Source organism: Salmo salar, chromosome ssa10 (assembly GCF_905237065.1).
Source record: "Salmo salar chromosome ssa10, Ssal_v3.1, whole genome shotgun sequence".
NCBI lineage: Eukaryota > Metazoa > Chordata > Actinopteri > Salmoniformes > Salmonidae > Salmo > Salmo salar.
The window spans coordinates 57924272-57996360 of record NC_059451.1 but is presented as its reverse complement, the minus strand read 5'-3'; the positions used below and the strand labels follow the sequence as shown (position 1 = coordinate 57996360).

Genomic DNA, 72089 nt, shown 5'->3' with positions numbered 1-72089 from the left:
TCTATCGAGAACCTGGAAATTAGGGCCTGGTCTTGAGTAAGCAGCTTTAGATGTTCTGCTTAGTCCGGGGGTGGCAGATAGCCTAGCGGTTAAGAGGTTAAGATCGTTGGGTGGTTAATAGGTAGGGTCAGTAACTGGGTGGTAACCTAGAGGTTAAGAGGTAGGGTCAGTAACTGGGTAGTAGCCTAGACGTTAAGGGGTAGGGTCAGTAACTGGGTGGTAACCTAGAGGTTAAGAGGTAGGGTCAGTAACTGGGTGGTAACCTAGAGGTTAAGAGGTAGGGTCAGTAACTGGGTGGTAACCTAGAGGTTAAGAGGTAGGGTCAGTAACTGGGTAGTAGCCTAGAGGTTAAGAGGTAGGGTCAGTAACTGGGTGGTAACCTAGAGGTTAAGAGGTAGGGTCAGTAACTGGGTAGTAGCCTAGAGGTTAAGAGGATAGGTCAGTAACTGGGTGGTAGCCTAGAGGTTAAGAGGTTAAGAGGTAGGGTCAGGAACTGGGTAGTAACCTAGAGGTTAAGAGGTAGGTTACTGACCCTACCTCTTAACCTCTTAACCTCTAGGTTACTACCCAGTTACTGACCCTACCTCTTAAGAGCGTTGGGTGGTTAAGATGTTGGGCCAGTAACTGAAAAAGCGCTGGTTCTAATCCCCGATCTGGCAAGGTGATAAACAAATCTGCCGTTCTGCCCGACAACAACTGGCTGCTGTGGATGCTGATTCAGAGGGGTTGGGTTGAATGCAGAAAACATATTTCAGTTGAACTCATTCAGATGTGAAACTGACTAGGCATCCCTTCCCCAAGGAAAGAAAGTCATGTCGGACTAAATACTTGCATATTTGTCTCCTTTTCAGGACAAATTAGTTGATTAAAAAAAAGACCACACAAACATTTCTATTTGATTTGATTTGATTTCACCTTTATTTAACCAGGTAGGCCAGTTGAGAACAAGTTCTCATTTACAACTGCGACCTGGCCAAGATAAAGCATAGCAGTGCGACAAAAAACAACAACACAGAGTTACACATAAACAAACGTACATTCAATAACATGAGCAGTGCAAGTTGAGGGAAACTTATGATGTTATTGAATGATGCAACATGTAAGGAAACTAACACTAAAGTCAGAGACCGTTATAAATGTATGTGAGGATAACTGACCGTACAAATTACAGTGAAAAGTCTGGGCATATAATTTAAACATTCTAGAAATCATATAATCACCTCGGTAGGTTTGGTACTATACTGTCATTTGTACATGGCTACAGAAGTCTATAGCTTGGCTCTCCTAATTTCATCCCAAGTTATAAGGCCAGCGTTTCATGAACTTCACTGTGGAAGAGGTGATATGTTGATGCTTCAGTTTGCTGCCGTGTGACTGGTTTCACATTTGTCTCCAGTGATCAGAAGGTACAATAGATCTAAAACAAATGTCATTTATATTTACAATCCCCAACACAAACAGTTCACTCATTTACCTAGCTCTAATCAATATCTCTAATCAATAGCTCTTATCAATAGCTCTAATCAATATATATTTTCAATAGCTCTTATCAATAGCTCTAATCAATAGCTGTTATCAATAGCTCTAATCAATAGCTCTTATAAATAGCTCTAATCAATAGTTCTAATCAATAGCTCTAATCAATATATCTTATTAATATCCGTTATCAATATATCTTATTAATCTCCGTTATCAATAGCTCTAATCAATATCTTTTATCAATAGCTCTAATCAATAGCTCTTATCAATAGCTGTTATCAATAGCTGTTATCAATAGCTCTAATCAATAGCTCTAATCAATAGCTCTAATCAATAGCTCTAATCAATAGCTCTTATAAACGACTGTGCATGGAGAACGGCGTTACGTCTATCGGAAAAAAGAAAGTAGACGTCCCACTTGGAACTGACCTGTTGCTCGACAGTATTCATCATTTCATCGCGCAATTTTGACCAAAAGTAGGACACTATATACAGTACAGTCTATCGGGATTAGGGTGCTAACTGAGATGCAGACCAGTGTTTCCCTCAGAGTTCAGATCTGTGTGCTGCTTCAGACGCAACAGTGACAGCTGCCTGGAGAGGAAAAACCTCTATCACCCTGGCCTGAGAGCAAGCTAGACAGATATCTGTCTGTCTTCTGGCCCAAACACATCCTTACGTACACGTTGTTATGAATGTATACACACACACACACACACACACACACTCAAACGAACTTGCACTCACAAACACACATGCGCATGGAAAGGGTCATAGCATATAGTCTGGTTGGTTAGCAACCAGCATTCCATTGTTGGTTGGCAACCAGCATTCTATGGACAGGTGCAGCATGTTTACGGAACAAACAGGCCAGACATGGAGATGGAGGCTGGAGATTCCATGACCTGTGACAATGGGGCGTAGAGCAAATGTTGCAATTTTATTAAAACATTTTTTTAATGCAATTCTACCCATTTTGCCATGTGGTGGAGAGGAAAATGTAGTTTTACAGCTCATATCCTGCAATTCCACTCATTTTGCCATGGGGTGGAGAGGAAAATGTGCAGTTTTACAGCTAATTTCCTATAATTCCACTCATTTTGCCATGGGGTGGAGAATACTGTTTTCAGTTGTTTATATGATGTTTGAGTGCGAGTGACTAACAAAATCAATGGACGACCCCCGGTCAGTAATTCAATCATGATTACTACAAGTTTAAATAGCTGATGGCTAAACTAACTTAACAATTGTCACGACTTCCGGCGAAGTTGGTGCCTCTTCTTGTTCGGGCGGCGTTCGGTGGTCGACGTCACTGGTTTTCTAGCCTCCACCGATCTACATTTCTTTTTCCATTTGTTTTGTCTGTATTGTACACACCTGGTTCCCATTTCGTTTGAATTATTTCCCTATTTAACCCTCTGGAGCCATCACGGTTTTGTGCGTGTTTATTGTTGTCAGTTGTCTCGTTTATGTGATTCTGGATTTTTCGTTCTCCTTGTTGGAGGATTATTTTTTGAGTAAAGTCACTATTATTACTCATCTCTGTGTCCTGCGCCTGACTCCGCCTTTACCCACATCACCTAGACTCTGACAACAACCTATAAAATGTTAGCTGACATGGGACATTGAGTGACTGTCAGTGACTGACATAACAAGAGAGAAACTGCTGATGCAACAACAACATTTCAAAATGTCACCTTGTGTATTCTACCATTCTAATCTCAACAGTAAATTGAGACCCCGACTGAATTCCCCCCCCCCCACCACCAAATGTTTGTTTTGTTTTTTGTTTTGTGGAAATTGATGCGGCCCCTCCCTGATCTAGAAGCTAGGAACTCTGACTAAGTGTTCCTGGGAAGAAGGTCAGAGCAGGCTGCATGCCACATCAGGATCTAGTGTCCCCTAGAATGTGTCTAAAGTTACTCTTGACGGCCCAAGCATCCCACTGATCCCAGGCAGCCCAGCTCATTGTGGGGTAGAGTCCCAAATGGTATCCTAGTCCGTAATATAGTGTACTACTTTTGACCAGGGCCCATAGGGTGAGTAAGCATTTATTTGTTAGTAAGTAAGCCCGTATGTACTCATTTCACTGTTAGTCTAAACCTGTTGTTTACAAAGCATGTGACAAATAACATTGTATTTGGGACGCAGACCGGGGGTCAGTCGGGGTCACGGGCATTCTGGAGAGCTTCTTTAAGCCCCATCACTTACACAGCCAATCGCATTCCATTTCAAGGCAATAAGGAATGTCGTTTCAGATCAGTCCAACCATCCAACTACTTGGGACTGACATGGAGTACGTCTCAAATGGCATCCTATTCCCTATTGGACCTGACCGTCCAACAACAAGGAAAGTCGTTGGGGCTGACTAGGGACAATGACAGCAGAGGACTAACAGCCAGCCGATATGATGACGCTGGCCTCTACGTAGGGAGAAGGATCCTTCACACTTCGCTGTTCCTCTTCTCAGATATGTGGTTTCTCATTTACAGAACAGAAAATGTAGACAGTACTTGGGATCTTACCCACAACATGTACCGTACTGAATGGGTGTTTCAGATGAATTCACAACGAGCTCTACAACGGAGAAAGGTCATTTGACAACGGGGTCACTAATACTCAGTAAAATCAGATTCACAGATGCACTACATTGAACAACACTTTGTACAGTTAGGCCAGGATTCAATCCGGTTGGCCTCTGTCGGCTATGCACCATTTAAAGGTAATTTCCCATTGAGCCGAAAACACGGGAACATTGCCTATAAAAGGTGCATAGCTGATTTAGCGCGATCTGATTGGATATACCGGCCTTAATCTCCATTACTTTATCCACACTGCAAAGATATAGTTTTCAGTCTGCTGTGTGCCGGGCAGAAAGCCTAAGGTTAATCTCTGCCTATTGTCATGAATAGGAGAGACAAGCTGCCAGTTGATCAGTTACGATGTTATTTTAGTCAATATAACTGGAGTTCAGCCCATATTCTACACCCCCCCGGGCGTTGGCTTACCTTCCCAGAATGGAACGCTGATTAGAACGCCTCTCAGGTCATTAATCTTGCTGCTCTGCACCTCGCCCATGCAGACATTCTAGAACACCTGAATGCAGACATTCTAGAACACCTGAATGACACACACCTGAATGCAGACATTCTAGAACACCTGAATGCAGACATTCTACAACACCTGAATGACACACACCTGAATGCAGACATTCTAGAACACCTGAATGACACACACATGAATGCAGACATTCTAGAACACCTGAATGACACACACCAGAACACCTGAATGACACACACCTGAATGCAGACATTCTAGAACACCTGAATGAAGACATTCTAGAACACCTGAATGCACAGGTAAGCATCACTGGCACTTTTTAAAACGGCAGTTTCTAAATCAAGCACATCTTTCTACCTTTCTAAACCCAGACGGCTACAAAGCCTCCTTCAGCCCATGCTAAATCACTTGCCTTTAGTATTTTCAAGATTCTTTGTAAAATCTTTTGTTTGACATATGTATAAATCTTGTACGACGAGGAGATACAATGGAATTACTGTTTAATTACACATAAAACCTGATGGGATTACTGTTTAATTAAACATACAACTTGATGAGATTACTGTTTAATTACACATAAAACCTGATGAGATTACTGTTACATTACACAAAACCTGATGAGATTACTATTTAATTACACATAAAACCTGATGGGATTACTATTTAATTACACATGAAACCTGATGGGATTACTGTTTAATTACACATGAAACCTGATGGGATTACTGTTTAATTACACATAAAACCTGATGGGATTACTGTTTAGTTACACATACAACCTGATGAGATTACTGTTTAATTACACATACAACCTGATGGGATTACTGTTACATTACACAAAACCTGATGAGATTACTATTTAATTACACATAGAACCTGATGAGATTACTATTTAATTACACATAAAACCTGATGGGATTACTGTTTAATTACACATAAAACCTGATGAGATTACTGTTACATTACACATAAAACCTGATGGGATTACTGTTTAATTACACATAAAACTTGATATCCTGGTTCCATGACGATATGCTGTAATCAATTAATATACTGGTAGTATCGAAAAGATCCAACATGAATAGGTCTAATGCAATGAGATGAACGTCTAAGGACGCTCCCATTAATTTTGTTTCAAAGTTTTTTTTTTATGTTGCCAAAATAGTTAATATCTTAGCTTGGAGCGAATCACATACCGTCAAGAAGACTCAAAGACGGCTTAAAAAAAACACTTGGTTGTTTATTATGAAAACAGCAGAGAGAGCGAGAGACAGAGAGAGGGGGAGGGGGAGAGAGGGAGAGAGGGGGGAGGGGGGAGAGAGAGAGAGAGAGAGCGAGAGAGAGAGAGCGAGAGAGAGAGAGAGAGAGAGAGAGAGTGGGGGGAGAGAGAGAGGGGAGAGAGAGAGAGAGAGAGAGGGGAGAGAGAGAGAGAGAGAGACAGAGAGAGAGGGGAGAGAGAGAGAGAGAGACTGAAATGGAGAAAAACGTCATTGTAGTCACTTACGAATAAATAGTGACCTAATGTACCATCATCTACACTGTAAATGCAGCTTAGATTGAGAAATGGAAGTTTACACCTCTAACTCGCGAGTGGCACAGAGGGCTCAGGCACTGCATCTCAGTGCTAGAGGTGTCACTACAGACCCTGGTTCGATCCCGGGCTGTATCACAACCGGCCGTAATCGGGAGTCCCATAGGGTTGCGCACAATTGGCCCAGCGTCGTCCGGGTTAGGGTAGGGTTCGGCCGGGGTAGGCTGTCATCGTAAAATAAGTTTTTTCTTTTCTCAACTGATTTGCCTAGTTAAATAAAGGTTAAATAAAATTAAAAAATGATTGAGAACTACTCCTTTGTTCATGATTTGAAATGAACAACAGAGCTCTACACCACAGTGCTAGAAATATTCTGAGTATTCTGCACTTTCTATGCCAAAGATCCATGAAATCATATTTGTTTTCCCCCACGGCGCCTCCCTGTGGTGTGGGGGTAATTTCAGGGCCATAAAAACACACCTTCACAACATGATGAATAAAACAGGCAATTATGGTCTCCCAGGGAAACCAACACAGAAAAACACATCAGCGATACTTCGACCTTTACTATAGCTAAAGATGATGACAGAGTCATTACAATAACCCATCACCGAACAGTCATTCAGGGATGTAAACAGTCATTCAGGTATGTAAACAGTCATTCGGGTACCTCAACAGTCATTCGGGTACGTCAACAGTCATTCGGGTACGTCAACAGTCATTCGGGTACGTCAACAGTCATTCGGGTACGTCAACAGTCATTCGGGTACGTCAACAGTCATTCGGGTACGTCAACAGTCATTCGGGTACGTAAACAGTCATTCAGGTACGTAAACAGTCATTCAGGTACGTAAACAGTCAATTCAGGTACGTAAACAGATTAAATGGATGGACATCTCAAGCCATTATCAAAATACAGTTCAATTGCAGTCCAGAAATCTGCTTGACATCTTACTTTAATGTTCCTCTTGCGAAACAACAATATAAAAGCGCTAAGTCAGCTATAATGTAGTTGTGAAACCCTGCCCGCTGAAATACATCTGGAGGGCTCTAACTAACGGTACTTCATGTGCTCGGGCTCCCATTTATTTAGTAGCTGTATCCAAGTTATTTAATAACTTTTTTTTTGTCTTGTGGAGACCGGCGATATGTCCCCACTTGTCCAAATGTTGCTGGTTTTACTACCCTTGTGAAGACTTCTGGATCAACTGATAGGCCTAGCGGTTAAGGTTAGGGTTAGGGATTAAGGTTAGGATTAGGGGTTAGGGGTTAGGGGTTAGGGATAGGGGTTAGGTTAAGGGTTAGGTTAAGGGTTAGGTTTAGGGGTTAAGGTTAGGGTTAGGGGTTAAGGTTAAGGTTAGGGTTAGGTTAGGATTAGGGGTTAAGGTTAGGGTTAGGTGTTAAGGTTAGGATTAAGGGTTAAGGTTAGGGTTAGGGTTTAAGGTTAGGGATTAAGGTTAGGGTTAGGTTCAGGGGTTAAGGTTAGTGGTTAAGAGTTAGGTTAAGGGTTAGGTTTAGGGTTAGGGGTTAAGGTTAGGGTTAGGTTAAGGGTTAGGGGTTAAGGTTAAGGATTAGGTTTAGGGTTAGGTGTTAAGGTTAGCGTTAGGGGTTAGGGTTAGGTTAGGGGTTAAGGTTAGGTTAAGGATTAGTAGTTAAGGTTAGTGTTCGGTTAAGGGTTAGGGGTTAAGGTTAGGGTTAGGGTTAGGTTAAGGGTTAGGTTTAGGGGGTAGGGGTTAGGTTAAGGGTTAGGGGTTAAGGTTAGGGGTTAAGGTTAGGGTTAGGTTAAGGGTTAAGGGTTAGGTTAAGGGTTAGGTTAAGGGTTAGGGGTTTAGGTTAGGGTTAGGGTTAAGGGTTAGGTTAAGGGTTAGGGGTTTAGGTTAGGGTTTGGTTAAGGGTTAGGTTAAGGGTTAGGGGTTTAGGTTAGGGTTAGGTTAAGGGTTAGGTTAAGGGTTAGGGGTTAAGGTTAGGGTTAGGTTAAGGGTTAGGGGTTTAGGTTAGGGTTAGGTTAAGGGTTAGGGGTTTAGGTTAGGGTTAGGTTAAGGGTTAGGTTAAGGGTTAGGTTAAGGGTTAGGGGTTTAGGTTAAGGGTTAGGTTAAGGGTTAGGGGTTTAGGTTAGGGGTTTAGGTTAGGGTTAGGGGTTTAGGTTAGGTTAAGGGTTAGGTTTAGGAGTTATGGAAAATAGGATTTTGAACGGTAATTGTTGGTTAGGACACACATTATCCTTGTGGGTATCAAAAAAATATTCAGACCACTTGACTTCTTCCACACTTTGTTACGTTACAGCCTTATTCTAAAATGGATTACATTGTTTGTTTTTCCCTCACCAAATACATACAATACCCCATTACGACAGAGCAAAAACAGATTTTCAGAAATGTTAGCAAGCATAATGTTGTGGGGATGTTTTTCAGCAGCATGGACTGGGAGACTAGTCAGGATCGAGCCTAAGATGAATGGAGTAAAGTACAGAGAGATCCTTAATGAAAACCTGCTCCAGAGGGCTCAGGACCTCAGACTGAGCGAAGGTTCACCTTCCAACAGGACAATGACCCTAAAGACACAGCCATGACAACTCAGCATTGTCTTCGGGACAAGTCTCTGAATGTCCTTGAGTGGCCTAGCCAGAGCCCGGACTTGAACCCGATCTAATATCTCTGGAGAGACCTGAAAATAGCTGTGCAGCAACTCTCCCCATCCAACCTGACAAAGCTTGACAGCATCTGCAGAGAAGAATGGGAGAAACTCTTCAAATATAGGTGTGCCAAGCTTGTAGCGTCATACCCAAGAAGACTCGAGGCTGTAATCGCTGCCAAAGGTGCTTCAACAAAGTACTGAGTAAAGGGTCTGAATACTTATGTAAACGTGATGTAATTTTTAAAAATATTTTATAAATTAGCAAACATATCTAAAAAACCTGTTTTTACTTTGTCTTGATGGGGTATTGTGTGTAGATTGATGAGGAAAAAAATCTATTTCATCCATTTTAAAATAAAGCTGTCACCTAACAAAATGTTGAAACAAGTGGTCCGAATACTTTCCGAAGGCACTGTATAGAGCCATTATTGCATGGAACTTCCTTCCATCTCATATTGCTCAAATAAACAGCAAACATGGTTTAAAAAAAACAGATAAAGCAACACCTCACGGCACAACAATTCTCCCCTATTTGACTTAGATAGTTTGTGTGTATAGTTTTGTGGTGATTGTTTGGGCCCAGTGCTATAGATACAAGCATGACAGCAGGTTACATGGTACACATACAAATCAGTGGAAATTCCCCTGCTTTGCTCACTGTAATAATACACTATAAACCTAGCTGAGAGCTGCTAAACACAGTGAGTATGTAAGACACAGAATGAGGCAAGGATCATTTCTGAGCAGAAAGAAGTTTGCATCCCAAATGGTACCCTATACTCTATGTGTCCAAGTTTTAATTAGACGTTTTTATTGTTTATGTGTAAAATCACCAGGATTTTTATTTAGGAAATCTGTTCCCAAGAATTGCACTCTTAAATAGAGAGACATGTGATGGACCGCCTTGATTCTGTCTTATGACGCAACATTTTATTATTATTATTTTTTTTTTACATACGATAAAAGCAGAGACACAGAGCTACAAAATAGTATATCATACACTGCATTTGAGGAAACAATGGGAAAGTAATTCTGCTTTGAAAGTAGATAAACTTGTAAACTTACTTTTGAGAAAATGGTCTTTAAATGTTTTGGTACCTACTGGAGAACTCTTCTTTCTTTATACTCATTCAGCATCATTCACACCCTCCAAACCTTTAGCCCCCATCCAAACTCTGACCATTTTACTCACACTAGCAGAGCTGGTTAGGCTGTTTTCATGTTATCCAGAGCGTTGGTGACTGTAACTGTGCTGCTGGCAACAATTGAATTACTCTTTTTTGACAACTTTTATTGACACCGGCCATATTCAATGGGTGTTGAGCGTTTGTAAATTCATCAGTTATTCTGCGCTCTGGCACACTCAGATGAGAGTGCTCTGAAATCGGACTAGATGGCCAGACTGAATTTACGAACACACCCGAAATGGTTACTTGCATAGTGGAGTGTTTTGTTAAGACATGTAGCTAGCTAGCTAAACAATGAACCATAATCACCATTCATGACATTACAATGACGGCCTACTCCGGCCAAACAAGGGCCAGTTGTGCACCGGCCTATGGGACTCCCAATCACGGCAGGTTGTGATACAGCCTGGATTTGAACCAGGGTGTCTGTAGTGACCCGTCTAGCACTGAGATGCAGTGCCTTAGACCGCTGCACCACTCGGGAGCCCTTGCATAATGGAATCTTTTGTTAAAACATGTAGCTAGCCAGCTAGCTAGCTAAACAATGAACCATAATCCCAACTCATGACTTTACTACCCTGCTCGAATCTGCATGTAGCTAACCAACCAGGTTCAATGTTAGCTAGCTAACATTAGGCTAGAACTAGCAGAGCAAATGGCTCTGAGATACAAATAATACGATCATACACGTAATGTTAGCTAGTGAGCCAGCTAACGTTAGCTAGCTAACAGTACACTTTAACTTGCGAAAGCACACCATGCGATTATCTGAGGACAGCGCCCCGCATACAAAAACATGAGACATTTTTTTTCTACCAGGCAGGTGCGACACGAAAGTCAGAAATAGCGATATAATAAATGCCTTACCTTTGAAGATCTTCTTCTGTTGGCACTCCAAAAGGTCCCAGTTACATCACAAATGGTCCTTTTGTTCGATACAGTCCTTCTTTATATCCATAAAAACTCAGTTTAGCTGGCACGCTTCATTCAATAATCCATTGGTTTCCCTCCTTCAAAATGCATACAAAATGAATCCCAAACGTTACCAATAAACTCATCCAAACAAGTCAAACAACGTTTATAATCAAACCTCACGTACCCTATTATGCAAATAAATGATACAATTTAAGACGGAGAATAGTATGTTCATTACCGGAGATAAATAACAAAGAACGCGCTTTCACCCACGCGAATGGAACACTACAGCCAAAATGGGAGCCACTTAGAAAAACTACAACTTCTAGCAAATTTTTCCCAAAACCAGCCTGAAACTCTTTCTAAAGACTGTTGACATCTAGTGGAAGCCCTAGGAACTGCAATCTGGGAGGACTTCGCCTCATAATAAACATGAAAGCCATTGGAAACAGTGGTATGAGGAAATTATAATTTTTTTGGATGGTTTGTCCTCGGGTTTCGCCTGCCATATCAGTTCTGTTATACTCACAGACATCATTTTAACAGTGTTAGAAACTTTAGAGTGTTTTCTATCCAAATCGACCAATTATATGCATATCCTAGCTTCTGGGCTTGAGTAACAGGCAGTTTACTTTGGGCACGCTTTTCATCCGGACGTAAAAATACTGCCCCTTACCCAAGAGAGCTTAACCTTTATTTAACTGGAGAACAAATTCAGTCTATGACGGCCTACCTAGGCCAAACCCAAACCCGGTCGATGCTGGGCCAATTGTGCGCCGCCCTATGGGACTCCCAATCACGGCCGGTTGTGATACAGCCTGGAATTGAACCAGGGTCTGTAGTTATGCCTCTAGCACTGAGATGCAGTGCCTTAGACCGCTGCGCCACTCAGGAGCCTGGTAAAATGTCTGTTTGTACATTAAGTGATTCAGTTAGAGGATGGTAAATCAGAGCTGTACAGTCACGGATGGTAATGCGAAAACTTTATTGACTGTGATGGCAGGAACAATTTGGCATGGTAATTTGTGTATGAAATTACAGTAGACTATCCCTTAGCCTTTAGGTAATGCAAATGATAGAGAACTACATACATTTCAATTTCAGACTGACTGTAGTTGAACAAGCCAAGAAAACCAACCAACAAATAACCTCTAAAGCACATTTGAAATGAGGGTAAAAACATTTCCTTCCATGTTGTGAACTATTAAATACAAATAGACAATACTATTTAAAATCTGTAAATCGGACAAAATAAATGTAAACAAAGTATTCAGAAGCAAATCAAGTACAAATATACATTTAAAAATGTCTCACTAGAGCTTTTAAAACACGATGTATACAAAAAATATACAATATTACTTCAAATCTGTAACTCGGCCACAACTGTAAAATAGGGTTAAGTAATGAAGTAGTATTGTACATTAAAAAGCACAAAGCCAAATCCTGGTTTAAAACCCAACGTTTCCCCGTGCCAGACTGTACCCCAGTTTGTTCTTGTTACCGATATAGGACATGAGACCCACGTAGGCCTCGATGAGCAGGGGCTGGTTCAGCACCAGGACCCCGTTGGCCTTCCCAGGGACGGGTGTCTTTAGGTGGGCCTTCTGGGCTGCCTCCATCAGCTGCTCACGGAAACTCTGGATCTGAGAAAGGGAGGGAGGGAGAGATAGAGGAAGATAGGAGAGAGAGAGAGGAGGGAGAGAGAGAGGAAGATAGGATGGAGAGAGGAGAAAGAGAGAGGGAGAGAGGAGGAAGAGAGAGGAAGAGAGAGAGGAAGAGAGAGAGGAAGAGAGAGAGGAAGAGAGAGAGGAAGAGAGAGAGGGAGAGAGAAGAAGAGAGAGGAAGAGAGAAGAAGAGAGAGGAAGAGAGAAGGAAGAGAGGGAGGAGAGAGAGGAGGGAGAGAGAGGAAGAGAGAGGAAGAGAGAATAAGAGAGAGGAAAAGAGGTGGGAGGGAGAGAGAGAGAGAGGAAGAGAGGAGGGAGGAAGAGAGAGAGGGAGAGAGAGGAAGAGAGGAGGGAGAGATAGAGGGAGAGAGGAGGGAGAGATGGAGGGAGAGATAGAAGAGGGAGAGAGGAGGGAGAGATAGAAGAGGGAGAGAGGAGGGAGAGATAGAGGAGGGAGAGAGAGGAAGAGAAATGGGAGAGAGAGAGGAGGAAGAGACAGAGGAAGAGAGGAGGGAAAGACAGAGGAAGAGAGAGAGGAAGAGAGAGAGGAAGAGAGAGAGGAGAGAGAGAGAGGAAGAGAGAGAGAGGAAGAGAGGAGGGAGAGAGAGGAAGAGGAAACATGCCAGAATGAGGAACAGTTAAAACAGCGTTTGGCCTTTCTATTGCCTCTGACCACAGAACATCGGCTGCAATGTTCTACTCATTTCCCGACTATTCTACATGTTGAATCGGCACAGTTCGGCGAGACACAGCAGGTGATCTAATGCACATGGCCGTGTGTCTTGTCATTTGAGAAAGTGAGGGAGAAAGGGATGGAGGGAAGATCACTGACGATCTGAAATGCTACAGAAATTCGGCTCGGCCACTAAGAACCTCACAAATTGAGGTGCACAATTGAAAGCATCCTGTCGGGCTGTAACACCGCCTGGTACACAGGGGCGGAAATCCCGGGAGGGACACGACCCCCCCATCCTGGGAAAAATATGATTTGTCCCCCCCAATATATCACTGAAACATAACTATGTAATTTAAATTATATTAATAATACGCAATGAAAGCAATTGTGCTGATTATCGACACTTAATAGCGCGTTTTTAAGTTTCAAAAGATTGCGACCCCCCCGCACTTTGCCTCACAATGGTTTGATCCACTGCCAGTTCCTTAGCTTGCTACGTAACTGCCGTGAGGTTCATCCAGTCAATCGCGCACACACACACTAGCTGAATATGCAGAGCTAGCGCGCAAATATTAACTATTAAGCTAGCTAGTACCTATTCCATTTATGTGGCGTCGTCAAAGATGGAATCAGCATGCAGATGATGTAAGTTAGTGCTTCAAAGTCCCTGTGATAAGGTTAGCGATAAACTGAAGTCCAAACTGAACAGAACTACACTCTCATCTACCATTGTCTTAAATATATTTAATGGTCTCGTTGCAAAAGCTAAATTGTCGCAAGGGAACTTTTATTTATTTAATTTCACCTTTATTTAACCCGGGTAGCAAAGATTATAGCAAACACCACTGAAACTGAATTGGTGCTCGCTAGCTTTGCAAATTCAGCTATTGTTGGAAGCCAGCCAATATGAAACAAACTATTAAAATTACAAAAGGTTGCAGCATATGTTGTGTAAATGGTGAACTCATACAGCTGTCAACTCTTGTCATTTTAATCCGTTTCACATTTGCTAGCTACCTTTTAGATCGAAGCCCATATAGAATGATTGAATATGATAGAAGCCCATCTCCTACTGTAAATAACCTACACACTGTGTGTGTAGCCAGCCAGGTAGAAAAATGGCAGAAAAATAAAAGACGGACATCAGAGTATTTTTCAATACACCAAAACGCATAGTAAGAACCCTAGTAGCCTAATATCTCTAAGACTAGTTGATAAAATGTTCATAAGAAAGAAATTAAATTCTAATGGAAATGTTTCACAATGATGTCATTAGGCAGAGCAGGCAACAGATGGCACACAGACAGCAGAGTTGGGTACAGATATGCAGGGACAGACTGGCAGAGACAGGGAGTCTCAGGTAAGTTTGTTGAGTCTTTGTTTGGCAACATTATGAAAGGTTCTCAATTTTTTTGACTTGTAAAATAGGAACATAATTGGAAAATGCCATGGATACCCCCACTCTCAACTTAAACTGGTGACTGAACTAAGATTTGTTAAAGGCAATGGTATTGCTGTTGTGATTAGTTGTGTAGTTTTGGGTACCGGTAGTTAGGAGTACGGCAAACACCTTATTTCTTTGGTTCCTCAATATACATTTGCCATATTACAATGTAGGCTATGTGTTACAGCACTACTTTTGGTGTCCCCCTCAGGAATTGCTCTTGAGAAAATTTCATGTAATTGTCCCCTCCAAAGTGGATATCAGATTTTCGCCCCTGCTGGTACAGTCTCTCCAGGGGGTGGTGCGGTCTGCCCAACTGAAAAATATCTTCTATCTCAAGGCCATCAGACTGTTAAATAGCCATCACTAGCCGGCTTCCAGCTGGTTACGCAACCCTGCACCTTAGAGGCTGCTGCCCTATAAACATAGACATGGAATCATAATGGAACACTATTCACTTTAATATTGTTAACATAATGCTTTACTCATCTCATATGTATATACTGTATTCCATTCTACTGTATTTTAGTCAATACCACTCCGACATTACTCATCCTAATATTTATATATTTCTTAATTCAATTCTTTTACTTTAGATTTGTGTGTATTGTTGTGAATTGTTAGATATTACTGCACTGTTGAGCCAGGAACACAAGCATTTCGTTACACCCGCAATAACATCTGGTAAATATGAGTATGTGACCAATAAAATTAGATTTGATTTGAATGGTCGGGTGTAGAGTGGTAGGATGGTAGGGTGGTAGGATGGTAGGAGGGTAGGGTGGTAGGATGGTAGGAAGGTAGGGTGGTAGGATGGTAGGGGGTAGGGTGTAGAGTATTAGGGTGGTAGGATGGTAGGGTGGTAGGGTGTAGAGTATTAGGGTAGTAGGGAGGTAGTTTGGTAGGGTGGTAGGGTGTAGGATGGTAGGGTGGTAGGGTGGTAGGGTGTAGAGCATTAGGGTGGTAGGATGGTAAGATGGTAGGGTGGTAGGAGGGTAGTGTATAGAGTATTAGGGTGTAGGATGGTAGGATGGTAGGGTGGTAGGGTGTAAGATGGTAGGGTGGTAGGGTGTAGAGCATTAGGGTGGTAGGATGGTAAGATGGTAGGGTGGTAGGAGGGTAGTGCATAGAGTATTAGGGTGGTAGGGTGGTAGGATGGTAGGATGTAAGATGGTAGGGTGGTATAATGGTAGGGTGGTAGGAGGGTAGGGTGTAGAGTATTAGGGTGGTAGGATGGTAGGGTGGTAGGGTGGTAGGAAGGTAGGGTGTAAGATGATAGGGTGGTAGGATGGTAGGATGGTAGGGTGGTAGGGTGATAGGAGGGTAGGGTGTAGAGTATTAGGATGGTAGGGCTGTAGGGTGTAGAGTATTAGGGTGGTAGGATGGTGGGATGGCAGGGTGGTAGGGTGCAGAGTATTACGATGGTAGGGTGGTAGGGTAAAAGATGGTAGGATGGCAGGGTGGTAGGGTGGTAGGGTGTAGAGTATTAGGGTGGTAGGGTGGTAGGGTGTAGAGTATTAGGATGGTAGGGTTTAACATGGTAGGATGGCAGGGTAGTAGGGTGTAGAGTATTAGGGTGGTAGGGTGTAGGATGGTAGGGTGCAGAGTATTAGGATGGTAGGGTGGTAGGGTGTAAGATGGTAGGGTGGTAGGGTGTAAGATGGTAGGATGGTAGGGTGGTAGGGTGAAGAGTATTAGGGTGGTAGGGTGTAGGATGGTAGGGTGGTAGGGTATAGAGTATTAGGATGGTAGGGTGTAAGATGGTAAGATGGTAGGGTTTTAGGGTGTAGAGTGTTAGGGTGGTAGGGTGAAGTTTGGTAGGATGGTAGGGTGGTAGGCTGTAGAGTATTAGGGTGGTAGGGTGTACGATGGTAGGATGGTAGGGTTTGAGGGTGGTAGGGTGTAGAGTATTAGGATAGTAGGATGGCAGGGTGGTAGGGTGGTAGGGTGTAAGAAAGTAGGATGGTAGGGTGTAGAGTATTAGGGTGGTAGGGTGTAAGATGGTAGGATGGTAGGGTGGTAGGATGGTAGGGTGTAGGGTGGTAGGGTGGTAGGGTGGTAGGGTGTAGAGTATTAGGGTGGTAGGATGGTAGGGTGGTAGGATGGTAGGGTGGTAGGGTGTAGAGTATTAGGGTAGTAGGGAGGTAGTTTGGTAGGGTGGAAGGGTGGTAGATTGGTAGGGTGTAGAGCATTAGGGTGGTAGGGTGGTAGGAGGGTAGTGTATAGAGTATTAGGGTGTAGGATGGTAGGATGGTAGGGTGGTAGGGTGTAAGATGGTAGGGTGGTAGGGTGTAGAGCATTAGGGTGGTAGGATGGTAAGATGGTAGGGTGGTAGGAAGGTAGTGTATAGAGTATTAGGGTGGTAGGATGGTAGGAGGGTAGGGTGTAAGATGGTAGGGTGGTAGGATGATAGGAGGGTAGGGTGTAGAGTATTAGGATGGTAGGGGTGTAGGGTGTAGAGTATTAGGGTGGTAGGATGGTAGGATGGCAGGGTGGTAGGTTGTAGAGTATTACGATGGTAGGGTGGTAGGGTGTAAGATGGTAGGTGGCAGGGTGGTAGGGTGGTAGGATGTAGAGTATTAGGGTGGTAGGGTGTAGGATGGTAGGGTGGTAGGGTGTAGAGTATTAGGATGGTAGGGTGGTAGGGTGTAAGATGGTAGGATGGCAGGGTGGTAGGGTGGTAGGGTGTAAATGGTAGGGTGGTAGCGTGTAGAGTATTAGGGTGGTAGGGTGTAGGATGGTAGGGTGGTAGAGTGTAGAGTATTAGGATGGTAGGGTGTAAGATGGTAGGATGGTAGGGTTTTAGGGTGTAGAGTATTAGGGTGGTAGGGTGGTAGTTTGGTAGGATGGTAGGGTGGTAGGCTGTAGAGTATTAGGGTGGTAGGGTGTAAGATGGTAGGATGGTAGGGTTTTAGGGTGTAGAGTATTAGGGTGGTAGGGTGTAGAGTATTAGGATAGTAGGATGGCAGGGTGGTCGGGTGGTAGGGTGTAAGATGGTAGGATGGTAGGGTGTAGAGTATTAGGGTGGTAGGGTGTAGGATGGTAGGATGGTAGGGTGGTACGGTGGTAGGGTGGTACGGTGTAGAGTATTAGGATGGTAGGGTGTAGAGTATTAGGATGGTAGGGTGTAAGATGGTAGGATGGCAGGGTGGTAGGGTGTAGAGTATTAGGGTGGTAGGATGATAGGGTGTAGAGTATTAGGATGGTAGGGTGGTAGGGTGTTAGATGGTAGGTTGCCAGGGTGGTAGGGTGTAAGATGGTAGGATGGTAGGATGGTAGGGTGGTAGGATGGTAGGGTGTAGGGTGGTAGGGTGTAGGGTGGTACGGTGGTAGGATGGTAGGGTGGTACGGTGGTACGGTGGTAGGGTGTAGAGTATTAGGATGGTAGGGTGTAAGATGGTAGGATGGCAGGGTGTAAGATGGTAGCATGGCAGGGTGGTAGGGTGTAGAGTATTAGGGTGGTAGGGTGGTAGGGTGTAGAGTATTAGGATGGTAGGGTGGTAGGGTGTAAGATGGTAGGTTGGCAGGGTGGTAGGGTGGTAGGGTGTAAGATGGTAGGATGGTAGGATGGTAGAGTGTAGAGTATTAGGGTGGTAGGGTGTAGGATGGTAGGGTGGTAGGGTATAGAGTATTAGGATGGTAGGGTGTAAGATGGTAGGATGGTAGAGTTTTAGGGTGTAGAGTATTAGGGTGGTAGGGTGTAGGATGGTAGGGTGGTAGGGTGTAGAGTATTAGGGTGGTAGGGTGTAAGACAGTAGGATGGTAGGGTTTTAGGGTGTAGAGTATTAGGGTGGTAGGGTGTAGAGTATTAGGATAGTAGGATGGTAGGGTGGTAGGGTGTAAGATGGCAGGGTGGTAGGATGGTAGGGTGGTAGGGTATAAGATGGTAGAATGGTAGGATGGTAGGGTGTAGAGTATTAGGGTGGTAGGGGGTAAGATGGTAGGATGGTAGAGTGGTACGGTGGTAGGATGGTAGGGTGTAGGGTTGTAGGGTGGTACGGTGGTAGGGTGGTACGGTGGTAGGATGGTAGGGTGTAGAGTATTAGGGTGGTAGGGTGTAGGGTGGTAGGGTGTAGGATGGTAGGGTGTAGGATGGAAGGATGGTAGGGTGTAGAGTATTAGGGTGGTAGGGTGTAAGATGGTAGGGTGTAGAGTATTAGGGTGGTAGGGTGTAAGATGGTAGGGTGGTAGGGTGTAGAGTATCAGGGTGGTAGGGGTGTAGGGTGTAGGATGGTAGGGTGGTAGGGTGTAGAGTATTAGGGTGGTAGGGTGTTAGATGGTAGGATGGTAGGGTGTAGAGTATTAGGGTGTAGGATGGTAGGGTGGTAGGATGTAGAGTATTAGGGTGGTAGGATGGTAAGATGGTAGGGTGGTAGGGTGTAGAGTATTAGGGTGGTAGGATGTTAGGGTGGTAGGGTGGTAGGGTATAGAGTATTAGGGTGGTAGGGTGTAGGATGGTAGGATGGTAGGGTGGTAGGGTGTAAGATGGTAGCATGGTAGGGTGTAGAGTATTAGGTTGGTAGGATGGTAGGGTGGTAGGATGGTAGTGTATAGAGTATTAGGGTGGTAGGGTGTAAGATGGTAGGGTGGTAGGATGGTAGAATGGTAAGGAGGTAGGATGGTAGGGTGGTATAATGGTAGGTTGGTAGAATGGTAGGGGGTAGGAGGGTAGGGTGGTAGAATGGGACACTCAACAAAACTCACCTCACAGAGAGCAGTGAACCGGTGGTCTATGTTCCTGACAGGGTGATAGGTAAAGGTGTTGAATGGGTAGTCTGTAGCGAATGGGTTCCACCGAGACGAGAATGAGGGTTCCCTTAGCCGGTTCCAGAACACACGCACACCCTCTCCTTCTCTCCTGAAAACACACAGAGAAACAGAACGACAGTCACACCCTCTCCTTCTCTCCTGAAACACACAGAGAAACAGAACGACAGCCACACCCCCTCCTTCTCTCCTGAAACACACAGAGAAACAGAACGACAGTCACACCCTCTCCTTCTCTCCTGAAAACACAGAGAAACAGAACGACAGTCACACCATCTCCTTGTCTCCTGAAAACACACAGAGAAACAGAACGACAGTCACACCCTCTCCTTCTCTCCTGAAAACACACAGAGAAACAGAACGACAGTCACACCCTCTTCTTCTCTCCTGAAAACACACAGAGAAACAGAACGACAGTCACACCCTCTCCTTCTCTCCTGAAAACACACAGAGAAACAGAACGACAGTCTGTGGTAGGATGGTATATAACCTGTATGTAACCTGTATGTAACCTGTATGTAACCTGAATGTATGTAACCTGAATGTATGTAACCTGTATATAACCTGAATGTAACCTGTATATATGTAACCTGAATATATGTAACCTGTATATATGTAACCTGTATATATGTAACCTGTATGTATGTAACCTGTATGTATGTAACCTGTATATAACCTGAATGTAACCTGTATATATGTAACCTGTATCAATGTAACTTGAATGTAACCTGTATGTAACTTGAATGTATGTAACCTGTATGTAACCTGAATGTAACTTGAATGTAACCTGTATATATGTAACCTGTATATATGTAACCTGTATGTATGTAACCTGTATGTGTGTAACCTGTATGTATGTAACCTGTATGTATGTAACCAACCTGTATATAACCTGTATATATGTAACCTGTATCTATGTAACTTGAATGTAACCTGTATGTAACCTGAATGTATGTAACCTGTATGTAACCTGTATGTAACCTGAATGTAACCTGTATATATGTAACCTGTATATTGTAACCTGTATATAACCTGTATGTAACCTGTATATATGTAACCTGTATATATGTAACCTGTATGTAACCTGTATATAACCTGTATGTAACCTGTATATATGTAACCTGTATATATGTAACCTGTATATATGTAACCTGTATATATGTAACCTGAATGAATGTAACCTAAATGTAACCTAAATGTAACCTGAATGTAACCTGTATATATGTAACCTGTATATATGTAACCTGTATATATGTAACCTGTATATAACCTGAATGTATGTAACCTGTATATAACCTGTATGTAATGTATGTCTCGCGTCTTGTGACGGCCGGCCGCCCAACAACCTGCCCACTTGACCCTATCCCCTCCTCTCTTCTCCAGACCATTTCCGGAGACCTTCTCCCCTTCCTCACCTCGCTCATCAACTCATCCTTGACCGCTGGCTACGTCCCTTCCGTCTTCAAGAGAGCGAGAGTTGCACCCCTTCTGAAAAAACCTACACTCGATCCCTCCGATGTCAACAACTACAGACCAGTATCCCTTCTTTCTTTTCTCTCAAAAACTCTTGAACGTGCCGTCCTTGGCCAGCTCTCCTGCTATCTCTCTCAGAATGACCTTCTTGATCCTAATCAGTCAGGTTTCAAGACTGGGCATTCAACTGAGACTGCTCTTCTCTGTGTCACGGAGGCTCTCCGCACTGCTAAAGCTAACTCTCTCTCCTCTGCTCTCATCCTTCTAGACCTATCTGCTGCCTTTGATACTGTGAAACATCAGATCCTCCTCTCCACCCTCTCCGAGTTGGGCATCTTCGGCGCGGCTCACGCTTGGATTGCGTCCTACCTGACAGGTCGCTCCTACCAGGTGGCGTGGCGAGAATCTGTCTCCGCACCATGCGCTCTCACCACTGGTGTCCCCCAGGGCTCTGTTCTAGGCCCTCTCCTATTCTCGCTATACACCAAGTCACTTGGCTCTGTCATATCTTCACATGGTCTTTCCTATCATTGCTATGCAGACGACACACAATTAATCTTCTCCTTTCCCCCTTCTGATAACCAGGCGGCGAATCGCATCTCTGCATGTCTGTCAGACATATCAGTGTGGATGACAGATCACCAGCTCAAGCTAAACCTCGGCAAGATGGAGCTGCTCTTCCTCCCGGGGAAGGACTGCCCGTTCCATGATCTCGCCATCACGGTTGACAACTCCCTTGTGTCCTCCTCCCAGAGTGCTAAGAACCTTGGCGTGATCCTGGACAACACCCTGTCATTCTCCACTAACATCAAGGCAGTGACCCGATCCTGTAGGTTCATGCTCTACAACATTTGCAGAGTACGACCCTGCCTCACACAGGAAGCGGCGCAGGTCCTAATCCAGGCACTTGTCATCTCCCGTCTGGATTACTGCAACTCGCTGTTGGCTGGGCTCCCTGCCTGTGCCATTAAACCCCTACAACTCATCCAGAACGCCGCAGCCCGTCTGGTGTTCAACCTTCCCAAGTTCTCTCACGTCACCCCGCTCCTCCGCTCTCTCCACTGGCTTCCAGTTGAAGCTCGCATCCGCTACAAGACCATGGTGATTGCCTACGGAGCTGTGAAGGGAACGGCACCTCCATACCTTCAGGCTCTGATCAGGCCCTACACCCAAACAAGGGCACTGCGTTCATCCACCTCTGGCCTGCTGGCCCCCCTACCTCTGAGGAAGCACAGTTCCCGCTCAGCCCAGTCAAAACTGTTCGCTGCTCTGGCACCCCAATGGTGGAACAAGCTCCCTCACGACGCCAGGACAGCGGAGTCAGTCACCACCTTCTGGAGACACCTGAAACCCCACCTCTTTAAGGAATACCTAGGATAGGATAAAGTAATCCTTCTAACCCCCCCTTAAAAGATTTAGATGCACTATTGTAAAGTGGTTGTTCCACTGGATATCATAAGGTGAATGCACCAATTTGTAAGTCGCTCTGGATAAGAGCGTCTGCTAAATGACTTAAATGTAAATGTAAAAATGTAAATGTAAATGTAACCTGTATATAACCTGTATGTAACCTGAATGTATGTAACCTGTATATATGTAACCTGTATATATGTAACCTGTATGTATGTAACCTGTATGTATGTAACCTGAATGTATGTAACCTGAATGTATGTAACCTGAATGTATGTAACCTGAATGTATGTAACCTGAATGTAACCTCTATATATGTAACCTGTATCTATGTAACCTGTATGTAACTTGAATGTAACCTGTATGTAACCTGAATGTATGTAACCTGTATATAACCTGTATGTAACCTGTATGTAACCTGAATGTATGTAACCTGAATGTATGTAACCTGAATGTATGTAACTTGAATGTAACCTGTATGTAACCTGAATGAATGTAACCTGTATATAACCTGTATGTAACCTGTATGTAACCTGTATGTAACCTGAATATATGTAACCTGTATATATGTAACCTGTATATATGTAACCTGTATGTATGTAACCTGAATGTATGTAACCTGAATGTATGTAACCTGAATGTAACCTCTATATATGTAACCTGTATCTATGTAACCTGTATGTAACTTGAATGTAACCTGTATGTAACCTGAATGTATGTAACCTGAATGTATGTAACCTGAATGTATGTAACTTGAATGTAACCTGTATGTAACCTGAATGTATGTAACCTGTATGTAATCTGTATGTAACCTGAATATATGTAACCTGTATATAACCTGTATATATGTAACCTGTATATATGTAACCTGTATATATGTAACCTGTATATAACCTGTATATATGTAACCTGTATATATGTAACCTGAATGTAACCTGTATATATGCAACCTGAATGTAACCTGAATGTAACCTGAATATATGTAACCTGTATATATGTAACCTGTATATAACCTGAATGTATGTAACCTGTATATAACCTGTGTATAACCTGTATGTATATAACCTGTATGTATATAACCTGTGTGTAACCTGGAACGACTTGATTAGTGTAGTGCTAGCTAGCTACATAGCTGTCTTTGCTGTCTTTGTATCTAAGATAATTGTGTAGTTTAGAGTAATTATCGAGGTTAGCTAGCCAGCCGCGACGCGACGCCGTTGTCCAGACTCCAGACTTAGTCAACACACCTAGTCATCATCAAACCCACTGCTAGCTAGCCAACCTTTACTGACTAGCAGCACTGTAGAAACTAATACATTACAACGGAACGATTTGACTAGTGCAGTGTTAGTTGACTTTGTCATAGTTTGATAATTGTGTAGTTTGGAGTAATTATCGAGGTTAGCTAGCCAGATATTTTCGTCCCCCGCGTGGCCGCTGCCACTCTAACCTGGTGTTCCCAGCGCGCACGACCCACGTGGAGTTCCAGGTCTCCGGCAGCCTCTGGAACTGCCGGTCTGCGGCCAACAAGGCAGAGTTCATCTCAGCCTATGCTACCCTCCAGCACCTCGACTTCTTGGCACTGACGGAAACATGGATTACCACAGATAACACTACTACTCCTACTGCTCTCTCCTCGTCTGCCCACGTGTTCTCACATACCCCGAGAGCATCTGGCCAGCGGGGTGGTGGCACTGGAATCCTCATCTCTCCCAAGTGGACATTCTCTCTTTCTCCCCTGACCCATCTGTCTATCTCCTCATTTGAATTCCATGCTGTCACAGTTACCAGCCCTTTCAAGCTTAACATCCTTATCATTTATCGCCCTCCAGGTTCCCTTGGAGAGTTCATCAATGAGCTTGACGTCTTGATAAGTTCCTTTCCTGAGGATGGCTCACCTCTCACAGTTCTGGGTGACTTTAACCTCCCACGTCTACCTTTGACTCATTCCTCTCTGCCTCCTTCTTTCCACTCCTCTCCTCTTTTGACCTCACCCTCTCACCTTCCCCCCCTACTCAGAAGGCAGGCAATACGCTTGACCTCATCTTTACTAGATGCTGTTCGTCCACTAATCTCATTGCAACTCCCCTCCAAGTCTCCGACCACTACCTTGTATCCTTTTCCCTCTCGCTCTCATCCAACACTTCTCACTCTGCCCCTACTCGGATGGTATTGTGCCGTCCCAACCTTCGCTCTCTCTCTCCCGCTACTCTCTCCTCTTCCATCCTATCATCTCTTCCCTCTGCTCAAACCTTCTCCAACCTATCTCCTGATTCTGCCTCCTCAACCCTCCTCTCCTCCCTTTCTGCATCCTTTGACTCTCTATGTCCCCTATCCTCCAGGCCGGCTCGGTCCTCCCCTCCTGCTCCGTGGCTCGACGACTCATTGCGAGCTCACAGAACAGGGTTCCGGGCAGCCGAGCGGAAATGGAGGAAAACTCGCCTCCCTGCGGACCTGGCATCCTTTCACTCCCTCCTCTCTACATTTTCCTCTTCTGTCTCTGCTGCTAAAGCCACTTTCTACCACTCTAAATTCCAAACATCTGCCTCTAACCCTAGGAAGCTCTTTGCCACCTTCTCCTCCCTCCTGAATCCTCCTCCCCCCCCCCCTCTCTGTGGATGACTTCGTCAACCATTTTGAAAAGAAGGTTGACGACATCCGATCCTCGTTTGCTAAGTCAAACGACACCGCTGGTCCTGCTCACACTGCCCTACCCTGTGCTTTGACCTCTTTCTCCCCTCTCTCTCCAGATGAAATCTCGCGTCTTGTGACGGCCGGCCGCCCAACAACCTGCCCGCTTGACCCTATCCCTTCCTCTCTTCTCCAGACCATTTCCGGAGACCTTCTCCCTTACCTCACCTCACTCATCAACTCATCCTTGACCGCTGGCTACGTCCCTTCCGTCTTCAAGAGAGCGAGAGTTGCACCCCTTCTGAAAAAACCTACACTCGATCCCTCCGAAGTCAACAACTACAGACCAGTATCCCTTCTTTCTTTTCTCTCCAAAACTCTTGAACGTGCCGTCCTTGGCCAGCTCTCCTGCTATCTCTCTCAGAATGACCTTCTTGATCCAAATCAGTCAGGTTTCAAGACTGGTCATTCAACTGAGACTGCTCTTCTCTGTGTCACGGAGGCTCTCCGCGCTGCTAAAGCTAACTCTCTCTCCTCTGCTCTCATCCTCCTAGACCTATTTGCTGCCTTTGATACGGTGAACCATCAGATCCTCCTCTCCACCCTCTCCGAGTTGGGCATCTCCGGCACGGCCCACGCTTGGATTGCGTCCTACCTGACAGGTCGCTCCTACCAGGTGGCGTGGCGAGAATCTGTCTCCGCACCACGTGCTCTCACCACTGGTGTTCCCCAGGGCTCTGTTCTAGGCCCTCTCCTATTCTCGCTATACACCAAGTCACTTGGCTCTGTCATATCCTCACATGGTCTCTCCTATCATTGCTATGCAGACGACACACAATTCATCTTCTCCTTTCCCCCTTCTGATAACCAGGTGGCGAATCGCATCTCTGCATGTCTGGCAGACATATCAGTGTGGATGACGGATCACCACCTCAAGCTGAACCTCGGCAAGACGGAGCTGCTCTTCCTCCCGGGGAAGGACTGCCCGTTCCATGATCTCGCCATCACGGTTGACAACTCCATTGTGTCCTCCTCCCAGAGTGCTAAGAACCTTGGCGTGACCCTGGACAACACCCTGTCGTTCTCTACTAACATCAAGGCGGTGACCCGATCCTGTAGGTTCATGCTCTACAACATTCGCAGAGTACGACCCTGCCTCACACAGGAAGCGGCGCAGGTCCTAATCCAGGCACTTGTCATCTCCCGTCTGGATTACTGCAACTCGCTGTTGGCTGGGCTCCCTGCCTGTGCCATTAAACCCCTACAACTCATCCAGAACGCCGCAGCCCGTCTGGTGTTCAACCTTCCCAAGTTCTCTCACGTCACCCCGCTCCTCCGCTCTCTCCACTGGCTTCCTGTTGAAGCTCGCATCCGCTACAAGACCATGGTGCTTGCCTACGGAGCTGTGAGGGGAACGGCACCTCCGTACCTTCAGGCTCTGATCAGGCCCTAGACCCAAACAAGGGCACTGCGTTCATCCACCTCTGGCCTGCTCACCTCCCTACCTCTGAGGAAGCACAGTTCCCGCTCAGCCCAGTCAAAACTGTTCGCTGCTCTGGCACCCCAATGGTGGAACACGCTCCCTCACGACGCCAGGACAGCGGAGTCAATCACCACCTTCCGGAGACACCTGAAACCCCACCTCTTTAAGGAATACCTAGGATAGGATAAAGTAATCCTTCTAAGCCCCCCCCCCCTTAAAAGATTTAGATGCACTATTGTAAAGTGGTTGTTCCACTGGATATCATAAGGTGAATCCACCAATTTGTAAGTCGCTCTGGATAAGAGCGTCTGCTAAATGACTTAAATGTAAATGTAACCTGTGTGTAACCTGTGTGTAACCTGTATGTATGTATGTATGCATGTAACCTGTATGTATGTAACTTGTATGTAACCTGTGTGTAACATGTATGTAACCTGTATGTATGTAACCTGTGTGTAACCTGTAGGTAACCTGTGTGTAACCTGTATGTAACCTGTATATAACCTTTATATATGTAACCTTTATGTAAGTATGTAACCTGTATGTAACCTGTATGTAACCTGTATGTATATAACCTGTATGTATATAACCTGTATGTATATAACCTGTATGTATATAACCTGTATGTATATAACCTGTATGTATATAGCCTGTATGTATATAACCTGTATGTAACCTGTATGTATGTAACCTGTATATAACCTGTATGTATGTAACCTGTATATAACCTGTATGTATGTAACCTGTATGTATGTAACCTGTATGTATGTAACCTGTATGTATGTAACCTGTATGTATGTAACCTGTATGTATATAACCTGTATATAACCTGTATATAACCTGTATATAATCTGTATGTAACCTGTATGTATGTATGTAACCTGTATGTATGTAACCTGTATGTATGTAACCTGTATGTATATAACCTGTATGTAACCTGTATGTATATAGCCTGTATGTAACCTGTATGTATGTAACCTGTATGTAACCTGTATGTATATAACCTGTCTGTAACCTGTATGTATGTAACCTGTATGTATGTAACCTGTATGTATGTAACCTGTATATAACCTGTATGTATGTAACCTGTATGTATGTAACCTGTATGTATGTAACCTGTATGTATGTAACCTGTAAATAACATGTATGTATGTAACCTGTATATATGTAACCTGTATGTAACCTGTATTTAACATGTATGTAACCTGTATGTAACCTGTATGTAACCTTGTCCTTCAGTAATTCAAACCAAAATGTGATGTTTCCGTGCAACAACAGCATTCTAAATACGTTTCCCTCTCTTCTCAGAAATACACAGGAAGCTGGGTCTCATCATAGGTCTATTACGGAACAGTATTATCATGTTGAAAAACCCATCTGGGACAGTCTTCCTGCCTGGACAGTCTTCCTGCCTGGACAGTCTTCCTGCCTGGACAGTATGGTGGGATAGACTAGGATACTATCTGAATGGACAGTCTTCCTGCCTGGACAGTATGGATGTGATTGACTAGGATACTATCTGAATGGACAGTCTTCCTGCCTGGACAGTCTTCCTGCCTGGACAGTATGGATGTGATAGACTAGGATACTATCTGAATGGACAGTCTTCCTGCCTGGACAGTCTTCATGCCTGGACCGTATGGATGTGAAAGTCTAGGGTACCAAGGTCATATTTCCACCTAACTTCTGTTGTTCCATACATTTATAAGCCTTTGACTAAAACACTATTTATATAATATATACTATACACTGAGTATACCAAACATTAAGAACACCTTCCTATTATTGAGTTTCATCCCCGTTTGCCCTCAGAACAGCCTCAATTCGTCAGGACATCGACTCTATAAGGAAATGTTGATTTCCAGTGCTTCCCACAGTTGTGTCAAGATGGCTGGATGTCTTTTGGGTGGTGGACAATTCTTGATACACAAGGCTTAATATATATTTTTTTTTACCTGTCTCCTCCCCTTCATCCACACTGATTGAAGAGATGTATGTGGCAGGGACTCCAGACAATCACGGATTAAAAAGGGAAAACCAGCAACGTTGAGGAAACCGACGTCTTGCTCCCGGACAAGCTAAACACTTTCTTCGCCCGCTTTGAGGACAACACGGTGCGGCCGACACGGGCCGCTCCTGAGGATTGTTCTCGTTCTCCATGGCCGACGTGAGTAAAACATTTTAGTGTGTTAATCCTGGCAAGGCTACCAGCCCAGACGCCATCCCTAGCCACGTCCTCAGAGCATGGCAGACCAGCTGGCTGGAGTGTTTACAGACATATTTAATCTCTCTCTATCCCAGTCTGCTGTCCCCACATGCTTCTACGATGGCCACCATTATTCCTGTTCCCAAGAAAGCAAAGGTAACTGAACTAAATGACAATCGCCCCGTAGCACTCACTTCTGTCATCGTGAAGTGCTTTGAGAGACTAGTCAAGGATCATATCACCTCCACCTTACCCGACACCTTAGACCAACTGCAATTCGCATACTGCAGGCACTAATGTTGGGCGATTAAGACTGGCTCGCAGTCGGCGTTCCAATTCATCCCAAAGGTGTTCGATGGGGTTGAGGTCAGGGTTCTGAACAGGCCAGTCAAGTTCTTCCACACAGATCTCGACAAACCATTTCTGTATGGACCTCGCTTTGTGCATGGGGGCATTGTCATGCTGAAACAGGAAGGAGCCTTCCCCAAACTGTTGCCACAAAGTTGGAAGTACAGAATCGTCTATGTCATTGTATGCTGTAGTGTTAAGATTTCCCTTCACTGGAACTAAAGGGGCCCGAACCATGAGAAACAGCCCCAGACCATTATTCCTCCTCCACCAAACTTTACAGTTGGCACTATACATTGGGGCAGGTAGTTTTCTTCTGGCATCCGCCAAACCCAGATTCGTCCATCGGACTGCCAGATGGTGAAGCGTGATTCATCACTCCAGAGAACGCGTTTCCACTGCTCCAGAGTCCAATGGCGGTGAGCTTTACACCACTCCAGCCGACACTTGGCACTTCACAATAACAACACTTACATTTGACCTGGGCAGCTCTAGCAGGGCAGAAGTTTGACGAACTGACTTGTTGGAAAGGTGGCATCCTATGACAGTGCCAGGTTGAAAGTCACTGAGCTCTTCAGTACGGGTCATTTTACTGTCAATGTTTGTCTATGGAGATTGCATGGCTGTGCGCTCAATGGTTGTGGCTGAAATAGCCGAAACCACTCATTTGAAGGGGTGTCCACATACTTTTGTATATATATATATGCTTCTACCATGTTGTGCTGCTACCATGTTGTGTTTCTACCATGTTGTGCTGCTACCATGTTGTGCTTCTACCATTTTGTTGTTATATTGTGCCTTTACCATGTTGTTTTTCTGCCATGTTGTGTTGCTACCATGTTGTTGTTATATTGTACTTCTACCATGTTGTGTTTCTGCCATGTTGTGCTGCTACCATGTTGTGTTTCTACCATGTTGTGCTTCTACCATGTTGTGTTTCTACCATGTTGTGCTGCTACCATGTTGTGTTGTTATATTGTGTTTCTACCATGTTGTGCTGCTACCATGTTGTGCTTCTACCATGTTGTGTTGCTACCATGTTGTTATATTGTTCTGCTACCATGTTGTGTTTCTACCATGTTGTTCTGCTACCATGTTGTGTTGCTCCCATGTTATTGTCATGTTGTGATGCTACCATGTTGTGTTGTCATGTTGTGTTTCTGCCATGTTGTGCTGCTACCATGTTGTGTTGCTCCCATGTTGTTGTCATGTTGTGTTTCTGCCATGTTGTGTTGCTACCATGTTGTTGTCATGTTGTGTTGCTGCCATGTTGTGTTGCTGCCATGTTGTATTGCTGCCATGTTGTGCTTCTACCATGTTGTGCTGCTACCATGTTGTGTTTCTACCATGCTGTGTTGTCATGTTGTGTTGCTGCCTTGCTATGTTGTTGTCTTAGGTCTCTCCTTATGTAGTGTTGTGGTGTCTCTCTAACTTTCCTAGTTAAATAAAGGTTAAATAAAAAAATTTAAACATTTGGTCGAACACTCTTTTTTTTCCCCCAACAGTTTGTTAAGCACCGGTAACAGGCTGAATTGGTCTGCTGTTTGAACCATTAACTCCAGGCCTGAGGGCGCACTCCAGGCCTGAGGGCACACTCCAGGCCTGAGGGCACACTCCAGGCCTGAGGGCACACTCCAACTTCTAGGCTTAGATTAAAGATGTGGTAAACAGAAGTCACAATGTATTCTGCTACCAACCTCAGTAATTCACCATCCAGGATGTCGGGAACCAGGTGACTTGTCCTTATTTATAGATAACAATCATTTTTTACATCAATTTCCACACCCACTTTGTGGAACAGAAAACTACAGCGCTTGTTTTTCATGATTTGGTCTTTTTTCCCCACATGAATATGAAGGCTCAGCGGTTATTGTTTGCATGACATGCCTACGTTTTTTTAATCTTGTCAACAAAAAAGTTATTAAAGTGGTAGGCAATATCAAAGGGTTTTGTTATTGTCACAACGTCTACTGAAGGTGGCTCCTCTCCCCGTTCGGGCGGCGCTCGGCGGTCGTCGTCGCCGGCCGACTAGCTGCCACCGATCCTCTTTTCATTTTCGTTTGGTTTTGTCGGTCTTGTGTTACACCTGTTTTGAGTTGAGTTTGTTAGTGGGGGTATTTAGTCTGGCATTCTAGGTTGAGGTTTTGTGCGGAATTGTTTGGCGTTTCCTGTCGTGGGGTTTTTGGATTGTTTTGTTTTTCCTTGTGCATTATGTGGAAGGACGTTCATTCTGGGCTGTGTCCCGACTCTGTTGAGGTGGACTTTTTGTCTGGTTTGTTTTCCTTGTTCCCTGCCTGGGTATGGTATTTTTTGGACTCGGGAAAATAAACGTTCTACTATGCACATTTGGTCTCCTGCGCCTGACTTCAACCCCCCCCATCACTACTAGTGCATTCTGACATCTGCCTCATTGAATGATTAGTAATGCATTACATTTGACCAGTGAAAATTGGAACACAACCTGGTATTGACAACTTTTGATGGGTTATCTACAGTGCAACCACACAATGCCTTTCAGTTTTCGTTATATGCCTATCATACAGAATCATATTTATCAAAACACACTTTGGAAACTAAATAAGCCTGTATAGCTTCTCTCATTCCATTAAAATTCAGAGGAATCTGCTCCCTTTCTCCCTTCTGTTCCTTCTCTACCATTTAACCCCTCTGCTCCCTCTCTCCCCTCTGCTCCCTCTCTCCCATCTATACCCTCTTCTCCCATCTATACCCTCTGCTCCTCCTCTGTCCTCTGCTGCTCCCTCTCTGTCCTCTGCTGCTCCCTCTCTGTCCTCTGCTGCTCCCTCTCTGTCCTCTGCTGCTCCCTCTCTGTCCTCTGCTGCTCCCTCTCTGTCCTCTGCTGCTCCCTCTCTGTCCTCTGCTGCTCCCTCTCTGTCCTCTGCTGCTCCCTCTCTGTCCTCTGCTGCTCCCTCTCTGTCCTCTGCTGCTCCCTCTCTGTCCTCTGCTTCCTCCCTCTGTGTGTTACATTGACAGAGAATAGTTAGACGAGTTGAGTCATTCCCCATCCTGAATGTTGGTCATGCTTTTAATATTGCTGAGTCACCATTTGTCCTGATTTTATTTGTTCTAATGTTCTGTTGTAAGCCAAGTGAGACCTCTGGAACACACCTTATGCAACAGTACTTCCTGCCAAATACACTTCAACGGCCTCTCCCTCTCTCTCTTCTCCCTCCCTCTCTCTCCTCTCCCTTTCTCTTCTCTCCCTCTCTGTCCTATCCCTCCTCTCCCTCTCTCATCTCCCTCTCTTCTCTCTCTCCACTTCTGTCACTCAGGGCATCAATGGTAGCCTGTTGGGTCCTTCCCAGTAGCATTCTGAACAGGACAGTGGTTAGAAGAATAGAGACTTGTCAGTGGGTCATTCACAATCCCCATCCTTCCCTTTTGGTTATTCCTGCTTTTATTTTTTCTCATGTCCTGTCTTCACCGTGCTCTCTACAGCACCTCCAGAACACACCTAGTACTTCCTGCCTGCCTGCCAAGCCCACTTCGATCCCTGCGGCTACAGAGCACACCTAGTACTTCCTGCCTGCATGCCAAGCCGACTTCGATCCCTGAGGCTACAGAATACAGCTGTGTCCTCCTCCTCTATATATCACACCTAGCCAGCAGGACAGGGTGGGGCCGCGTTTATAACGCAATCATCTACTATCCCTGTTTACACAACCACTCTATACACACGCAGACGCACACACACACTGGCTCCTGACCTCTGTGTGCTGCCAGCCATTCCAGCCCAGCTGCTACCAAAGCAAGGCTATGTCCCAAATGGCATCCCATTCCCTATATAGTGCACTACTTTAGACCAGAGCCCTATTCCCTATATAGTGCACTACTTTTGACATAGAAATCAAATGAAATTGTATTTGTCCCATAAACCAAATACAACTGGTGTAGAATTTAGCCTGAAATGCTTGCTTACGAGTACTTCCCTAAAATTCAGAGTTTTAAAATAGTAACACTAGATGAATAAAATACACATGAACGGAGCTATATTCAGGAAGTACCAGATCAATGTGGAGCTATATACAGGAAGTACCAGGTCAATGTGGAGCTATATACAGGAAGTACCAGGTCAATGTGGAGCTATATACAGGAAGTACCAGGTCAATGTGGAGCTATATACAGGAAGTACCAGGTCAATGTGGAGCTATATACAGGAAGTACCAGGTCAATGTGGAGCTATATACAGGAAGTGCCAGATCAATGTGGAGCTATATACAGGAAGTGCCAGATCAATGTGGAGCTATATACAGGAAGTGCCAGATCAATGTGGAGCTATATACAGGAAGTACCAGATCAATGTGGAGCTATATACAGGAAGTACCAGATCAATGTGGAGCTATATACAGGAAGTACCAGATCAATGTGCAGCTATATACAGGAAGTGCCAGATCAATGTGGCGCTATATACAGGGAGTACCAGTACCAAATCAATGTGGAGCTATATACAGGAAGTACCAGGTCAATGTGGAGCTATATACAGGAAGTACCAGGTCAATGTGGAGCTATATACAGGAAGTACCAGTACCAGATCAATGTGGAGCTATATACAGGAAGTACCAGTACCAGATCAATGTGGAACTATATACAGGAAGTACCAGATCAATGTGGAGCTATATACAGGGAGTACCAAATCAATGTGGAGCTATATACAGGAAGTACCAGTACCAGATCAATGTGGAGCTATATACAGGAAGTGCCAGATCAATGTGGAGCTATATACAGGAAGTACCAGATCAATGTGGAGCTATATACAGGAAGTACCAGATCAATGTGGAGCTATATACAGGAAGTACCAGATCAATGTGCAGCTATATACAGGAAGTGCCAGATCAATGTGGCGCTATATACAGGGAGTACCAGTACCAGATCAATGTGGAGCTATATACAGGAAGTACCAGATCAATGTGGAGTTATATACAGGGAGTACCAGTACCAGATCAATGTGGAGCTATATACAGGAAGTGCCAGATCAATGTGGAGCTATATACAGGAAGTGCCAGATCAATGTGGAGCTATATACAGGAAGTGCCAGATCAATGTGGAGCTATATACAGGAAGTGCCAGATCAATGTGGAGCTATATACAGGAAGTACCAGATCAATGTGGAGCTATATACAGGAAGTACCAGATCAATGTGCAGCTATATACAGGAAACGCCAGATCAATGTGCAGCTATATACAGGAAGTGCCAGATCAATGTGGCGCTATATACAGGGAGTACCAGTACCAGATCAATGTGGAGCTATATACAGGAAGTACCAGATCAATGTGGAGCTATATACAGGGAGTACCAGTACCAGATCAATGTGGAGCTATATACAGGAAGTACCAGATCAATGTGGAGCTATATACAGGGAGTACCAGTACCAGATCAATGTGGAGCTACATACAGGGAGTACCAGATCAATGTGGAGCTATATACAGGATGTACCAAATCAATCTGGAGCTATATACAGGGAGTACCAGTACCAGATCAATGTGGAGCTACATACAGGGAGTACCAGATCAATGTGGAGCTATATACAGGATGTACCAAATCAATGTGGAGCTATATACAGGATGTACCAAATCAATGTGGAGATATATACAGGGAGTACCAGATCAATGTTCAGAGGTACAGAGGTTGTTGAGGTAGATATGTACATGAAGGCAGGGTAAAGTGACTAGGCATCAGGATAGATAATAATAAGGTATTTGAGGTAGATATGTACATGAAGGCAGGGTAAAGTGACTAGGTATCAGGATAGATAATAATAATAAGGTATTTGAGGTAGATATGTACATGAAGGCAGGGTAAAGTAACTAGGCATCAGGATAGATAATAATAAGGTATTTGAGGTAGATATGTACATGAAGGCAGGGTAAAGTAACTAGGTATCAGGATAGATAATAATAATAAGGTATTTGAGGTAGATATGTACATGAAGGCAGGGTAAAGTGTCTAGGCATCAGGATAGATAATAATAAGGTATTTGAGGTAGATATGTACATGAAGGCAGGGTAAAGTAACTAGGTATCAGGATAGATAATAATAATAAGGTATTTGAGGTAGATATGTACATGAAGGCAGGGTAAAGTAACTAGACATCAGGATAGATAATAATAATAAGGTATTTGAGGTAGATATGTACATGAAGGCAGGGTAAAGTGACTAGGTTACAGGATAGATAATAATAATAATAATAATAAGGTATTTGAGGTAGATATGTACATGAAGGCAGGGTAAAGTGACTAGGCATCAGGATAGATAATAATAATAAGGTATTTGAGGTAGATATGTACATGAAGGCAGGGTAAAGTGACCAGGCATCAGGATAGATAATAGTATAAGTAAAATAAAGAACAGAGCAGCAGGAAATGATGAGTGTAAAAGTCTGTGTGCGAATGTCAACAATAATGTACAGTACTATATAGGGATTAGGGTGCGATTTTGGGCCACAGCCCAAACGTTCTGCTGGGAGGAAAGGAGACTTCAGGCGGGTACTGAAACCTAAAGACCCAAAGCAATAAGCCCAGGAGGGTACAAAGACCTAAAACCTTGGCTCATAGACAACTTATTATATTCCACCAAAAGAGGTGAGGGTGGAGGAGAAGGGATAAGGTGTGTATACACTTCCCTTTTGTATGAGCATGGAGCCTATTGGCCTGGTATTAATGGATATATAAAAGGGTCTGAAGAGGCAGAATTCCTCAGGTAAGCACCAGGGTGGAGGGACTAGCCCAGACAGGCACAACAGGGCTGGGCTCTCTAACCTGCCAGAGACCTTGGAAGTATTCACTGTGTTGATAATACAACACAACTAAACACACTGCTGGGGGCTGTACATAGCAAGCCCCCTTAATGCAAGTCACTTTCAAATGTAGATACACACACACACACACACACACACACACACACACACGTTTCAAGTTTTATTAGTCGTACGGGAAACATATGGTATTTATCTTCCAACAAAATGCTTACTTGCAGGTCTTGACAATGAAACTACAATAAGCAATATATATATATAAATAAGAATACAAAACAAAGTAAATAGAATAAACAATTTAGCATCAATATAAAACAAAAAGGTACAGTTTATAGTCCAATATTTATACATTTTGGGGAAGTGGAGGTAAGTGGTTACATTGTGCAGCATTTAGAAATCATAATGAAAGACTTGTGGCAGCAGTTGAGATGTGTGTGTAGCATGACTGTACGTGTGTGTGTGTGTGTGTGTGTATGTCTGTGTGGGTGTGTGAGTGTGTGAGTGTGTGAGTGAGTGAGTGAGTGAGAGGTGATAAGGTGTGGAGAATCAGAGCAGGTGGTCAGTCCAGTTCAAGTGTTCAGCAGTCTGATGACTTGTAGATAGAAACTGTCTCTGAGCCTGTTGGTATCAGACCTCATGCTCCGATACAGTCTGATGACTTGTACATTTACATTTACATTTAAGTAATTTAGCAGACGCTCTTATCCAGAGCGACTTACAAATTGGTGCATTCACCTTATAATATCCAGTGGAACAACCACTTACAATAGTGCATCTAAATCTTTTAAGGGGGGGGGGGTTAGAAGGATAACTTTATCCTATCCCAGGTATTCCTTGAAGAGGTGGGGTTTCAGGTGTCTCCGGAAGGTGGTGATTGACTCCGCTGTCCTGGCGTCATGAGGGAGCTTGTTCCACCATTGGGGTGCCAGAGCAGCGAACAGTTTTGACTGGGCTGAGCGGGAACTGTGCTTCCTCAGAGGTAGGGAGGCGAGCAGGCCAGAGGTTGTAGATAGAATCTGTCTCTGAGCCTGTTGGTATCAGACCTCATGCTCCGATACAGTCTGATGACTTGTAGATAGAAACTGTCTCTGAGCCTGTTGGTATCAGACCTCATGCTCCGATACAGTCTGATGGCTTGTAGATAGAAACTGTCTCTGAGCCTGTTGGTATCAGACCTCATGCTCCGATACAGTCTGATGGCTTGTAGATAGAAACTGTCTCTGAGCCTGTTGGTATCAGACCTCATGCTCCGATACAGTCTGATGGTTTGTAGATAGAAACTGTCTCTGAGCCTGTTGGTATCAGACCTCATGCTCCGATACAGTCTGCCCAACAGTAAGGGAATGAACAGCTCGCGGCTGGGGGGGGGGGGTCCTTGACAATGCTGCAGGACTTCCTCAGGCAACGTTTCAAGTAGATGTCCTGGTTGGGTGGGAGCACGGTCCCAGTGATGTACTGGGCCGTCTTCACCCACCTGTTGGTAGGCCTTGCGGTCGTGGATGCAGCATTTCCCTTGCCAGGCCATGATGCAACCGGTCAGGACGCTCTCGACAAAGCAGCAGTAGTATTAGGCCTACAACTGTTATGTTGTCAGAAAACTTGATGATGGAGTAGGTGTCGTACAAACCAACGCAGTCCTGGGTGAACAGGGAGTACAGCAGAGGACTGAGGACACACCCCTGGGGGGCTCCTGTGTTAAGAGTCAGTGTGGAGGAGGTGTTGTTGTGAATCCTCATAGTGTGTGGTTTGCCTGTCTGGAAGTCCAGAATCCATTTACAGAGGGTGGTGTCCAGAGCTTGGTATCCCCCATACCCAGGGCTCTGAGCTTGGTATCCCCCAGACCCAGTGCTCTGAGCTTGGTGTCCAGACCCAGGGCTCTGAGCTTGGTGTCCAGACCCAGGGCTCTGAGCTTGGTGTCCAGACCCAGGGCTCTGAGCTTGGTGTCCAGACCCAGGGCTCTGAGCTTGGTGTCCAGACCCAGGGCTCTGAGCTTGGTGTCCAGCTTGGAGGGAACAACAGTGTTGAATGAAGAGTCAATCTGTGCAAATGTACCCCCCCCCCACCCACCCCCCCTCCACCCCCCACACACACACTGTATTCTTAGCTAAGCTGATGGGCGAGCGACAATAAATTCCTGAGTCTCCCTGTAGCACTCTGGAAGGAAGGCTACATATCAAGACCAGTTCAGCTGTCATGGCAGTGTCACACATCGTCTCTCAGCAAACTCACAAATCCCCTGATTGCTAAATACAGCCTCAGAGTCTTTCTCTCTCTCTCACGGCCATCCATCCATCCATGTACCTAGACAGCCAGCCAATCAACCAACCTCCAGGAGAGAGAGCAAGAGAAAGGGAGAGAGAGAAGAGAAGAGAAAGGGAGAGAGAGTAAGAGAAAGGGAGAGAGAGAAGAAAAGGGGAGAGAGAGAAGAGAAAGGGAGAGAGAGAAGAGAAAGGGAGAGAGAAAGGTGTGGTACAGTGTAAACAGTAGCAGTGTAAAGGAGTCAGCAACCTGGTTGGGTTTACTCCTATCAGAACTCTACATACCAGGTTGGGTTTACTCCTAGCGGAACAATACATACCAGGTTGGGTTTACTCCTAGCAGAACTCTACCTACCAGGTTGGGTTTACTCCTAGCAGAACTCTACATACCAGGTTGGGTTTACTCCCAGCAGAACTCTACATACCAGGTTGGGTTTACTCCTAGCAGAACTCTACCTACCAGGTTGGGTTTACTCCTAGCAGAACTCTACCTACCAGGTTGGGTTTACTCCTAGCAGATCTCTACCTACCAGGTTGGGTTTACTCCTAGCAGAACTCTACATACCAGGTTGGGTTTACTCCTAGCATAACTCTACATACCAGGTAGGGTTTACTCCTAGCAGAACTCTACCTACCAGGTAGGGTTTACTCCTAGCAGAACTCTACCTACCAGGTTGCGTTTACTCCTAGCAGAACTCTACCTACCAGGTTGCGTTTACTCCTAGCAGAACTCTACCTACCAGGTTGCGTTTACTCCTAGCAGAACTCTACCTACCAGGTTGGGTTTACTCCTAGCAGAACTCTACCTACCAGGTTGGGTTTACTCCCAGCAGAACTCTACATACCAGGTTGGGTTTACTCCCAGCAGAACTCTACATACCAGGTTGGGTTTACTCCCAGCAGAACTCTACATACCAGGTTGGGTTTACTCCTAGCAGAACTCTACATACCAGGTTGTGTTTACTCCTAGCAGAACTCTACATACCAGGTTGTGTTTACTCCTAGCAGAACTCTACATACCAGGTTGTGTTTACTCCTAGCAGAACTCTACATACCAGGCTGGGTTTACTCCTAGCAGAACTCTACATACCAGGTAGGGTTTACTCTTAGCGGAACAATACATACAGTGTTGTTGATCCATCCTCAGTTTTCTACTATCGCAGCCATTTAACTCTGTAGCTGTTTTAAAGTCACCAGCATGGTGAAATCCCTGAGCGGTTTCCTTCCTCTCCGGCAACTGAGTTAGGAAGGACTCCTGCATCTTTTTAGTGACTGGGTGTATTGATACACAATCCAAAGTGTAATTAATAACTTCATAATATTCAATGTCTTATTTCTGTATCCATCTACCAACAGGTGCCTTTCTCTGCGAGGCATTTGAAAACCTTTCTGGTCTTTGTGGTTGAATCTGTGTTTGAAATTCACTGCTCGACTGAGGGACCTTACAGATAATTGAACTGTATGTGTGGGTTACAAACATAAGGTAGTCAATCAAAAATCATGTTAACCACTATTACTGCACACAGTGTGAGTCCATGCACTTATTGTGACTTGTTAACTTGTTGTTGTTGTTTACTCCTGAACTCCAGCAGGTAGAATGGAGGGAGGGAGAACAGATCTAGAGATGGAGTCAGATATAGAATGGAAGGAGTACAGATCTAGAGATGGAGTCAGATATAGAATGGAAGGAGAACAGATCTAGAGATGGAGTCAGAGATAGAATGGAGGGAGGGAGGAGAACAGATCTAGAGATGGAGTCAGATATAGAATGGAGGGAGAACAGATCTAGAGATGGAGTCAGATATAGAATGGAGGGAGGGAGGGAGAACAGACCCCAACCAAGAAGCATTAAAAGTCGTGCTATAAATTCTCAGACAACCCAAAGATTCCTTGATGCCCTTCCAGACTCCCTCTGCCTACCCAAGGGCGTCAGAGGACAAAAAACAGTTAACCACCTAACTGAGGAACTCAATTTAACCTTGCGCAATACCCTAGATGCAGTTGCACCCCTAAAAACTAAAAACATTTGTCATAAGAAACTAGCTCCCTGGTATACAGAAAATACCCGAGCTATGAAACAAGCTTCCAGAAAGTTGGAACGGAAATGGCGCCACACCAAACTGGAAGTCGTCCGACTAGCTTGGAAAGACAGTACCGTGCAGTATCGAAGAGCCCTCACTGCTGCTCGATCATCCTATTTTTCCAACTTAATTGAGGAAAATAAGAACAATCCGAAATTTATTTTTGATACTGTCGCAAAGCTAACTAAAAAGCAGCATTCCCCAAGAGAGGATGGCTTTCACTTCAGCAGTAATAAATTCATGAACTTCTTTGAGGAAAAGATCATAATCATTAGAAAGCAAATTACGGGCTCCTCTTTAAATCTGCGTATTCTTCCAAAGCTCAGTTGTCCTGAGTCTGCACAACTCTGCCAGGACCTAGGATCAAGGGAGACACTCAAGTGTTTTAGTACTATATCTCTTGATACAATGATGAAAATAATCATGGCCTCTAAACCTTCAAGCTGCATACTGAACCCTATTCCAACTAAACTACTGAAAGAGCTTCTTCCTGTGCTTGGCCCTCCTATGTTGAACATAATAAATGGCTCTCTATCCACCGGATGTGTACCAAACTCACTAAAAGTGGCAGTAATAAAGCCTCTCTTGAAAAAGCCAAACCTTGACCCAGAAAATATAAAAAACTATCAGCCTATATCGAATCTCCCACTCCTCTCAAAAAAATTTAAAAAGCTGTTGCGCAGCAACTCACTGCCTTCCTGAAGACAAACAATGTATACGAAATGCTTCAGTCTGGTTTTAGACCCCATCATAGCACTGAGACTGCACTTGTGAAGGTGGTAAATGACCTTTAAATGGCATCAGACCAAGGCTCTGCATCTGTCCCGTGCTCCTAGACCTTAGTGCTGCTTTTGATACCATCGATCACCACATTCTTTTGGAGAGATTGGAAACCCAAATTGGTCTACACGGACAAGTTCTGGCCTGGTTTAGATCTTATCTGTCGGAAAGATATCAGTTTGTCTCTGTGAATGGTTTGTCTTCTGACAAATCAACTGTACATTTCGGTATTCCTCAAGGTTCCGTTTTAGGACCACTATTGTTTTCACTATATATTTTACCTCTTGGGGATGTCATTCGAAAACATAATGTTAAATTTCACTGCTATGCGGATGACACACAGCTGTACATTTCAATGAAACATGGTGAAGCACCAAAATTGCCCTCGCTAGAAGCCCGTGTTTCAGACATAAGGAAGTGGATGGCTGCAAACGTTCTACTTTTAAACTCGGACAAAACAGAGATGCTTGTTCTAGGTCCCAAGAAACAAAGAGATCTTCTGTTGAATCTGACAATTAATCTTGACGGTTGTACAGTCGTCTCAAATAAAACTGTGAAGGACCTCGGCGTTACTCTGGACCCCGATCTCTCTTTTGACGAACATATCAAGACTCTTTCAAGGACAGCTTTTTTCCCCATCTACGTAACATTGCAAAAATCAGAAACTTTCTGTCCAAAAATGATGCAAAAAAATGTATCCATGCTTTTGTTACTTCTAGGTTAGACTACTGCAATGCTCTACTTTCCGGTTCCTTGGATAAAGCACTAAATAAACTTCAGTTAGTGCTAAATACGGCTGCTAGAATCCTGACTAGAACCACAAAAATGTATCATATTACTCCAGTGCTAGCCTCCCTACACTGACTTCCTGTTAAGGCAAGGGCTGATTTCAAGGTTTTACTGCTAACCTACAAAGCATTACATGGGCTTGCTCCTACCTATCTTTCCGATTTGGTCCTGCCGTACATACCTACACGTACGCTACGGTCACAAGACGCAGGCCTCCTAATTGTCCCTAGAATTTCTAAGCAAACAGCTGGAGGCAGGGCTTTCTTCTGCAGAGCTCCATTTTTATGGAATGGTCTGCCTACCCGTGTGAGAGAAGCAAACTCGGTCTCAACCTTTAAGTCTTTACTGAAGACTCATCTCCTCAGTAGATCATATGATTGAGTGTAGTCTGGCCCAGGAGTGTGAAGGTGAACGGAAAGACTCTGGAGCAACGAACCGCCCTTGCTGTCTCTGCCTGGCCGGTTCCCCTCTCTCCACTGGGATTCTCTGCCTAACCCTATTACAGGGGCTGAGTCACTGGCTTACTGGTGCTCTTCCATGCCGTCCCTAGGAGGGGTGCATCACTTGAGTGGGTTGAGTCACTGACGTGGTCTTCCTGTCTGGGTTGGCACCCCCCTTTGGGTTGTGCTGTGGCAGAGATCTTTGTGGGCTATACTCGGCCTTGTGTCAGGATGGTAAGTTGGTGGTTGAAGGTATCCCTCTAGTGGTGTGGGGGCTGTGCTTTGGCAAAGGGGGTGGGGTTATATCTCGAGTTCTTCATATTTCTTATTTATATTTCTGGTGTGTTTTTGTTCCACCTCTATATTATTTTTTAGTATTACGTTGATTTTTATTACTGTATTGTTTGGTTTAGACTTTGCAAGAAAGGCATTTCACTGTACTTGTGCACGTGACATTAAAACTTGAAACGTGAAACATTTCTTGTTTAAAACGGCATGTGTGTCATCGATATTAGTCAGAATCATTAAAAAAAAGAAGAAGCGAGTAGGTTAATTTTGGTCATGAAGGTCAATCTCTTCCTACACGGAGATTTAAATGTTTGTCAGGACCTACCTGAGGGCTGGGTTTTGATTTGCCCACAACCACTAAGATGAACCACTGTGATGATTAGTCTCTATCCAATGGACAGTGAAACAGACCTGCACAGAAGCTATGACTTTGTTTACATATGACAACATGCATTTACTTGAGAAATACCGCACCAAACACCTAGATGTCAAATTGTGTGACTATAAGCTCCTCGGCGACAAAAAATTACAAATGTAACTATCCAACATTCATTCTGACTATTTTGAGGAAGTAATACTGGCTTTATTCCTATGGTGTCTCATCGGGGACAAACATCAGTAACTGCCACACCGAACCACACTGCCAAGAATGAAGAGTTGTTTTTTTTATATAATGCGTTCAGTCGCTCTTTAAGAGGCAACATCTGTATGTCGTAGAGCGCCCTCTGCTGTCTATCTCATTAGTTGCTACTGGTTCCAGCAGGTACAGTCAGGCCTGCTCTAAAATGTAGAAATAGAAATCAATCAAGTCCACCAGCGAGTGGGCTATCTCACCAGCGAGCGGGCTATATTTAGATGCATGGCTTTGATTTTCTCTGGACCAAAAAGCTAGTAATACTGGAAATTGCATGAGCAAATAGACAAATCCACGGTTTAGGAAAGGTAAAGGGGTGTGTATTTGAAGGTGGGATCTCAGCAAGGTATCACTTATTCCCAGACAGACACAGCTCTCTCTCTTCCCTACGTCTGTTTATAGCCACGTCTCTCTCTCCCTCATCTCTCTCTCTTCCCTACGTCTGTTTATAGCCACCTCTCTCTCCTTATCTTTCTCTTCCCTACGTCTGTTTATAGCCACCTCTCTCTCTCCTTATCTCTCTCTCTTCCCTGCATCTGTTTACAGCCACCTCTCTCTCTAACTCTCTCCTTATCTCTCTTCCCTATGTCTGTTTACAGCCACCTCTCTCTCTCCCCTGCATCTGTTTATAGCCACCTCTCTCTCTCCTTATCTCTCTCTTCCCTGCGTCTGTTTATAGCCACCTCTCTCTCCCCTTATCTCTCTCTCTTCCCTATGTCTGTTTACAGCCACCTCTCATATCCCTCTCTTCCATAGCATCTGTTTATAGCCACCTCTCTCTCCATATTATGGCTATGTTATAACGATTTGTATAGTTAAAGTACAAAAGGGAAAATAAATAAACATAAATATGGGTTGTATTTACAATGGGGTTTGTTCTTCACTTTTCTTGTGGCAACAGGTCACAAATCTTGCTGCTGTGATGGCACACTACTATTTCACCCAATAAATATGGGAGTTTATCAAAATTGGGTTTGTTTTCTAATTCTTTGTGGGTCTGTGTAATTTGAGGGAAATGTGTCTCTAATATGATCATACATTTGGCAGGAAGTTAGGAAGTGCAGCTCAGTTTCCACCTCATTTTGTGGGCAGTGTGCACATAGCCTGTCCTCTCTTGAGAGTCAGGTATGCCTTCGGTGGCCTTTCTCAATAGCAAGGCTATGCTCACTGAGTCTGTACATAGTCAAAGCTTTCCTTAAGTTTGGGTCAGTCACAGTGGTCAGGTATTCTGCCACTGTGTACTTTCTGTTTAGGGCCAAATAGCATTCTAGATGGCTCCCAATTCTTTCCAATGTGTCAAGTAATTCTCTTTTTGTTTTCTCGTGATTTGGTTGGGTCTAATTGTTTTGCTGTCCTGGGGCGTGTTTGTGTTTGTCAATAAAGCCTCAGGACCGCTTCCATTTAGGTGGTTGTAGAATTTAACGGCTCTTTTATGGATTTTGATAATTAGCGGGTATCGGCCTAATTCTGCTCAGCATGCATTATTTGGTGTTTTACGTTGTACACAGAGGATGTTTTTGCAGAATTCTGCCTGCAGAGTCTCAGTTTGGGGTTTGTCCCATTTTGTGAATTCTTGGTTGGTGAACGGACCCCAGACCTCACAACCATAAAGGGCAATAGGTTCTATAACTGATTCAAGTATTTTTAGCCAGATCCTAATTGGTATGTTGAATTTGATGTTCCTTTTGATGGCATAGAAGGCCCTTCTTGCCTTGTCTCTCAGATCGTTCACAGCTTTGTGGAAGTTACCTGTGTTGCTGATGTTTAGGCCGAGGTATGTATAGTTTTTTGTCGGCTCTAGGGAAACGGTGTCTAGATGGAATTTGTATTCGTGCTCACTCTCTATCTCTCGCTCTTCCTTACATCTGTTAACAGCAACATCTCTCTCTTTCTCTCTTCTCATCTGTGTACAGCAACCTCTGCTTTACCCCACCTCTCTTTTTCTCTCTCTTCCTCTACCTTTAAACTAATGAGGTAGAGAAAAAAGTGGTGGCAGGAAGAAGGATTATTTTCCAAAGTTCATAGACATCTTTCTCTGATATCAATACTGACACTAAACTCCTGGTGGGTTTTCTGGCTCTGACTCCTTCAACTCCTAGTGGGTGTTCTGGCTCTGACTCCTTCAACTCCCGCTGGGTTTTCTGGCTCTGACTCCTTCAACTCCTAGTGGGTTTTCTGGCTCTGACTCCTTCAACCCCTGGTGGATTTTTCCTCTTTTGAATACTTCACAAAATGCTCCTTTATAGAGAATAAAGAATAATACAGGGAGTACCGGGTAATAACATGGCTATCTATATACAGGGAGTACCGGGTAATAACATGGCTATCTATATACAGAGAGTACCGGGTAATAACATGGCTATCTATATACAGAGAGTACCGGGTAATAACATGGCTATCTATATACAGGGAGTACCGGGTAATAACATGGCTATCTATATACAGGGAGTACCGGGTAATAACATGGCTATCTATATACAGGGAGTACCGGGTAATAACATGGCTATCTATATACAGAGAGTACCGGGTAACAACATGGCTATCTATATACAGAGAGTACCAGGTAACAACATGGCTATCTATATGTACAGGAAGTACCAGGTAATAACATGGCTATCTATATGTACAGGAATAACCAGGTAATAACATGCTATATACAGGAAGCACCAGGTAATAACATGGCTATATACAGGAAGCACCAGGTAATAACATGGCTATATACAGGAAGCACCAGGTAATAACATGGCTATATACAGGAAGCACCAGTTAATAACATGGCTATATACAGGAAGTACCAGATAATAACATGGCTATATACAGGGAGTAACAGTACCGAATCAATGTGCAGGGGAACAAGGTAATTGAGTTTACTATTTACATATAGGTAGGGGTAAAGTGAGTTAGTGCAAAAAAAGGGTGAATGTAGATAGTCCAGGTAGCCATTTGGTAAGTTATTTAGCAGTCTGATGGTTTGGGGGTAGAAGCTGTACAGGTTCTGTTTGTTCCAAACGTGGTTCACTGGTGCCGCTTGACATGTGGTAGCAGAGAGAACAGTCTATGGCTTGGGCGGCTGGATTCTATGAAAAAAAAGGAAAAAAAAAAAGTATTTCCTCTGACACCGCCAAGTATAAAGGTCCTGGATGACAGGAAGCTCGGCCCCAGTGATGTACTGGGCCGTATTCGTCACCCGCTCTGGAGCCTTGCGGTCGGGAGCTTTTTAGTTGCCATACCAGGCGGTGACGCAGCCAGTCAAGATGCTCTCAATGGTGTAGCTCTAGAATGTTTAAAAGATCTGAGGGCTCATGACATTTCTTTTCAGCCTCCTGATGAGGAAGAGGCACTGTCGTGCCCTCTTCACAACTGTATGGGTGTGTGCGGACTATGTTAATTCTTTAGTGATGTGGACATCGAGGAACTTGAAGCTCTTGACCCGCTCCACTACAGCCGTTTCCTGTAGTCCACGATCATCTCATTTGTCTTGCTGATGTTGAGGGAGAGGTTGTTGCCCTGGTACCACACTGCCAGTGCTCTGACCTCCTCCCTATAGGCTGTTTTATTGTCGCCGGTGATCGGTCCTACCTCTGTCGTGTCATCAGCAAACGTGATGCTGGTGTTGGAGTCGTGCTTGGCCACGCAGTCGTGGGTGAACAGGGCGTACAGGAGGGGACTAAGCACGCACCCCTGAGGGTCCGCCGTCTTCATGGTCAGCGTGGCAGATGTATTGTTGAAGACCGGGATCCAGTCGCAGAGGAAGGTGATCAGTCCCAGGGTCCTGAGCTTGGTAATGAACTTAGAGGGTTCTATGTTGTTGAATGCAGAACTGTAGTCAATGAACAGCATTCTGACATAGGTGTTCCTTTTGTCCAGGTGGATGAGGGCAGTGTGTAGTGCAGTAGAGATTGCATCATCTGTGGATCTGTTGGGGTGGTATGCAAATTGGAGTGGGTCCAGGGTGTCTGGGATGATGGTGTTGATCTGAGCCATGACCAGCCTATCAAAGCATTTAATGGCTTTAGATGTGCTACGGGCAAAGGTCATTTAGGAAGGTTACCTTGGCGTCCTTGGGCACGGGGACTATGGTGGTGTGCTTGAAACAAGTTGGTATTACAGACCTGGTCAGGGATAGGTTGAAAATGTCAGCTAATGGGGATCCAAATGAAGATCCAGATAAAGGAGGTGTTGGTGTGTGTGATGACCACTAAGGGGAGCCAAAGCTCCATAGTAGACACTGGTCCTGCACAGCAACAGCATGGTCCAATGAACAGGCAAAACAACGACAAGTGTCACTGGCCTGGTCTCTGTAAAAGTCTTTACACACATCCTAGACACATCTCCTCCTCACACACTCTCTCCCCCCTTTCACATTCTCTCCCAATCCTAACACTGATCCACTTCACTCTGGCCCAAAAAAATCTCCCTCTCTTTTTTTGTATGGCAATCATCTACGTTTAATTTCATCCTCCAAGCATTGCTAATAACCACTGATTCAACCTCCAACCACTGTTAATACTTCCACCTCCAACCACTGCTAATACTTCCCCCTCCAACCACTGCTAATACTTCCCCCTCCAACCACTGCTAATACTTCCCCCTCCAACCACTGCTAATACTTCCCCCTCCAACCACTGCTAATACTTCCCCCTCCAACCACTGCTAATACTTCCCCCTCCAACCACTGCTAATACTTCCCCCTCCAACCACTGCTAATACTTCCCCCTCCAACCACTGTTAATACTTCCCCCTCCAACCACTGTTAATACTTCCCCCTCCAACCACTGCTAATACTTCCCCCTCCAACCACTGCTAATACTTCCCCCTCCAACCACTGCTAATACTTCCCCTCCAACCACTGCTAATACTTCCCCTCCAACCACTGCTAATACTTCCCCCTCCAACCACTGCTAATACTTCCCCCTCCAACCACTGCTAATACTTCCCCCTCCAACCACTGCTAATACTTCCCCCTCCAACCACTGTTAATACTTCCCCCTCCAACCACTGCTACTACTTCCCCTCCAACCACTGCTAATACTTCCCCCTCCAACCACTGCTAATACTTCCCCCTCCAACCACTGTTAATAATTGCCCCTCCAACCACTGCTAATACTTCCCCTCCAACCACCGTTAATACTTCCCCTCCAACCACCGTTAATACTTCCCCCTCCAACCACTGTTAATACTTCCCCCTCCAACCACTGCTAATACTTCCCCTCCAACCACTGTTAATATTTCCCCTCCAACCACTGCTAATACTTCCCCTCCAACCACTGCTAATACTTCCCCTCCAACCACTGCTAATACTTCCCCTCCAACCACTGTTAATAACCACTGTTAATACTTTAATGGGCCTCTGTACATCTATGTAGAGATTCCATAAAAAAATCTGTCGTTTCCAGCTACAATAGTCATTTACAACATTAACAATGTCTACACTGTATTTCTGATCAATTTGATGTTATTTTAGTGGACAAAAAAATGGCTTTTCTTTCAAAAACAAGGAAATGTCTAAGTGACCCCAAACTTTTGAACGGTAGAGTATATTGTTTTAATAGCTATATATAATACACATCGAGGTGAGGGTGATGAAAATGCATTTGATCTGCTTCTGTTCTGTGGGTGGCACTGTGTGCTCTTTTCGAAGGATGGGTCGGGGTCTCTCCGTGTCCATGGGATCATGGGGGTCGGGGGTGGTCTGCCGGGCATTGGGATGACAACCCAACTCGGGATGAGGAGGGGTTTTAGCGGGTGGAATAGCGGGGACCAATTGGAGGTTTACTTAGTAGCAATGCAAATATCATGGTACAGACACTCAATCATCATGTTACTTTTTAATGGTAAGTTTACAAACAGATATTATGATGAATAGAATTGAAACTGTATCTCATTATGGTATATGGTGAAATAAGTATAGCCAGTTATAATTGTAATGGCTTAGCAGATAATAAGAAAAGACGAGGAATGGCTAAAAGAGAAGGAATATAATATCTATTGCTTACAGGAAACTCGTAAACAATTTTAGATTAATATTGTGGAAAAAGGACGAGGGGGAGGGGGCGAAATATATTTCTCCCATGGGGCAAAGAAATTCAAAATGGGTGATGATATTAATTAACAGTAATTTTGATCCAAATGTACAAAATGTCCAAACAGATCCTCAAGGTACAGTTGAAGTGGGAAGTTTACATACACTTAGGTTGGAGTCATTAAAACTCGTTTTTCAACACCTCCACAAATTTCTTGTTAACAAACTATAGTTTTGGCAAGTCGGTTACGACATCTACTTTGTGCATGACACAAGTCGTTTTTCCAACAATTGTTTACAGACAGATTATTTCACTTATAATTCACTGTATCACAATTCCAGTGGGTCAGAAGTTTACATACACTAAGTTGACTGTGCCTTTAAACAGCTTGGAAAATTACAGAAAATGATGTAATGGCTTTAGAATCTAGGAAGAAGCTAGATAGGCTAATTGACATCATTTGAGTCAATTGGAGATGTACCTGTGGATGTATTTCAAGGCCTACCTTCAAACTCAGTGCCTCTTTGCTTGACATCATGGGAAAATCAAAAAGAATCAGCCAAGAACTCAGAAAAGAATTGGAGACCTCCACAAGTCTGGTTCATCCTTCCAAACGCCTGAAGGTAACACGTTCATCTGTACAAACAATAGTACGCAAGTATAAACACCATGGGACCACGCAGCTGTCATACCGCTCAGGAAGGAGACACGTTCTGTCTCCTAGAGATGAACGTACTTTGGTGCGAAAAGTGCAAATCAATCCCAGAACAACAGCAAAGGACCTTGTGAAGATGCTGGAGGAAACAGGTACAAAAGTATCTATATCCACAGGAAAACGAGTCCTATATCGACATAACCTGAAAGGCCGCTCAGCAAGGAAGAAGCCACTGCACCAAAACCGCCATAAAAAAGCCAGACTACGGTTTGCAACTGCACATGGGGAGAACGTTCGTACTTTTTGGAGAAATGTCCTCTGGTCTGAAGAAAGAAAAATACCACTGTTTGGCCATAATGACCATCATTGTGTTTGGAGGAAAAAAGGGGAGGCTTGCAAGCCGAAGAACATCATCCCAACCGTGAAGCACAGGGGTGGCAGCATCATGTTGTGGGGATGCTTTGCTGCAGGAGGGACTGGTGCGCTTCACAAAATAGATAGCATAATGAGGGAGGAAAATGATGTGGATATATTGAAGCAACATCTCAAGACATCAGTCAGGAAGTTAAAGCTTGGTCGCAAATGGGTCTTCCAAAGTGCGAGCAAGGAGGCCTACAAACCTGACTCAGTTACACCAGCTCTGTCAGGAGGAATGGGCCAAAATTCACCCAACTTATTGTGGGAAGCTTGTGAAAGGCTAGTTAAACAATTTAAAGGCAATGCAACCAAATACTAATTGAGTGGATGTAAACGTCTGACCCACTGGGAATGTGATGAAAGAAATAAAAGCTCAAATAAATCATTCTCTCTACTATTATTCTGACATTTTACATTCTTAAAATAAAGTGGTGATCCTAACTTACCTTAGACAGGGAATTATTACTAGGATTAAATGTCAGGAATTGTGAAAAACGTATTTTGCTAAAGTGTATGTAAACTTCCGACTTCAACTGTGTGTGTAATACATACATACATACATACATACATACATACATACATACATACATACATACATACATACATACATACATACATACATACATACATACATACATACATACATACATTTACCCCAAAAAGATATGGGGGATTGGAAATGAAGCAGATAATTACATTGATGGAAGAAACCATCTATCCTCAATGTTAAAGCTGATCTACCCCTTAATAAAAGAGAAAAGCTGTTGGCCAGCAAGTGGGGTTTTAGTGGTTGAATGAAATGTATTCAGAGAGCAAGAGGTAGCCAAACCTGCAGAGCAAACGTTATGCGACTGAATAAGGTAAGCCTGAATTCCTGAGAAATGCATAGGAAAGGTGTTCATTCCTAAGTCAGAATCGGCCCTCTGGCCCTGAATATACAGAGATAGAGCATTGTTGTTGGGATGACAACAGCTAATACAGGCTGTTAATTACTGTAGGCCTATGGAAATATGAACACAATATGAAACCAGCTGTTAGAAAGCATTGGTGCTAATAGTTGGGCAGGGGAAATTATTGTAGATGACTATTGAACAGGAGGGAAAGGGATAAGGAGGAGGAGGAGGAAGAGGAGACGGAGTGATGTAGATGGAAGGGAGGGGTACTCACGTGAGGAGGAGAGGAGGAAAGGAGAAGAGGAGAAAGGAGAGAGGAAAGGGGAGGAGAGGAAAGGAGAGGAGAGGAAAGGAGAGGAGAGGGGGAGGAAAGGAGAGAGGAAAAGAGAGGAGAGGAGAAGAGAGGAAAGGAGAGGAGATGAGAGAAGAGGAGGAGAGGGAGGGGTACTCACGTGAGGAGAGACCGCTGAGGGAAGCTGAAGTTGCCATGGGAGATGCGGTCTATGAAGTTGAGAGGGATTTTCTGTATCTGCTCAATGTTGAGCATGACGAAGTCGTACTTACAGACCAGCAGGGAGTTGTCTGTGATCAGAACTACACGCTCTTTCTCGTTGTTCCAATGGTCAACCCTGGAGAATAGAGGTTAAGTATTTATCAATTACTTAACAAAGTAAGGGCTCTACTCAATCTGTAGTTCAGCGTTACAGCGTGATTTAAATTGAAAGGCAATGTTTTCCGCGTTAGCGGAGACTGCATTCACGGTAAACGCTGCATTTATCGGCACAATTGGAAATTACCTTTAAAGGCCCAGTGCAGTCAAAATAGTGATTTCCAACACTATGAGATTGGAATAATACTGTGAAAATGAGGATAATGCCCTTTTAGTGTAAGAGCTGTTTGAAAAGACTTCCTGAAATTTCAGATTGTTTTGGTGGGATGGAGTTTTGGTCTGCCTTGTGACATCACCAGGTGATCAATTAGTTAATAGACCAATAAGAAAGAGAGTTCCAAATCTCTCTGCCAATAACAGCTAGTTTTCAGTTTTCCCCATCCTCATTCAGACCACTTTATAACGTGTAGACTGATCTGGATTAGGTTGCTTGCTTACAACATTTTTGATATGTTTTATACTTTTTAAACTATTAAACTATTTGTCTTTCTTTTTGTCCATCTTCATTCACTTTAATGGGATTTTTTTTCTTCACTTCCAACATTCAATGTAAATGATGTAACTTTTGACCAAAATGTTTTTTGAAAAATCAGCTGCTTTGACCACTTTGCCAACAACTAGGAGGAAATAAAAGTTAAAGCGTATGAAATCCTCCTCTATAATAACTGAATTATCTGGTACCGATCAAACGCTACAGCTGTTCAAGTAACTGTGTCAACAACATCATCTCTACCTTTTTATAAACAACTGAATTTCAAAAATTTTCCAAACAACTTAAGACAAAAAAAAAAAAAGTGAGTGGGTATGACATCTTGGTAATCTTCTCCGCTATTCTAATCTGTTGGCGGAACAAAAAATATCCACTACGGATCTGCCAATAACAGCTATTTTTCAGTTTTCCCCTCCCCATTCAGACCACTTTATAACATGTAGTGTAACGTGGGTCGTACAAAGGGGACCAAGGCGCGGCGTGTGAAGTGCTCATGCTTTACTTTAATTATGAAGACACTTAGACCAAAAACGACCGACAACAGTTCCGTCAGGTGAACATACAGGAAACAACTACCCACAAACAACAGGGAAAAAACACCCCTACTAAATATGACCTCCAATTAGAGGCAACGAGGAACAGCTGCCTCCAATTGAAGGTCAACCCAATAAACCCCAACCTAGATATAGACAAACTAGAATCCAACATAGAAGAACATAGAGAACATAGAACAAACACAAAAACAACCCCTGTCACAACCTGACCACTCTACCATAGAAAATAACAACTTATATTGGTCAGAACGTGACATGTAGACAATACAGCTGTTCTGGTAACTGTAATGACACATTTTCCACAAACTTTTTCCAAACAACTTCCATTTTGACCACTCCCCGAAAAAGTCAGATAAAAACAAAGTATGAAATCTTCCTCTACTTCTATAGCAGAAGCAGATTCATTACTAACAGACACTCCAGCCAATCAGTGAATTAGACAGACACACAAACACACACACACACTCCAGCCAATCAGTGAATTAGATACACACACACACACACACACACACACACACACACACACACACACACACACACACACACACACACACACACACAGACACTCTAGACAATCAGTGAATTAGACAGACACACACACACACAGACACTCCAGCCAATCAGTGAATTAGACACACACACACAGACACTCCAGACAATCAGTGAATTAGATACACAGACACTCCAGCCAATCAGTAAATTAGATACACAGACACTCCAGCCAGTGAATTAGACACACAGCCACTCCAGCCAATCAGTTAATTAGATACACACACACGCAGACACTCCAGCCAGTGAATTAGACACACAGCCACTCCAGCCAATCAGTTAATTAGATACACACACACGCAGACACTCCAGCCAATCACTGAATTAAACAGACACACAGCCACTCCAGCCAATCAGTGAATTAGACACAGACACTCCAGCCAATCAGTGAATTAGACTTCAACAAAGTACTGAGTAAAGGATCTGAATACTTATGTAAATGTGGTATTTTAGTTTTTTTTATTTCATACATTTGCTAAAATGTCTAAAACCCTGTTTCTGCTTTGTCATTATGGGGTATTGTGATGTGTAGATTGATGAGGAAAAAATATAATTTAATACATTTTATAATAAGGCTGTAACGTAACAAAATGTGGAAAAAGTCAAGGGAACTGTAGCCTACTGTTCAGATTGGTTAAATAGAATATGAAATCTGTAAACTCACATACAGCGGCAAGAACAAGTATGTGAGCCCTTTGGATCTATCTGGATTTCTGCATAAATTGGTCATAAAATCTTCCTCTAAGTCACAACAATAGACAAACACAGTGTGCGTAAACTAATAACACACAAATTATTGTATTTTTCTTGTCTATATTGAATACATAATTTAAACATTCACAGTATAGGTTGGAAAAAGTATGCGAATCCCTAGGCTAATGACTTCTCCAAAAGCTAATCAGTCAGGAGTCAGCTAACCTGGAGTCCAATCATTGAGACGAGATTGGAGATGTTGGTTAGAGCTGCCTTGCCCTATAAAAAACACTCACAAAATTAGAGTTTACTATTCACAAGAAGCATTGCCTGATGTGAACCATGCCTCGAACAAAAGAGATCTCAGAAGACCTAAGATTAAGAATTGTTGTCACGACTTCCGTTGAAGTCGGTTCCTCTCCTTGTTCGGGCGGCGTTCGGCGGTCGACGTCACCGGCCTTCTAGCCATCGCCGATCCACTTTTCATTTTCCATTTGTCTTTGTCTTACACACCTGGTTTCACTCACCCAATTACTTGTTCATTATTTAACCCTCTGTTCCCCCATGTTTGTTTGTAAGCGATTGTTCGTTGTAAATCCGTCCGTTTTTGTGGGCTCGCTATATTGCTTTTTATTTGTGTATTTTGAGTAAAGTACATTGATTACTCATATCTGCTGTCCTGCGCCTGACTCTCTACACCAGCTACACACAGGACCATTACAATTGTTGACTTGCAAAAAGCTGTAAAGGGTTACAAAAGTATCTCTAAAAGCCTTGATGTTCACCAGTCCACGGTAAGACAAATTGTCTATAAAAATGGAGAAAGTTCAGCACTGTTGCTACTCTCCCTATGAGTGGCCGTCCTGCAAAAATGACTGCAAGAGCAGAAGGCTCAATGAGGTTAAGAAGACTCATAGAGTGTCAGCTAAAGACTTACAGAAATCTCTGGAACATGCTAACATTTCTGTTGACGAGTCTACAATACGTAAAACACTAAAGAAGAATGGTGTTCATGGGAGGACACCACGGAAGAAGCCACTTCTGTCCAAAAAAAGACATTGCTGCACGTCTGAAATTTGTAAAAGAGCACCTGGCAAAATATTCTGTGGACAGATGAAACTACAGTTGAGTTGTTTGGAAGGAGCACACAACACTATGTGTGGAGGAAAAAAAAGGCACAGCACACCAACATCAAAACCTCATCCCAACTTTAAAGTATGGTGGAGGGAACATTATGGTTTAGGGCTGCTTTGCTGCCTCAGGGCCTGGACAGCTTAGTATCATCGACATAAAAATGAATTCCCAAGTTTATCAATACATTTTGCAGGCTGTCCGCCTATTGAAGCTCAACAGAAGTTGGATGATGCAATAGGACAACAACCCAAAACACAGATATAAATCAACAACAGAATGGCTTCAACAGAAGAAAATACACCTTCTGGAGTGGACCAGTCAGAGTCCTGACCTCAACCTGATTGAGATGATGTGGCATGACCTCAAGAGAGCAGTTCACACCAGACATCCCAAGAATATTGCTGAACTGAAACAGTTTTGTATAGAGGAATGGTGCAAAATTCCTCCTGACCGTTGTGCTGTTCTGATCCGCAACTACAGAAAACGTTTGGTTGAGGTTATTACTGCCAAAGGAGGGTCAACCAGTTATTAAATCCAAGGGTTCACATACTTCTCCCACCATGCACTGTGAATGTTTACACGGTGTGTTCAATAAAGACATGAAAATGTATAATTGTTTGTGTGTTATTAGTTTAAGCACATTGTGTTTGTCTATTGTTGCTACTTAGATGAAGATCAGATCAAATGTATGACATTTATGCAGAAATCCAGGTAATTCCAAAGAGTTCACATATTTGTTGTTGCCACTGTAGCTGTCACAACGTCCACAGAAGGTGGCGCTCGGCGGTCGTCGTCGCCGGCCTACTAGCTGCCACCGATTTATGTTTCTGTGTCTTTTGGTTTTGTCTGTTTAGGTCTGCACCTGTTTTGTGTTAGTCAATTAGTGGGGGTATTTAGTTTGTCTGTTTCGTTTGGGGATTTGTGCGGGATTGTTTATGTGTCATGCCTTTATGGGCACGAAGGGGAATATTGTAAATTCCTATTTACGCTGCGTGTTTAGGCATTAGGGTTTCCGGGCTGCGTCCCGTCCTTTGGTATTTTTGGAGCTGTTCTCCTACTGTATTATTGTGCACCCTGCCTTGTTCCGGCATTTTTTCTATTATTATTATTAAAGGTGTGTTTCACGGACCTCAGTCTCCTGCGCCTGACTTCAAACCTCCTGCTATCCAAGTGTTTCGTGACTGCAGCCTTAATATTAACTCATGCAGAATGAAGTTTTTATTGCAGTAAAATTATACACCAAATGTAATCTGGAACAAGAGTGGAGAAATATGATTTATTTCATTCAGCATCTTGAGAGTATGTGAATGTGCAGTTAGATACCGTCTGTAAAGGTGCTGTCTTTATCAGCATCATAACAGCTGATGGTATTTCAACCACAGTTAGGGACCGTCTGTAAAGGTGCTGTCTTTATCAGCATCATAACAGCTGATGGTCTCTAACTGTAGTTGAAATACTATCAGCTGTTATGATGCTGATAAAGACAGCACCTCTACAGACGGTCCCTAACTGTGGTTGAAATACTGTCTGTAGAAGTGCTGTCTTTATCAGCATCATAACAGCTGATGGTATTTCAACCACAGTTAGGGACCGTCTGTAAAGGTGCTGTTTTTATCAGCATCATAACAGCGGATAGTATTTCAACCACATACAATATGCATCCATGATGAACTGAAATATTATCAGAAAAATGTTGGGTCGTTTACACAGGTTTCTATTTCCTGATGTCACAGAAAATCTGTCCTGTTTATTTTGAGTTGTTGCATTTTCTACCCTGTCCCTAAATGTCTTTGCTTCACTAAAGAAGATGTCAACTAGATTGAAACATTCCATTCTATCGATTTATGCCATTATTCTTGTGAGCCAAATAACTCTAAATCAAGTGTATAGGACCTGTATTAAATTATCACTTTTATGCTCAACATAGCTACTGCATATGAGCATTCGCTCCAGAATGGGAAAAGTATCCTTTCTATTTTATTCAGCTGAATTCAATTATATTCTTTTTACCATAAAAATCATATAAAATAATGTCAGGGGACTTATAAGCATATATTGTCTGCTAAATGAACAAGCTTACAGCCTAATGGCATGGAGCACAGCCAGATAACATACAGTAGGACAACTCATATTCTGTTCTTCGTGAATACATTTTCTTCATATCATAATGTTTCTTAAGTCCTAAAATAAATAATGGACTTATTGTGATATTATTGATTTAATAGACTTTTAAAAATGTAGATATTCCAAAAGCACGCTGTCACGTCTACCCCAGCTCCAGTGCTTGGCGTCGCCAGTTTACTAACCACCGGTCCTGGCAACCCCTCATTACTGCCCACCTGGCAACCCTCATTACTGCTCACCTGGCAACCCTCATTACTGCCCACCTGGCAACCCTCATTACTTCCCACCTGGCAACCCTCATTACTGCCCACCTGGCAACGCTCATTACCTCCCACCTGGCAACCCTCATTACCGCCACCTGGCAACCCCTCATTACCGCCCACCTAGCAACCCTCATTACCGCCCACCTGGCAACCCTCATTACCGCCCACCTGGCAAACCTCATTAACGCCCACCTGGCAACCCTCATTACGGCCACCTGGCAACCCCTCATGGCAAACCTCATTACCGCCCACCTGGCAAACCTCATTAACGCCACCTGGCAACCCTCATTACGGCCACCTGGCAACCCATCATGGCAAACCTCATTACCGCCCACCTGGCAACCCTCATTACCGTTCACCTGGCAACCCTCATTACGGCCACCTGGCAACCCCTCATGGCAAACCTCATTACCGCCCACCTGGCAACCCTCATTACCGCCCACCTGGCAACCCTCATTACTGCCCACCTGGCAACCCTTACACCTGCGCCCCATCATGAGACACACCTGGACTTCATCACCTGCCTGATTACTCACTGTTTATCTAGCACTTCCTAGCATCACTCTACAGGCAGTTTTCATGTCCAGACGCTGCTCTTGTTTTCTCCATGTTTGTTATTATTAAACTCACCATTTTCAACCCTGCTTCCTGCATCTACGTTACACATTAGCATTAGCGGCTTGTAGCCAGCTTGTATACGTAGAGGCGTGGAGAAGTTAAACGTGTTTATGTTAATTACCGGTCAATTACCGTGAGACCGGCTCACCACCCTCCTCTCCCCGCCACACCCCTAGTAGCAGACACAGAACAAATGGGGGAAAAAAACAGGTTGATTCTGATTGTTATTCAAATTGAGAGATCAATGAATAAAAACACCTAGGGAACAAATTTAAAAAAATCAGAATGAACAGAAATCGAGAACTCAAGAGAAGACCGGCTATGTGCACACTGCCCACAAAATGAGGTGGAAACTGAAAAGCATTTCCTGACCTCCTGCCAAATATTAGAGACACATATTTTCCTCAGATTACACAGACCCACAAGAATGCGAAAAACAAACCCGATTTTGATAAACTCCCATATCTATTGGGTGAAATACCACAGTGTGACATCACAGCAGCAAGATTTGTGACCTGTTGCCACAAGAAAAGGTCAACCAGTGAAGAACAAACACTATTGTAAATACAACCCATATTTATGCTTATTTTCCCTTTTGTACTTTAACCATTTGCACATCGTTACAACACTGTATATATACATAATATGACATTTGTAATGTCTTTTTTCTTTTGAAACTTCTGTGAGTGTAATGTTTACTGTTCATTTTTATTGTTTATTTCACTTTTGTATATTATCTACTTCACTTGCTTTGGCAATGTTAACATATGTTTCCCATGCCAATAAAGCCCCTTGAATTGAATTGAGAGACAGAGACAGACAGACAGAGAGACAGACAGACAGAGAGACAGACAGACAGAGACAGACAGACAGAGACAGACAGAGACAGAGAGACAGACAGACACAGACAGACAGAGACAGACAGAGAGCGACAGACAATAATACATGACATTTAGCAGAAGCTTTTATCCAAAGCGACTTACAGAGACTAACAGTCATCTAACTGAAGATAGAGAATGAAAAGCTCCTCTATTATTTATTATAGATGATGACAAGGAGAGAGAAAGAGAAGCATTTCATTCTCTATCTTTCTTCCACACCCCCCTTTTTCTTCCGCAACCCCTCTTTCTTCCGCACCCCCTCTTCCACACCCCCTCTTTCTTCCACACCCCCTCTTTCTTCCGCACCCCCTCTTTCTTCTGCACCCCCTCTTTCTTCCGCACCCCCTTCTTTCTTCTGCACCCCCTCTTTCTACCACACCCCCTTCTTTCTTCCGCACCCCCTTCTTTCTTCTGCACCCCCTTCTTTCTTCCGCACCCCCTTCTTTCTTCCGCACCCGCTTCTTTCTTCCACACCCCTTCTTTCTTCCGCACCCCCTTCTTTCTTCCGCACCCTCTTATTTCTTCCGCACCCCCTTCTTTCTTCCGCACCCCCTTCTTTCTTCCACACCCCCTTCTTTCTTCCACATCCCCTTTTCATTCCTTCAGCACCTCTGAGTCTAACGGGGAGCTGAGAAATGTTGTCTTATTAATTGATGTCATGAGGACCTCTGTTTGTCTGAAGGTGTTGTTTGTGTCTCACACGCACACACACACACACACACACACACGCAAACACACAAACACACACACAAACACACAGTCCCTTGCCCCTGTGCATACAAGTAATTAACAGTGGAATGGATTCTCTCTCGCTCTATCTTCCACAGCTCGGTGAGCCGGTAGCACGTGGACTCCGTCTCCGTCTCCGTCGACACTCAGATTTCTGCTAGAAGCCTTCAGGGTCGCTAGGTGGATAGTTCACTGAGCAGCCAAGCTGAGGCAAGTCAAAACAACAGCAGAAGAAAGAGCTGAAGTAACTTTGACTGATACAGTAGGATAACTTTAACCTTGACTGGGCAGAGCAGAGAGCAAGGGGCTGTGTGGAGCAGAGAGGGGACAGAGGGTGGATGGGGGTCAGGCCCCATGCGGTCTACGTGGCTGCTTGGGTTAAAGCATGATACCAACAACAGAGTAACTCCTCAGGCAAGCAGCCGTGTGTGCCTCTTTGTGTGTGTGTGAGAGTGTCTGTGTGTCTGTCTGTCTGTCTGTCTGTCTGTCTGTCTGTCTGTCTGTCTGTCTGTCTGTCTGTCTGTCTGTCTGTCTGTCTGTGTGTATGTGTCTGTCTGTCTGTCTGTCTGTCTGTCTGTCTGTCTGTCTGTCTGTCTGTCTGTCTGTCTGTCTGTCTGTCTGTCTGTCTGTCTGTCTGTCTGTCTGTCTGTCTGTCTGTCTGTCTGTCTGTCTGTCTGTCTGTCTGTCTGTGTGTGTGTGTGTGTGTGTGTGTGTGTGTGTGTGTGTGTGTGTGTGTGTGTGTATATATAACGCCTTCTTGCTGCTTCCTGCTCCTGACCCGTCAGGAAGAGACTGGCTGAGTCCTAAATGGTACTTTATTTCCCATAGGGCTCTGGTCCAAAGTACTACCTTGGTTCCTAAACTTTTTTTTGTCCCACGACCCCATTTTGATATCTGAAAATTCTAACGACCCCAGCCATTCTGTAATTAACAGCCAACGTTAACTTTTTTATTTGGGGCTATGGTAGTCAATTGAAAAACATTCGATCAGTATTTCTGATTGTATTCTCAAATCACCATCACATTATTTTAACTTGGGGCTATGAGAGTAAATTACAAATTCATTTGACATAATGTGTATCTTATCTCACCACAACTAATGAGATGGGTGTGGCTTGATGCATGTCCCCTCCGATATTCTCAAAGTCAGGCGGCGTGGTCGACAGTGAGCACCTCATCTCTGCTGTCACATTCCAACCTGGACGGATATTTGGTTATAATATAGACGAGAGCACTGACTCCAGCTTCACACAGATATCAGCTAGGTGAACTGGGAACTCTGAAAAATACTAGGTCAAATCAAGACGTCAGTGATTTACAGGTCGGATCGTCGGATAGTCGGATAGTCGGAACTCTAGAATGAGGCCCGAGTTCCTGAGTTGGAATTCCGAGTTGGAGCTCGTTTTTTTTTCTTTTCCCATAGTTCCCAGTTGTCATGAACGCGCTGAAGTCGTAGATTTCCTAGTTCCAAGTTCCCAGCTGTTTTGAACACAACATTCATGTTCAGAGGCAGACGGCAGGGTATCATTCCCTTTGAGTCAGGAACCAAAACTCCTCCGTAGTGACCCGTGAATGCATTCGGTCACATGACAGCTCAATCAGCTGTTCCACTTCACTTACTGGTATGTCAACTGAGCCAGGATCACAGTTAAACGGTTTGGGAAGTGGGTCCTAAAGTGCTCTTCCAAGTGTTGAAGGTGAGCAGTCATCACTGGTGTGTGTGGTACACTTACTGATGCAGTTTTCTGTTATTTTCTTTTCATTACAACAGAAAGTCAACCAAGTTTGTTTGTTTACATCCATTGTGAATAACAACAGTTCCTCTCTCAATGTGAAAAATCTTTCTCAACACTCCCCCCTGGATAAACACCAAGCCTTAGTGTGAAAGGAAACATCGTCATGCTGTGATTCCATATCTCTACATAGTTTAGTGAACAGGCGTGCGTGTTGTACTTTACAATCTAAGTTACCTGCTGAATATCTCGGAGTTCTGTGCTCAGCGCTTTTTCCCGCCAGTTGCTCCCGGTGTATCCATTACTGCTCAGTACGGTGTATCACACAATGCTTCCATATGGCAGAGGGAGACACATTCATAACTAGAGTGAAGAGGCCTGCTGTACATCTGTACATCTGTACAAAAGCCCACCATTCGATGCCATATGGAATCTGTTTTTCATCATTACAGCCACGTAGGACACTGAAAATCCCATATGGAATCTGTTTTTCATCAATACAGCCACGTAGGACACTGAACATCCCCTATGGAATCTGTTTTTCCATCAATATAGCCGCGTAGGACACTGAACATCCCATATGGAATCTGTTTTTCATCAATACAGCCACATAGGACACCGAACATCCCCTATGGAATCTGTTTTTCATCAATATAGCCACGTAGGACACTGAACATCCCATATGGAATCTGTTTTTCATCAATACAGCCACGTAGGACACTGAACATCCCCTGTGGAATCTGTTTTTCATCAATATAGCCACGTAGGACACTGAACATCCCATATGGAATCTGTTTTTCATCAATACAGCCACGTAGGACACTGAACATCCCCTGTGGAATCTGTTTTTCATCAATATAGCCACGTAGGACACTGAACATCCCCCGACATGTATAGAGAACAAAAGTCAATGCATGGGCATATCAGCCCTCACTGCTAACGTCCAATATTATATGGATACTTTGACTCCAAGTATCATACGTAAAATTAACATTTATATTTTCTAGATAGAGTCAGCTATAGCTTGTTCTCCATCAGCATTTTTAAATAGTAATCCCAACCTCTTTTCAGCATTTTGTTTGTTCCATGACTAATCAAAGCTAATTTCTCATTCTCTTTCTTGTTTCTCCGCAGCAGATATACTGTATAGTGAGCAATATGTCTGGAACATCAATACAATCACAGTATTCAAATCACAATACGTATAGAATCGTGAGAATCATGAGAATCAAAAAACATATAGAATCGTGAGAATCACAATACGTATAGAATCATAAAAATCACAATACGTATAGAATCGTGAGAATCACAATACGTATAGAATCATAAAAATCACAATATGTATAGAATCATAAAAATCACAATACGTATAGAATCGTGAGAATCACAATATGTATAGAATCATATGAATCACAATATGTATAGAATCATAAGAATCACAAAACGTATAGAATCGTGAGTATCACAATATGTATAGAATCATATGAATCACAATACGTATAGAATCGTGAGAATCACAATATGTATAGAATCGTGAGAATCACAATACGTATAGAATCATAAAAATCACAATATGTATAGAATCATATGAATCACAATACGTATAGAATCGTGAGAATCACAATATGTATAGAATTGTGAGAATCACAATATGTATAGAATCATATGAATCACAATACGTATAGAATCGTGAGAATCACAATATGTATAGAATCGTGAGAATAATGAGAATCCAAAAACATATAGAATCGTGAGAATCACAATACGTATAGAATGGGGAGAATCACAATATGTATAGAATCGTGAGAATCACAAAACATATAGAATCGTAAGAATAATGAGAATCACAATGCAGTACATATCATACCGGCACCTAAGCATGGCGATATCGTATTGTGAGGCCCCTGGCAGTTCTACAATGCTGAGAGTGACCAGGTTTGGAGTTGTTCTGTTCCAAGTAAATCAATTCCAGAGAAAAGCGATCGGCCTCATGTCCATACTGTGATCAGTGGTTTGTTTCAGTTGCACCTACCTAAACCCCTAACTGACACTGACCAGTTGGATGTAACCGGATTATATGAAGTCATCTCAACCAGAAAACCAGTTTACAACCAGCTCACTCTGCCTAGAATTACCATGGAAACAAGGACATAGAAGAGACATTGTGATAAAGAATCTATAATGTATTTCTATGTGATAAACTCACTCAGCTCACGTTATCTACTGACCCAGAGTCAGATGAGACCCTTTATCTACTGACCCAGAGTCTAATGAAGCCCTTTATCTACTGACACAGAGTCAGATGAGGCCCTTTATCTACTGACACAGAGTCAGATGAAGCCCTTTATCTACTGATCCAGAGTCAGATGAGGTCCTTTATCTACTGACCCAAAGTCAGATGAAGCCCTTTATCTACTGACCCAGAGTCTAATGAAGCCCTTTATCTACTGACCCAGAGTCAGATGAGGCCCTTTATCTACTGACCCAGAGTCAGATGAGGCCCTTTATCTACTGACCCAGAGTCAGATAAAGCCATTTTTCTACTGTCCCAGAGTCAGATGAGGCCCTTTATCGACTGACCCAGAGTCAGATGAAGCCCTTTATCTACTGACCCAGAGTCAGATGAGGCCCTTTATCTACTGACCCAGAGTCAGATGAGGCCCTTTATCCACTGACCCAGAGTTAGATGAGGCCCTTTATCTACTGACCCAGAGTCAGATGAAGCCCTTTATCTACTGACCCAGAGTCAGATGAAGCCCTTTATCTACTGACCCAGAGTCTAATGAAGCCCTTTATCTACTGACCCAGAGTCAGATGAGGCCCTTTATCTACTGACACAGAGTCAGATGAAGCCCTTTATCTACTGACCCAGAGTCAGATGAGGTCCTTTATCTACTGACCCAGAGTCAGATGAGGCCCTTTATCTACTGACCCAGAGTCAGATGAAGCCCTTTATCTACTAACCCAGAGTCAGATGAGGCCCTTTATCTACTGGAAGTCTATGGGTATCTGCTAGCGTTAGCACAATGACTGGAAGTCTATGGGCATCTGCTAGCGTTAGCACAACGACTGGAAGTCTATGGGTATCTGCTAGCGTTAGCACAACGACTGGAAGTCTATGGGTATCTGCTAGCGTTAGCACAACGACTGGAAGTCTATGGGTATCTGCTAGCGTTAGCACAACGACTGGAAGTCTATGGGTATCTGCTAGCGTTAGCACAACGACTGGAAGTCTATGGGTATCTGCTAGCGTTAGCACAATGACTGGAAGTCTATGGGCATCTGCTAGCGTTAGCACAATGACTGGAAGTGCTAATGTAATTTAGAGGTAGTTTCACCAGCCAATGCTAACTTCCTTCTTACTGGACACAGAGACATACAAATGGTATCCATGAATTCATCTGACTCCTACTGTGAAAAGGTCATGTTAACATGTCAACTCCTACATTTAATACATGTGAAAATGCTCATTTGACATGTCTTTTTTGTTTTGTTGTAAGGGATAGGAGAGACGGTATGTGTAATAATAAAACTCACTCAACCATGAGCCAGACACCGTGGACAGCTCCGTCCTCCTGATTGATCAGAGCCTTGGTGTCTTCCAGGGCTTGGTCCAGGGTCCCAGGCTGCACAGGATAGGGAAACAATGTGTTAGATTACAATTCAACCATTAAAATGGGACAATATCCACGTTTAAATATATATACACGTCTTGCAGTTATGAGAGCTGAAACTTCACATTATTGTGACCATTAGATATCATTATTATCTGAGTCACAGTGACCTTGATTCTATTCTGCTCTGTTGAGAGAGAGAGACTCAGGTGGCTGAATTACTGTATAAGTCATATCAGGAAATAAAATGAATCCTATGATGCAAAACGCATCATACGGGGATATTTTCTGTATTTAGAAAGTTACATATCTTGAAAACTCCATTGCTGACAAGAAAAATATTTTGGGACTATGTCAACAATGGACTAATGAAACAAATACCCCAAAATACAGTTTTCCTTTAATACTTTGGAGTTTGTTTTGTGTGCAATACTAATTTTGTCCTCAACTTCAGAAGTTTTTCTTGATATTAAAATGGCACAAAAGCAAAAGTGCGATTTTCACATGTGGAGTTGTCTTACATGTGAAAGTGCAAATTGGATTTTCACACGTAAAAAAGTTATTAACATGTGAATCCACAAATTTTGCAGGTCTTAAGTAGTGCACTATATAGGGAATAGGGTTCCAGCCCTGGTCAAAGGTAGCGCACTATATAGGGAATAGGGTTCCATTTGGAACACATTGACATGTCAGTAAATACAGTGCCTGCGGAAAATATTCAAAGCCCCTTGACTTTTTCCACATTTTGTTACGTTACAGCCTTATTCTAAAATGGACTAAATATTTTTTTCCCCACATAAATTTGGCCAATTTATAAAACATTTAAAACTGAAATATGACATTTACATAAGTATTCAGACCCTTTACTCAGTACTTTGTTGAAGCAGCTTTGGCAGCGATTACAATTTTGAGTCTTTTTGGGTATGACGTTACAAGCACACCTGTATTTGGGGACTTTCTCCCATTCTTCTATACAGACCCTCTCAATCTCTGTCAGGTTGCTGCACAGCTATTTTCAGGTCTCTCCAGAGATGTTCAAATCGGGTTCAAGTCCGGGCTCCAGCTGGGCTACTCAAGCACATTCAGAGACTTGTCCCGAAGCCACTCCTGCGTTGTCGTGACTGTGTGCTTAGGGTCATTGTCCTCTTGGAAGGTGAACCTTCGCCCCAGTCTGCGGTCTTGAGCGCTCTGAAGGTTTTCATCAAGGATCTCTCTGTACTTTGCTTTGTCATTATGGGGAATTGTGTATAGATTGATGACGAAAAAAATATATTTAACCAATTTTAGAATAAGGCTGTAACGTTAAAAATTGGGGAAAAAGTGAAGGTGTCTGAATACTCTCTGAATGCACTGTAAAAGCTCAGATTAATGTGGTTAGTTTGGGAGTGTCTCGCTGGCCTGGCAGCTGGTTAATCATTATTATATTTACTGTAGGAGCGGACAGACACAGCCGGTTGAGGGGGACGTTAATCTGGGTTCTTAATCTGATCAAACTCCATTCAGAGTAAATAAACGTGGCATTGTGGATCACTACAATAATTCAAATGTAATTCATCTGTGTAGTAGAACCATTGAAATGTTCCATATAATATAATGATTAGTTGATTTCACTTTACAGTAGTAGGTCTACTATGTGTACAGTAAACCTTTACAGTAGTAGGCCTACGATGTGTACAGTAAACTTTTACAGTAGAAGGCCTATGTGTGTACAGTAAACCTTTACAGTAGGATAAGTTAAAAAAGTAGGCTGTCATTATTATATTATATATATATTATATTCATTACCCTCAAAACAAAGAACCTCTTGAGTTTGAACTGATTTAGTGCAGAAGTCCAACGGTTCCCCTTGGCCCCGGGTCCAGCTCCATCCCTAGCTCCACCTCCATCCCTAGCTCCAGCTCCAGTATCAGGTGAAGGGGCAGCAGACCCTCTCTCCTCTGTCTCTACCTCGGGATGACCACTCTCCGGGACCTGGTTGCTCTGGGGGTCAGGTTGACTCTGGGGCGGCTGGTTGCTCTGGGGCGGCTGGTTGCTCTGGGGCGGCTGGTTGCTCTGGGGGTCAGGTTGACTCTGGGGCGGCTGGTTGCTCTGGGGGTCAGGTTGACTCTGGTGCGGCTGGTTGCTCTGGGGGTCAGGTTGACTCTGGGGTGGCTGGTTGCTCTGGGGCGGCTGGTTGCTCTGGGGGTCAGGTTGACTCTGGTGCGGCTGGTTGCTCTGGGGGTCAGGTTGACTCTGGTGCGGCTGGTTGCTCTGGTGCGGCTGGTTGCTCTGGGGGTCAGGTTGACTCTGGGGCGGCTGGTTGCTCTGGGGCGGCTGGTTGCTCTGGGGCGGCTGGTTGCTCTGGGGGTCAGGTTGACTCTGGTGCAGCTGGTTGCTCTGGGGGTCAGGTTGACTCTGGGGCGGCTGGTTGCTCTGGGGCGGCTGGTTGCTCTGGGGCGGCTGGTTGCTCTGGGGCGGCTGGTTGCTCTGGGGCTGAGGGGAGAACTGGGTCGGGGCCAGACGAGAGGAGGACTGGGTCTCTGGTCCTAGTTCTGGGGCCTCCAGCTCGACAGCCTTGGAAGTGACTGTTTTACCCTCAGACATTGTCCTATGATGAGATCTGAACAAAACGCACATACATTCTGTAATAGGAATATCCAGGTGAAAAATATTTTAGCAGTCGTTGATAATATCAATTTTAAAAAATCTATCAGGTTCATTACAAGTTGAAACGGGGAGACACCTGAACATAAGAAAACGAAATGTCTAACTGGCCTCTTGGAGGCCCTTTCTATTCTAATCAGACATATTCAAATGTTTGGTAAATACCAGCCCGAGAGGCTTGTAGGAAGTCAAACCAAAACGCAGTGACTACAGAATCACACAGTGTACAACAGAACGCAAGAATAATCAATCGATGTCCTTGTACCTCCAGTCTGGTGTCAATCACTATCAACAGAATCTTGAACAAACAAAACCTTGTAAAATCACGTGTATTACAGAACAAGAAAACATAACAATACACTAAGCATTGTTAATCAGTCTTTACTGTATATTAACTTTATTCATATTAAATATTCTCTTTACTGCATGTTATTTTACAGACTAACCCCACCAGGGAAACCCAAAGTTCACCCGATTTCCTTCATAGTGCACTGTTAGACCAGGGCTCATAGAGTTCTGGTCAGAAGGAGTACACTGCACTGTAGGGAATAGGGTGCCATTTGGGACAAATTGCTTTTCTCTTGCATTGGTTCCCATGTTCTGTTGGCAATTCATGTTTGATAGCTTTGGTCACTGATTAGGCAATGTCTACCTGTATTCAATCCCCCCTGGGTTTCATTAAGCTATAATTACTAGGTTTCATTAATAGGTTTAATTATGCTTCGGTCTTGAAACAAAGATATTAGACTTTAGTGCTTGAGAGTATTTCATAGAACAGAGCCATTTGACTACATTTACGCACCAGAAATCTAACGTGACATATTTGTGTTTTGCTGTTTCTTTATTGAAACAATATCGGGAGAAGAAAAAAAAAAATCCTTATTTCAAACAAATGGTGATAGTATACTAGTATAGGTTACTTACCAGTTGGTATCTGTGAAGTCTGGGACGTATTGTTGTCAGAGGAAAACGAGTGATATGAGAGTCAGTGAAAGATGAACATCGGGATCAGGTGTTTCCTTGTTCCGTGTTTTAGTTAAATGGGCAGCCACGGGGACGTACACGGAAACACAACACACTTGCTGTTCACGGTAGTTTCGGTGCTGGACAATCTGTATGTACACTGGGCCAGTAGTGAAGAAAGGCGACACTTGTCCCTGGGTCAGAGCTATTTAGTCTTAAACGAGCAAAAACATTTAGTTAAAAATAATATCGCTGCTTTCTTGTTGTCTAAATGACTGAACTGCTTGAGAAGGTTGTAGCCTGCAGTCAGCTACCGTATATCTATCTGATACCAAATTCAATATAAAGTTCTATATTAAAATGTGGCTCAGATATTGCCCATGCCACCCATACATTGTGGTTACAGGCCTAGCTTATAGCCAGCTATTCACCCTACAAAAATAATCACTTTATGGCTATTTAAATATTCAAAAGACACCCACAAAAATGTGCCTACAGTCTATAAAAAAAATTGCCCACAGTGATTACAATAAAATGTCATTTTCTTGGCTGTATTTTTACTTTCCAATTGTAACACTGTTAGGCCTTGTGTATGACAAATCTATAAAGAATAGATCTTAGGATACTATACAAGCTATTCAGGCATGTTTCCTTTGCTATACTCTCTGTTCAGACTTATGTTTCCCACATTGATGTGTTTTTGTGCCTAAAATACTCAATATTTAATTTCACCAGGTTTGACCGTGAGAGACAGACATTAATCTTTAAAACAATGTAATGACAAGGATGTAGTTATACATTTAGATTGAATAGGCCTTACATCATCAACCATCAACGCATCGTTCATCTCTTTGGGCTAATCGTTTCTGATATGGCATGCTGTAAGGCCACTCATTTCTTCCCCTGTAACTCTTTTAAAGGAGCTATTCATATATTCTGTTAAGGGCTTGACGTTTAAACCCAAACCTAGTTATAATCCTGAAGAACCATCAAAGCCATGTTGACAGGCGGCAGGCAGTCTTCTATAAAAGGCTTTGTGCTCAGTGGGGTGTATTATTTAGCTACACCTACGCATGGCAGGTCTATTTTCTATTTACAGACAGAATACAGTCTGAATTCGGTGTTAATCTGTTCTCTATTCGCCGAGATAGAATAAAGACTTCAGTGTTGTTAACTATAGCTGAGTACCCTAGAGCTGAAAGACCAGGAATCGATGGGTAAGATTCATGTCATTACCGCTCATTTATCTAATCACTGCTTTGATGTAATGAGCTAATAATATGTTATTAAGTGTCCTCCTGTCTTAATTTCCTAAAGAAACCTTTAATTAGATAACCATGCTTTAGGACATCTGGAAATCATGTAGTATTTGCTTTGTATAAAACAATATACATTACCATTCAAAAGGTTGGGGTCACTTAGAAATGTCCTTGTTTTTGAAAGAAAAAACACCTTTTTTTTTGTCCATTAAAATAACATCAGAAATACATTGTAGACTTTGTTAATGTTGTAAATGACTATTGTAGCTGGAAACGGCTGATTTTTAATGGAATATCTACATAGGCTTACAGAGGCCCATTATCAGCAACCATCACTCCTGTGTTCCAATGGCACGTTGTGTAAGCTAATCCAAGTTGATCATTTTAAAAAGTTAATTGATTGTTAGAAAACCCTTTTGCAATTATGTTAGCACAGCTGAAAACGGTTGTCCTGATTAAAGAATCCATAAAACTGGCCTTCTTTAGACTAGTTGAGTATCTGGAGCATCATCATTTGTGGGTTCGATTACAGGCTCAAAATTTCCAGAAACAAACAAACTTTCGTCTGAAACTCATCAGTCTATTCTTGTTCTGAGAAATGAAGGCTATTCCATGTGAGAAATTTCCAAGAAACTGAAGATCTTGTACAACGCTGTGTACTACTCCCTTCACAGAACAGCGCAACTGGCTCTAACCAGAATTGAAAGAGGAGTGGGAGGCCCCGGTGCACAATTGAGGAAGAGGACAAGTACATTAGAGTCTCTAGTTTGAGAAACAGACGCCTCGCAAATCCTCAACTGGCAGCTTCATTAAATATTACTCTGCTGGCCTTCTAGGCAGAGTTCCTCTGTCCAGTGTCTGTGTTCTTTTGCCCATCTTAATATTTTATTTTTATTGGCCAGTCTGAGATATGGCTTTTTCTTTTCAACTCTGCCTAGAAGGCCAGCATTCCAGAGTCCCCTTTTCACTGTTGACATTGAGACTGGTCCTTTGCGGGTACTATTTAATTAAGCTGCCAGTTGAAGACTTGTGAGGTGTCTGTTTCTCATGAGGCAAATGGTGAGTTTAAAACAGTTACAGAGTTTAATGGCTGTGATATGAGAAAACTGAGGATGGATCAACAACATTGTAGTTACGCCACTATACTAACCTAAATGACAGTGAAAATAAGGAAACCTGTACAGAATAAAAATATTCCAAAACATGCATCCTGTTTGCACCAAGCTGAAATAATACTGCAAAAAAAATCGGCATATATATTTCTGTAAAAAATAAATAAATATTCTTCACTTTGTTATTATGTGTGTAGATGGGTGAGATGTTTCTATAGTATTTAATCCATTTTAAAATCAGGCTGTAACACAACAAATGTGAAATGCGTCAAGGCGTATAAATACTTTCTGAAGGCATAAAACATTTGCATAAAAGGAATACATTAACCACAGTAACTTCCCAACATATTAAAATAACAATGAATTAGATATTTTCATTAAAATGTTATTTTGATACATTTGAAGTCGGAAGTTTACATACACTTAGGTTGGAGTCATTAAAACTCATTTTTCAACCACTCCACAAATTTCTTGTTTACAAACTATAGTTTTGGCAAGTTAGTTAGGGCATCTACTTTGTGCATGACACAAGTAATTTTTCTAACAATTGTTTACAGACAGATTATTTCAATTATAATTCACTGTATCAAAATTCCAGTGGGTCAGAAGTTTACATGACTGTGCCTTTAAACAGCTTGGAAAATTCCAGAAAATTATGTCATGGCTTTAGAAGCTTCTGATAGGCTAATTGACATCATTTGAGTCAATTGGAGGTGTACCTGTGGTAAATAATCAGCTAAGACCTGTTGACCTGCACAAATGGTAGACCTCAACAAGTCCGGTTCATCCTTGGGAACAATTTCGAAACGCCTGAAGGTACCACGTTCATCTGTACAAACAATAGTACGCAAGTATAAACACCATGGGACCACGCAGCCGTCATACCGCTCAGGAAGGAGACGCATTCTGTCTCCTAGAGATGAAAGAACTTTGGTGCGAAAAGTGCAAATCAATCCCAGAACAACAGCAAAGGACCTTGTTAAGATGCTGGAGGAAACAGGTACAAAAGTATCTATATCCACAGTAAAACGAGTCCTATATTGACATAACCAATCTGGACCCTTTCTTTCTAAAATTATCTGCCGAAATTGTTGCAACCCCAATTACTAGCCTGATCAACCTCT

General features: G+C 43.4%; 1 protein-coding gene across 2 annotated transcripts; it reads right to left on the bottom strand.

Annotated features, from left to right (window-relative positions):
* Window positions 1-11772: 11772 nt before the first annotated feature.
* tprgl (Tumor protein p63-regulated gene 1-like protein) lies at window positions 11773-68676 on the bottom strand. Of its 2 annotated transcripts, none has more exons than XM_045687199.1 (6): window positions 68556-68676; window positions 66774-67609; window positions 64912-65000; window positions 51389-51565; window positions 19295-19448; window positions 11773-12449 (listed from the first exon to the last, which is right to left on the bottom strand). In XM_045687199.1, exons 2-6 carry the CDS (start codon window positions 67602-67604, stop codon window positions 12255-12257), a joined length of 1446 nt encoding a protein of 481 aa, XP_045543155.1. In that variant the 5' UTR covers window positions 67605-67609; window positions 68556-68676; the 3' UTR covers window positions 11773-12254. The 2 variants fall into 2 exon arrangements, with proteins under 2 accessions (XP_045543155.1, NP_001167248.1); NM_001173777.1 differs by having other exon boundaries at window positions 11775-12449; window positions 66774-67587; window positions 68556-68636.
* Window positions 68677-72089: the final 3413 nt, after the last annotated feature.

Bases quoted from the DNA above. Each gene is read 5' to 3' on its own strand.
- tprgl (XM_045687199.1), bottom strand. From the start codon at position 67,604: ATGTGCGTTTTGTTCAGATCTCATCATAGGACAATGTCTGAGGGTAAA. The intron at 51,566-64,911 runs GTGAGTTTTATT...TCTATTCTCCAG, and splicing joins GGTGTCTGGCTCATGGTTGA to GGTTGACCATTGGAACAACG. The intron at 19,449-51,388 runs GTGAGTACCCCT...GTGTGTTTTCAG, and splicing joins CCTCAGCGGTCTCTCCTCAC to GAGAGAAGGAGAGGGTGTGC.